At 43.8% G+C, this 72,089-nt stretch overlaps 2 protein-coding genes, 1 long non-coding RNA gene and 3 pseudogenes across 5 annotated transcripts; 3 read left to right on the forward strand and 3 right to left on the reverse strand.

Moving 5' to 3' along the window:
• Positions 1 to 6,957: 6,957 nt before the first annotated feature.
• Positions 6,958 to 8,392, forward strand: LOC133916581 (uncharacterized). The gene is made up of 2 exons (XR_009909517.1): positions 6,958 to 8,096; positions 8,206 to 8,392. It is a non-coding gene; the product is annotated as an uncharacterized LOC133916581 (long non-coding RNA).
• A 5,242-nt stretch (positions 8,393 to 13,634) lies between these two features.
• LOC133916583 (probable receptor-like serine/threonine-protein kinase At4g34500) lies at positions 13,635 to 17,241 on the reverse strand. Its single transcript, XM_062360318.1, has 6 exons — positions 16,566 to 17,241; positions 14,970 to 15,074; positions 14,742 to 14,864; positions 14,457 to 14,627; positions 14,018 to 14,357; positions 13,635 to 13,922 (listed from the first exon to the last, which is right to left on the reverse strand). The coding sequence occupies exons 1-6, from the start codon at positions 17,087 to 17,089 to the stop codon at positions 13,815 to 13,817; spliced, it is 1,371 nt and encodes a 456-aa protein (XP_062216302.1). The 5' UTR covers positions 17,090 to 17,241; the 3' UTR covers positions 13,635 to 13,814.
• An 11,771-nt stretch (positions 17,242 to 29,012) lies between these two features.
• On the reverse strand, positions 29,013 to 29,546 carry LOC133914416 (uncharacterized protein At5g19025-like; annotated as a pseudogene).
• Positions 29,547 to 33,958: 4,412 nt separating this feature from the next.
• LOC133916585 (uncharacterized protein At1g01500-like) lies at positions 33,959 to 37,243 on the reverse strand. 3 transcript variants are annotated; one of them, XM_062360320.1, is made up of 4 exons: positions 37,130 to 37,243; positions 36,762 to 37,018; positions 35,477 to 36,252; positions 33,959 to 34,412 (listed from the first exon to the last, which is right to left on the reverse strand). In XM_062360320.1, exons 3-4 carry the CDS (start codon positions 36,149 to 36,151, stop codon positions 34,164 to 34,166), a joined length of 924 nt encoding a protein of 307 aa, XP_062216304.1. In that variant the 5' UTR covers positions 36,152 to 36,252; positions 36,762 to 37,018; positions 37,130 to 37,243; the 3' UTR covers positions 33,959 to 34,163. The 3 variants fall into 3 exon arrangements, with proteins under 3 accessions (XP_062216304.1, XP_062216305.1, XP_062216303.1); XM_062360321.1 differs by lacking the exon at positions 37,130 to 37,243 and having other exon boundaries at positions 35,477 to 36,311; positions 36,762 to 37,073; XM_062360319.1 differs by lacking the exon at positions 37,130 to 37,243 and having other exon boundaries at positions 36,762 to 37,072.
• Positions 37,244 to 38,695: 1,452 nt separating this feature from the next.
• LOC133914812 (AP-3 complex subunit sigma-like) lies at positions 38,696 to 41,641 on the forward strand (annotated as a pseudogene).
• A 577-nt stretch (positions 41,642 to 42,218) lies between these two features.
• Positions 42,219 to 44,887, forward strand: LOC133914417 (uncharacterized; annotated as a pseudogene).
• Positions 44,888 to 72,089: the final 27,202 nt, after the last annotated feature.

Below are 72,089 nucleotides of genomic sequence, written 5' to 3' on the forward strand. Positions count from 1 at the left end.
ACAACAGATTTAAACTTCACAGACGAACCCAGATCTGGCGAAAACTACACATCGGAACTTTTGATCCAGACTTCAGAACTTTCGATTAAAAACTTACTCCTAACCAAGAACCCCAACTCGATACAAGACCGGAGATTCCAATCCCAATCAGAACTTCTAGTCACCACATCAAAACTTCTGATTAACTCCCACATAGCTAACTAAGAACACCAAGTTCTCAATAAACCAGACCGTCTGACTCATATCGGAACATCTGATCAACACATCGGAACTTCTGAAACCTATCACTCACAACTCGAGAACACCAAGTTCTCAGAGACCGGACTGTCCGACTCAAATCGGAACTTCTGATCCAAACATCGGAACTTCTGATACACACAGACTTTTACCAACAAAGACCCTCTTGGAACTTTCGGAAACACATATCCGATACTTCCACGAGTTTAATCACCAGAGATTAAACTAGATGCTACATGGCATACCACTGTCACACCCTGATTTTCACTTTTCTCAATTTCTAAAAATTTCCAAGATTAGAAGCTAGATTGAACAATTAGAATAGGAAAAATCCTATTTTCTAAATTCAAATTCAAATTTGAATAAGGTTGTTAATTGTTTGTATGCATTCATGCTGAATAATAGGCATTTATGGTTTTATTGTTTTTCTCTGGATCTTATTTGAGCTCATTTGGATTTTATTTGAATTCTTCTGAATTATATTTTATTTCCAAAATACCAAAATGTTTTCATAAGTTCAAATTATTTAATTTGGTTTCAAAAGGTTATCAAGCTTGTTGAATTTTTCTAGAATTTATAGGCTTTATTTGCTTTTTATTTGAATTTTAGTGCTTTCTTCCTTTAGTGGAAATTCTCAAAACAAAACAATACTCTTTAAAACTCAACCTAGTCCGGCCCAACCCTTTCTCTCTTTCGGCCTGGCCCAGCCCATCGACCCCTCCCTCTCCTTTCCCCACCTGGACCCGGCCGACCCAGCCGCTCCTCTCTCCCACCCCAAGCCTAGCACCAGAGCACGCCTCTCCTCTCCTCTCCTCCTGGGCCTAGTGCCACGGCCCAAGCTGCTTTCTCCGCGTGTCGCCACCAGGTGGACCCGTGCCAAGTCATCTTCAACCCGGACTCTTAGCGAGTCTGAGCCAGAAACAAGAGCATCGCCGTCGTTCGAGTTCGGATCGAGCACGAGCTGCCGCCTTCCTTTTTCCGCACGAAACCACGCCTATATATGCTCCTTCGCCCCTTGGTTTTTCCCATCAAGCCAAGTCGCCAAGTTCTGAGCCAACCGCTGAAACATAGCACCACCGCCGCCATTGCCACTGCCTCTGCCTCGGTGGAGCTCGCCACCACATAGTTCTAGCTCTGCTTAGCGTCAACCGAGCAGCCCAAGCGGTCCACCGCCACCGCCAGCCGCCGAAGCTTCTCCCGCCGTCGCTTTGGTTTCCCGACCGCTGGAGCTACCCCACCGACGAGATCCCATGCGTCTCCTCTACCTCTGCCATCGCTAGCCCCCTTCACGAGCCGTGTCGCCCGTGGTGAGCCTCAAATTGGAACCCCTGTGCTCTCCTCTCCATTTGCCACCGCTCACCATCGTCGCTGGCGAGCCGGAGCGCCATCCTGACGAGTTTTCCGGCCATGCGCTGTCGTGCCACCCCCGGCTCCACCGTGTTTTTCCCCTCCGGTAACCCCATCTTTTCTCAGCCATCAGATCCTAGTTCATCAGCCAAATTAGATCTATAACATACCCTTTCAGCAACCAATCTAGATCTACCACGTGTCATACAAAATCCCAGCCAGCTCAACCTTGCCACATCATCCTTCCACGTCAGCATCTTCACTGATGTGTTAGTCCAGTCACCTTGCCACATAAGCCAATCTAGCCCAGTCAATATTTCCTCCTTTACAGTACAAAAATAATTCCAAATATTCCTAGGAATTGGTAATTTTGCAGTTTAGCCCCTAAACTTTTCTGTAATTACAAAAGAGCCCCTACCTTTTCACACTTAGGCCCCTAGACTTTTCCAAAATAAAAATAGGTTCTTCTATTTTTACAAAAAGGTCCCTAAAATTTTCTTTTAATTACAAATTAGTCCTTTTCTTTTATTAAATAAATCCTAATCTTGTTTTTAGTGTAACTTTTTCGTCATAGCTTCATTTTAAGCGATTATTGCGCTGTTAGATTCGTTTCTCCGAGCTCTATATTTGTAGATATGTTTTATATTGTTATTTTTTGTTTTGTGTTCTATTCTTAGTGTATTTTTTTTGCGTGCTTTACCGGTAATTATGCGATTAGTCGATAACGTCCCGGATCAATTTGAGGAACGTCAAGATCAAGAGCTAGGATACACTGAGAAGCAACAAGGAGAAGGAAAGTGTCCTTAATCATCTTGAACCTATGATTTAAACTATTTTATTTTACAAAATTGCATACAGTGTCTGTCAATATGATGAGTAGTCACCTCTGTTAGAGTTTTATCTAGATTTTTCCTTATCATCCCTTGAAACCTAGATGATTTATGGTTAAGTATCTTTGGTGGGTAGATTTCTTAGCTATGCTTTTGGGATACTGGGAAGTATCATAATCTTGACTGATGAACAATGGTGGTTAACTTGTTAATGGTTTAGCAACATGAAATCTTAGGCCTTGAGCATATGGATATTGGTGATAGTGGTCATGGTTATGTGGTTGGTTTAGTGTTTGTTCAAATGATCTAATTAAGGACCGGTTCGTGGAGCGACATATGGGTAGGCTTAGCCGATTAATTAGGGTTCTTCCAGTATTGTGTGGGCCAGATGGGAGGCGTGGATGAGGGAAGTTAATTCTCAGAAATCGCAGGGCACAAGAGGGTACTTCTAGGTGGCAGCACCTAGCGGTGAAACCTGGAGTGTTGGTGACACATACTGGGAGGATTCTTTGTAAACGCTTCATAGTGATCTCCTAGCAACACACCACTGGCGTGTGTATAGTGCTTGACCGGCATTGCAACATGGAGACTTTAGTCATCTGCTTGCAAGTGATGAAGTCACGACCCATGGGAAAGTTGTACAACCTCTGCAGAGTGTAAAATCTGATATATCAGTCATGCTCACAGTCATGAGAGACTTAGACTCTCACATGATTAGTTGGTTTTGGATATAGGTTATGGTTATAGTTATGATCATAGTCTTGATGGTACATGAGGTACTGGATGGTGATGGTTATCTTTGGATGGATGGTTGTTGGGTGGTTTGTGTTTCATTCACTTAATAACTGCTTAATGCTTTTGAGTCCAAATGTCTTTTCTTTACTCGCATTTACGCAAATATACCATGTGTTAGCCTGTTTTTGTTGAAAGCCTACATATCATTATTTTTCCACACTTACTGAGTACTCCATATGCTCACCCTTGCTATCTCTCACAATACATATGCTGCTCAGTGGAGGACTTCCAACATTTCCAAGACGACAACCTGGTGTTCTAGGATCGTGTCTTCCGGTCGGTGCTTGTGGAGTTCTTGGTCGTCTATGCTTTCATCCTGCTGACATCGTTTAGTCTGCCATCGTTTAGCTAATAGAGTTGTTTAGATGAAGTCTTTAATGTAAAATTTTAACAGTTGTAAGTTAAAATATTGCTTTTGTATTTCACCTATGATGTCCTTATGTATGAACTTTCTGGGTACATATAAGTCGTATCTGGTTTTGTCCGTTAAAACCGGGTGCGACAACTACACACCACAAAGGCAAACAATAACAAATGGTTAAATCTAAAACACATTTTAGATACACAGGACTTATAAAATAAACTCTCAACACAAACACATCCCGCAATAAGCACATGGTTTGAGTAGTCGATATATCAAACGAGCAGCACTTTCGATAGCTCCTCTTGATATTACAGTTATCAATCCTATAACTAGGTACCCCACCAAACTCATTGAGATTGACAAAACTGGAAAATATATTCTAGTTATATCTTTGCCTTGATGGCTTCTCAAGTGTGTATGAGCTTTCTCTAGACTCCATCAGCATGACATACATTCAAATGACTGAGTGGAGGGGTATTTATAGCCTCAAACCTGTGCACTAGCCGTTAACCCAACGGCTCATAAAAGTTGTTAATACCGAATGATTCGGTGAGAACAATAGTACTAACACCGGATCGTCCGGTGAGCACACTCTCACAAACTAGCCGTTGGAACCCCACTCAAGCCTTTGTGAATACCGGCACTCCATTGTATACTTCATCTCCATCATCGGACTATCCGGTGAGTATATACTTAGCATTCGAGCCAATTGCATCCTCTCTATGTAAATTGCACCGGTGTAAATATGTGATGCACATCACTTCATCACCGAACTATCCGGTGAGTTGACTTCAGCCAACTGAGCCAATGCAACACTCTCTGGAAATAATTCTCCGATGTGCACAGCCTTAATCACCAGATCATCTGATACGTTGAACTTCGTTCTGTCTCTTTTGCACTGTTCATTGTCCAGTGTGTGCAACACATTGATCACCAGACCATCCGATGCTTTGATCTTCAATGTCAATGGCTGCAACATTCTCTGGACAAAATACTCCAGACTGTATCTTCTCTGATCATCGGATCTTCCGGTGAGGTCTTCAGGCCTCTCTCCGCTTTGTCAAATATGCTCCAATAAGTTCAGCACCTAGAGCACCAGATCATCCGATGAGACAAATCTTTCCGGGACTTCTCCAATTCAATCCAACTTTATCCCGGCTACGGTGACTTCTTCATGTATTATATCTATTAGACCTACTAACATATATTTTTGACAAACATGTTAGTCTCATTGACTATGTTGTCATAATCACCAAAATCACAATCATAACCTAATAATGCCATTTTCGCTACATATGACACCATACTCAATCCATCATGTATCACCTATAAAATAACCTACTAACAATTTTAATATAATTATTAGTTCATAGGTATTATCATTAATTACTAAAACCATACTTAGGATTAGATGAACCTTTAGCAACCCATTCTGAAGCTCTAACCTAGGAAATAACTAATACAGTATGGTGCCACCAGTGACACTACAATGGTCCCATAGATGTCCCTCAATTTCAGGCAAAGAAACATTGCCGATATCAATGTAGGACATTGCCTCACTTCATCCACAATAATGCAATTGCTTCCCATCATTTACTAACTCACCGTTGAAATGAAATCTCACTGCGAGTGTGCCAATAACATCCATGTCCTAAATCTACATACAAAAGACAACAACTCCTTACTCTGTGCAATATTATAGGACCAGTCCCAACAAATTAACAATAAACTAACACCAAATCACCGAATCCAGATGCACTTTTTGAGCTGACTACTTGATTTTATATGTCGAACACATTAGCCATTTCTTCATTGGCCTAACTAAGGAATAAACAATGCATCGAATCCTACAACTATGTCGATTGGAGGGGAAACAACACTAATGTTACAAAGGTCTTCAAATCTTGTCCACCATAAGCTCCCTCCATGTCGATTTGGTCACCTCGCTGTCTTAATCTCCTTCCGCATCGCCCTGGAATCTCTACTCGAGCTGCCTGCGGGAGCTAGGGTTTCGCTTGTGCACCGTTGCAGAATGAGGAATGGATGAGAAAATGAATCGAGGTCGAGGATTTTATTTGAGTGCTGACATGGCAAATTTGCTACGTCACTTCGTCTATGTCGGTCAAAATCAGCCTGAATCGGGATTAGGGTGAAATTATAACTGGTATTAATTGTTGAGAGAGGTAAATATATGATTTTGTGGTTGAGAAGGAAAAAATAGACTAGACAATAATTAAGAGAGGCAAAATAGACTTTCCCCCCGAAATAAACTCAACCAGGGTAGCAGCCCATAACCTGAGGCCCAAAAGGCCTAGTGCGAGGTTGGCACCGCCGCGAATCAACCAATCATGATCTCCCACAGCGGCAGACACAAACAGCCTATCTTCAGTTCCGTCCACAAGAGATCCCGTGAACCAATGACGCAAGCAGTGACGCTAATTGCCGTCAGGTTGCGGTCTCGAAACGCAATCGACGTGTCATCGCCAATGACCCTCCGACACGTGTTTCTCATCCTGTCCGTCCGAAACGAGCGGCCTCATCTTTGCCGTCGGATTCCCCCAACGGGACAATAAATACCTTCGCTAACCATAGTCACGTTTGCCCTACCACCGTGCCTCCCCCCTGCCTGGATTCAGAGGTCGCCGCGGTCCTCCGCTTAATCCCTTGACGCCTGATTCTAGACCTCTCTGGAACAACCTACCTTTCGTGTCGATCCGCCTAGTTTCCGGATCGAGCCACGGATCCGGTCGCGCAACGGTGAGTCTCCTGGCTGCGCTTGTTTCTTGTGTTGTGCAGTTCCGATCGGATGGGCTGCGCGGGCGGCGAGATCTGGCGCTTCTCAGCGAGATTGGGATTTTCTGAGCGGATTCGAGGCATCGGAGTCGGATAACCCTCGTCGTATCGCTGGATCCATTCTGCTCCTCCTCGCGTGATGATGTTGTGTTGATAATTATTGGATGAAATTTCGATAATTATTGGATCCGTGAGATGTTGCTCAGAGCGAGCCGTGCCGAGCTGAAGTCAAGGTAAGGTAAAGTATGTAACTCGAGTCGCGTGTGTAGAGGGGAAAAGAGAGGCTAGAAGAGATGAAAAAAAATGAGATGTGACATCTTACAGAGGCCTTTGCCATGTTGGGTGCGCTCGCATGGCAGGCCACCGTAATAAAGATGTTTTTGTGTCTTGGGGGGAGATCGCACGGGGGATGGATTTTTTTGGCCCCGGGTTCTCCCCTCTTGTGTCCCTGTGTCGTGCTTCCTCTTGTTGCCTTCTCATCTTGCAGCCACTACTGCTACTCGTCTCGGCGTGTACGAATTAATCAAGGAGCTACAGTCCAAAAAAGGTACAACTCATAATCTGAAGTTGCAGTTCATAACACTAGACTTGTAGTCTTGCTTGTTCATATGCGCTGTTTTAAAATCCTGTGCTATACGTTAATAATCCCTCTAAATTGTTCATCTGTTAATAAATATGTAGAAATATACCACCCGGTTATTGTAGAATTACGAATTGCATGAATTATCGACTTTGGAGATTCAAGCTCCAAGCGTTTGCAGGTTTTTGCATAATTGCACACGAATCTTCCCTTTTGAAATCGTAATTCAACAGCCGTAAAGATCTCCACAAATTTCAAAAGCCTTGTTAGCTGGAATCTGCAATTTTTCAGTCATCCTGACTAAAGGGTTCGCGTTAGTCGCACCACACGGCTCTCTATTTTTGTGATACATCTAAATTCTGATTTAGAGATGAGAAGTATGTACGGGTGACTAATGATTCTCTCGGCTGGTAACTGAAGTCTTTTGGACATTTCTCACTACTAACCGAGGTTGTTGATGGCCTTTTCGCTTGAAATCATCTCTTGTGCATTTTGTTTACAAGAATATATGATCCTAGTTCTGCTCCTAGTGGTTTTGTTTCAGAAGTGCAGATCTTTATTGATCTTGTATTTTTACATACGACTTTATGTTACGAGTTTCAGTTGTGTATTTTTTAGCATCACCTGTGCATTCCTAATTTTTAGTTGACGCAAACCGTCTCGTGGGTATTTGTTTATAGTAAATATGTAATAGCCTTGTAAGTTTGCATCGCTTGTCAAAAGTTGTATGAAGGATTCAACTGTTTATACTCGCAACAAGGGTCAAGCAACGAGTGACTACAAAAAATGGTGCCTCCGGTGATGATGGAGCGTGCTTGTACGATTGAAGGCTTTAAGCAACCTGTTATGTGCTGATGGAGCGTGTCAACTGTAGACTTTGTGCTGTTTACATCCTATGGTGATTCTCGTTCGGTTGCTGGGTGATCTGCGTCATCAAGCCAGGTCTTCGTGGCTTCTGCAGTTAATGCATAACACAAACACAATTATTGCGTTAATGGTGGACCGTTTCCTGTCATTATTTTTCATTGTTCTTGAATCAAGGAGGTATAAGGGTGGTCTATTCTGGAAGATTTATCAACAGTATTAAATCATCAGTTCAGAGGTTGGTCGTTCTTACGCTGCAACACAAGTTGCTTGACGGTATGAAAAGGTACTTATGAGCTAGTTTTTATGAATAACTATTCTGCTAATTGTGCTCATGTTGAGGTTTTATGTAGAACTATTCTGTTAATTGTGCTCATTATGTGGAGTGTGCGTAGTTGGAAGTTGTACTGCTGTTGTGCACGTAATTGGTGTGGACTGCCGGTATGAAATGTGTTACAGCTGCAGAATCTATGTACAGTAAATTAAATTTGTTTTATGCTTAGTTGTTCCCCGAGTTGACAGGAGCTGTTCGTTTGTCATCGCTGTGTCTTTTCAATTTCAATAGTGCTTATTTAGTTGTAATTTTTGCAATTATTAAGTTAGGAGCAATGTTTTAGAATGCGTAACAGTAAAAATCGCACTTCGTCTAACTAGGTTACACGGTTTATCCTTAACTAGGTTATACGGTTTATCCTTAACTAGATTATACGGTTTTAAGTATAGGAACAGCAAATAGATCAAATTGACAAAATCGTAGCGGTTGGGTATGCGATTTTAGTTTGGAAAATTAAGTGAGTTATTGGGTCAAGGGACTTTCCGAGAAATTGTTACGTGTGCGGTTATTTGAGAGAATTGTGCTTTTAGCCGAAATCGATCCGCCAAAGCTGGAAAAGCAGTCTGCTTATTACCCAATGCATAATGGCCGTCTGTGGTGACGTATCTGTGGATCTTTCTCGACACGGTGAGGTCCTCCATGGACTTATGGCTCAGGGCCTAGTCTCGGACGGAAGGTGGTTCGATTCCACCAAGATCCTGTAGTCCCCATCCTTGCGTTTCACTAGCTGTGTTCAATCGCTTAATTAATCTGGACATCCAAACCGACTGTTATAGGTTTGTAAGTACCATTATGTTTCACTTTGCATTGTTGAATACTTGTCTTTCAGGGCCTGTTCGGAAGATCGGGATCCAATCCATTTCTAGGATTTCCAAAGCTCAGTGTCAAGAAATGCTGCAGCCCAGAAAAGTGTTCGGTTGGGCCATTTGGGCTAGGAAAAAGAAAATAGTGTGGAGAGGCATTTTTATTTTTCCTAGAATCGTCGGGCGACTCGTTGTTTTGCTCTGCGCGCAGTTTTCACAGCTTTCGCGACGAACTAGCTTTGTTATTCTGTCTGTCTGTGCCGAACTTGGCGCATAATTCACGCAGCGTTGCCTTACCAGCCCAACATTTTTTTTTGCTTCAACAGTTTTTCCCCGAGACATGTCGATTTAAATTTTGGTTTGTTATTTCAATATTTTTTACTATGACTAGTAGATTTAACATTTCTTTTGTTGATTAATTTTTTTCGGAATTGCTTAAAATTTATTTGGACTTCTTTAGATTTTAATTTTTGCAAATGTCTCTTGAAAAATTTCTTGAATTTCAGGAGACACAACCAAGTAGTAATGCCATTAGTATTTTTAGGAAATTTTCGTAAAATTTTTAGTCATCATTTAAAAACAAAAAGTGAAATTGAAAAGGCACACACGTACAGCTACATCAGAAGCAATAAGCAAGCAAGCAGCCTTGTCTCCCAGTGGCCTGCGTGCGCACGCCCACTCATCGGGCCCGGCGCTCGTGTGGCGCAGCTGCCCTCCGCCCGGCCCCCACCTTGCCCTGCTCCGTGTGTTATGAATAAACATCTTTTAGTAAGAGTTGTGACTATTTAAATTTTTTAATAGATAGGTTTTTTATTATATATACATATATAAACATCTTATGAATCAATAAAGAGTTTTATTCCTTACTTTTTTTATCTCTACTTTTATTTCTTACTGCAATACTTTATATCAATCTAACATCGGTCAACAGAGGAAGAACAAGTACGTGTGAAGGGAAAAAGGAGGATAAAGAAAAGAAGTTTTATCCTTTGCAAAGTGTAAGTGGTTTTGTTTGGTCTCTTCATTCTTTTAGTATATTTCTAGTAGAAATTTAGGATTTAATGATATTATTATTATTATTATTAAATACATTACTTTATATGGGGGCGATCCTCAGGTCGAATGGGCCTAAGGCCTGATGGGCCTCAGCCTAGTTGACTTGGCCCATGAGGCCAATTTTATAGAGAACACCTTGCATTTTTGTTTAATTACGTTAAAAATACAGTGAATTATTATTTTCTATTTAACCCTCTAGTTTTAAATGTATTGCACTGTATTATATTTATATCATATAAATATATATTTCAGACATTTTTTTTTGGAAAATTTGTAATATTATTTTGCTATTAAGCATTCCCTGTAACATATAGTTGATATTAATAACCGTGTTAATTTTGCAATGGAGAGTTACCTTGCAAAATTACAATGCAAAATTTTAAGTGACTACTCAATTAATATTGGTATAACACAAGATCGTGGACGTTATGAAATACTACTGTAATATTTGTAGATTATGCTTATAACAGCGAATTATTCACGCTGCTACTGTGCGGTCTATACTATTTTTTTTCACTATCATCTAAGTGTTAAACCATTGCTATACGGTCCACACCATTTTCGTTTACTATCGTCAACGTGTTAAATCACTACATTAGATATTTACATCATTTTGATGATAATCTTCTATGTGATTATCTGATATTTTAAATAAGCATAACACAAGATAATAGGAACATATGCATCTACTGATAAATATTAGAATTATGTCTCTTACTACTGAAGATCTACATCACATTTGGAGATTATCTACAAAGTGTTAGCTACATATTTTGAGGCCTACACTATATGACTCAAGTTTCAACTTAACTTTACAAATTTTGCACCATTATTACAATATTACCATGACGATTTTAAATTTATATACAGTAAATTAATCAAATCTATGGTCAAATTCATATAGTATACAATGATCGACAAAGAGTTCGATAAACTCATGCTTGACAGTCACAATTATCCAACATGAGCATGGATGTTAATGTTAGTCTTGCGTCCAGTGGAATTGTAGCGGCACTCTAAACCTCCCCAAGCTGGAGATCTTACGCTATGAGGTCAAATAAAATATGGAGCTTTATACATAATAAGACATCATATCCATCCAGATCTCAAATATGAGTATATGATGGAAGAAAATCCGAGTTTTTCCTATACAATTTCTCATATAAATTTTTTAATAAGGCAATATCTACACAGATCATATACCATATCTCTTATTTTTTCCACTAAGATTTTTAAAGGAGGTATCAAAGACATATCTTTTGCTCTCTAAACTTACTTATGAGTTTTTCCTTTTTAAAAGTTTTTCTCATATGAGTTTATAAAGAGATAATAATCAATATATGTTGTACCCTTTTCTCTTTATTTTCCCACTAAATTTTAAAGGAGTTTTAACATCATATCACTATTACTCTTCCTATTTTTCCAAGAGGTTTTAATACGATCCAAATATCATAATTATTGTTCTCTAAGCTCACCAAATAAGTTTTTACTATCTAGGTTTCTCATATGAGCTTACGATGAGACAATAAACAATATATGCTATATCGTTTTTGCCTTATATTTTCTCATTGGGTTTTAAAGGAGTTTTCATGATATGTCAATATACTATTTTCTCCTCATATTTTTCCCATCGTGTTTTAGAGAAGTTTTCAAGAAGGAGTTTTGAAGGGAATCGAGAACGTCCTAAGAGGGGGATGAATTAGGACACTTAAAACTATTGGCTTCAAAACTTTCACAAGATAAGCCTATCTCAATTTCTATCTAAATGTGCTTTAGACTTATCTACTGTGTCTACTTCTACCGCTCATAAGGATTGCAAGTATGTAAATGCGGAAACATAAATGAGGTAGAGAGACAAACTCGACACGAGGGATTTTTATCCTGTGGTATCGATGGCACACAAGCCCGTAGTCCACATTGGAGCTCCACAAAGGATATGCTCCCGGTCGCCAAGTCTCTTCGGTCACGGCTCTTGAGATACCAAGTCACCAAGATAAGGCCTCAAGCACGATGAGCCACCAAGCCACCAAGACGAGGTCTCACCACTAATCTCTCTTTCGGTCACTTGTATGTTGTCTTCACTTCAGAGCTTTAGTCACAATGACAAGGGCTTCCACGTCCCCGCACAATTCTCTTATCATCGCTCCACACCAAGTCGGAGGGTTAACAATTTATCAGCGAGTTACAAAGACTCTAAGGCGCACCTCTCGGTACATTTTTGAATCACTCTTTAATCCACACTCTATGTTGCAGCACCTAGCAACTCTTCTCTCTAAGCCTGTAAGCACTGATCACTCACTAATAGTGTGCTTAATCACCTTGGATGAATACTTTATGCTCTTGGATGGCTTGGATATCTTCTTAGCTGTACAAGGATTTCTCTAGACTCCAGCACCTTCAAATGACTGAGTGGAGGAGTATAAATAGGCTCAACTCCATGAACTAGTCGTTGCTCCAATGGTCACATTCTTTTTGTACTCACCGGATGATCCGGCGTGTGCAACATTATAAGTACATGACTATCCGGTGTGTACTCTCTAAAAACTAGCCGTTGGAACTCCACTGTCATTTTTGTGAACACCGAAGTATTTGTTATTATGAACACCGGAACATCCTGTGTGCATACGTTGTCAACTGAGCCATTTTGCAATATCTCTGGAAAGTCCGGTGAGTTCATTTTTGTGAACACCAGATCATCCGGTGACGCATATATACTTTGGTGCAATTTTTTTTAACACCGGACCATTTTTCTCTGTAACCATCGGATCATCCGGTGCATAACTTTTTCGTTTCGAACTCCGTTTTTTATGATCTTGGGCTCTATAGAAAGCTTGTAAAGTGCTCTACATGATTGTATAGAAATACATCCCATTTGATCATATCAAAAATTCATGAAACAAGTTTAACCCATTCATCTCTTTGTTCTGGCTTCAATGACTTCTTTTTTGTTGCATCTATGAGACCTACTAAAGCATATACTTAATAAACATATTAGTTTCATTGACTATGTTATTATTAATCACCAAAATCACATATATGCCCTAAGAAGACTATAATTTGCTACAAGTTTACAACTAAAATAATTGATCAAATGGAATTGTTATGAATAGACACATTTTAGTATAACCATGTGATCAATTAACAAGAGTTATACCTATTGGAAAGGAGTGTATCCCCGATAGACATATTTTTTTATCATGTATAAATATATAAATACCCCATAAATTAATATAAGAGTTTCATTCCCACTTTCTGTCTCTACTTCCATTTCCTAATTCAATATCCACACCGTCACTGCCCTGCAACGAGCCTCCGCTCCCAATCTCCACTACGCCACTTGGCAGAAAAGGCTGGATCAGCTTGTTCAGGAAACAAACCGAGTCTCCTGGTGAACACAACTTGAAAGTCTATATCAGATTTTAAGTTTATAAGTTAAAATAAAATAGTTTAAGTTTTTATTTTTAAACTAAAATGTTAACAAAATATATGACAAAACACTCTCTGTGTATCCATAGCTATGAATTCCTAGAGCTGAATTTTTAGAATTAGGACTCGGTCAAATAAACCCTAAACCGAAAATCTATTTTATGCCTACCATTATCGCCACGTTTGGTCAGCCGGCACAGCATAATCAGAAAAATTATCAACCGTGTGTCCGTCACTCAGTCAAACCATACATTACGTCAAGCACCACAAAACGAAACGAACATCATCAGAAATCCTCCATCTCGCCGCGAATAAACAAAAATGTACACCGGTAAAAAAGTCAGTCCAGCTCCTCCTACGTCGCGGGCGGTTGCTGACAGCTCGCTCATCTCCACATCGACTTGTCCGAGTCATCGGTCCCGACGTTTTCGGACAGAAGCGACGGCCGCGTCCCCGTCGACGTCCTGTGAGACGCCCGCGGCGAGCGGTGCTCCTGCATCACGCAAAACCAAGGACGCCACTCACATGTCAAGGCCGCGGCGAGTACCAGATCGCAGTGGCATCGGAGGACAGGTGAGAAGGGCGCACCGTTCGGAAGGGGAACTCGTCGCCCTCGAGCATGTGCACGATCTGCCCCATCTTGGGCCGTTTGTGCGCGTCGGAGTCGATGCACCGGAGGCAGACCAGCAGCACCTTGTTCAGCGCCCGCGGCGGCGGCGGCGCCTCGATGCGCGGGTCCACCAGGTCCTCCACGCGCCGGCTCCCCACCATCCCCTTGAACCACTCCACCAGGTTCACCTCGCCGGCGGGTCTGTTGTAGTCCACGGGGCTCCGCCCGGTGATGAGCTCCATCATCAGCACGCCGAAGCTGTAGATGTCGCTGCTCTCGTTCAGCATGCCCGTGGACGCGTACTCGGGAGCCACGTACCTGCAGAGGTTGAGTTTTCGTCAGAGGACTGGTGCTTAGAGATCGTCGTACTGGTTGTACTGAATTGACACAGAGAGATGTATGAGCAGGGTGGCGTACCCGAATGTGCCCATCACACGGGTGGTCACGTAGCTGGAGCCGGAGCCCAGGACCTTGGCCATTCCGAAGTCGGACACCTTGGGGTTCCATTTCTTGTCCAGAAGGATGTTGCTGGACTTGATGTCTCGGTGCACCACTTTCGGCTCCAGGCCTTCGTGCAGGTACGCTATGCTGCACAGATGACACATGAGCGAACGCAGCAACATTTGCATTCTCGCGCTTATTACGATGAATGAAATGAATAGAACATGATCGTGTATCGGTGAACTGCCATCGTAAACACACCCTTTGGCTGTTCCGACGGCGATCTTCATCCGTATTTCCCACGTCAACGGGCTGACAGGCCCGACGTCGCCATGCAGCCACTGCTCCAAGTTGCCATTTTCGACGAACTCATACACGAGCATCCTGTGAGCACAAATTCATGGCATTACCACAGGCCAGTGAGTATCACCAAACAATGATCAGTGGCCGACAGTTGTTCAGGAGAATTCAGAAGTGGTATGTGCTCACCGTTTAGGCCCTTCTGCGCAGTACCCGATGAGGCCCACAAGGTGCTTGTGCCTCACTTTGCCGATGGTTTCAACCTCCACCTTGAATTCCTTCTCAGCCTGACCCCTAAGACAAATCACAATTTCACTCAACGTTCCTAGTTGCTTAAAATCATTGATCTTGTACTGGAGCTATCTCCGTAGAAACTTCTAATTTCTCAAGCATTTCATCTCGAGCTTTGCTGTAAATGTCCTAGCATGGTATCGTGGAGGTAAGAAACAGAAATAACTGTTTCTTCGGTGCCAATAATCAGAAACCCACGTGCATGCATTTGATTTGCTTGAAAGCTAAAACAGCTTCAAAGTTCATAACATTGCATATTTTAGCTGGATTTATATGTCTACGATCTGAAAAGGAAAAGCTTGGTCATCGCTTTGCCTTTCCTCTGCTTTATCTTTTCTTGAAAGAAAGGATTGATCGGTGCATATGACTGCCGACAAGCTCAACCAACAAGTAGATGGATATATACGGGCCATCACACAAAAGCACAAAAAAGAGTCACCTACTCATATCACAATCATACGTAGCCTGGAGAAAATAAATTTATCTCTCTTTTTTTTTTAAAATCATTTGTTGACATACGCTACATTTAATCCAGTCGCAGGATCATCGAGATCACTCATATCAATAATCATGCACACAGGGATACTAATGATTAAGGTGTGGACGTGCCTGCATTGTCTATGATTTTCTTGCTAGAAATTGATTTTCTTCAGGGACTTGTGGTCGTTCAGTCAAAATGACCATCTGAAGATTCTGATCCTCACTAACTCTAAAGCTCTCAAAGATCAACCATTTGGTTTTTTTTGGCAAAGACGAAAAGGATTCAGATTATAAACCTTTTTCTCTTGTTTTTCGAGAGCTAAAATGCACAGATTCTTGAGAGGTTCTCATTGATCTTTTCGGGGGCAAAAAATGTTGTGCTCACAGGAATGGTTAGTTGCAAAGCACTCTATTGATTCAAACTGTACAATTCAGTTGCCTAGAAATGAAGATTCACATTGTTCATAAAAGTCAGAAGTATTGCTTTTAAGGTAATAAAAGCATGTTTTACAGGTTTTTTTTTACATGACCATAATAATAATTGACAATCTTGAAGCCACACCAACAGCAAAACTACAACTACCCCCACGTAATTTGACAATTGACAAAGAAATGCATGCAGTCTAGGAAAGCATCAAACGTACACCCGTTGTCCAAATCCAATCCTCAAAGAGTAGTACAGTACCAGCACAGACTTTAGGCATTTACATCAGAAAAACAAAAGGAAAGTAGCAAATTGTATTGGTACTACCGCGGTTAATTTCTTTTATACATGGGCATTTTTTTATCTGAAAGTGGAGTAATACTTAAGCTTGGCGCTTGGACCATGATCAAACAAGAACAGAGTACTCAGTTGTCATTTTTTTTTATCTGAAAGTGGAGTGATGCTTAAGCTTGACGCTTTCACCATGATCAAACAAGAACAGAGTACTCACTTGTCATTTTTTATCTGAAAGTGGAGTGATGCTTAATCTTGACGCTTGGACCATGATCAAACAAGAACAGAGTACTCACTTGTGATCAAACAAGTCCTTGACCGCGACCACCTCGCCGCCGTCGAGCACGCCGCGGTATACCGTGCCGTATCCTCCTTCCCCGACCACGTTCTCCTTGTGGAACCCGCCCGTGGCGGCCTCCAGCTCCGCCAGCTCGTACCACCTCCCCCACCCCATCTCCACCCCCGGGGCCCCGCCGACCCGTATTTCCACCTTCTTCCTCGCCGGCGACTCCAGCGAGCTCGCGGCCGCGGACGAGCTGGCCACGTCGGAGGAGCTCGCGCCCGCGCCCGCGCCGGCCTCGGCGGCCTCCGCGTCGGCCTTGACCTTGCGCGCGGACGTCGACGCCGGACGGGAGGATCCGGAGCCGGAGGAGGGCGCGTGCTCGACGCGCGAAAGAGAGGTCGGTTTGGCGCCCCGCCGGCGCGCGAAGAACGCGGCGGCCGCGGCCGCCGCGAAGACGAGGAGGACGATGAGAGCGGCGGCGGCGGCGCCAGCGGCGGGAACTGGCAAGCCGAGGAGGGAGGTCCCGGCGCCGTCCATTGGCGGCGGAGCTCGCGGCTCTGGGCGGTGGGGCCGCGCGACCCGTTAGGCAGCAGAGGGAGTGGAGGGAAGCGGAGCGTGTCCTAGGCAGCACAGCAGCTGCTGCTCTGTCCTATGGAGTCGTGGGAGTTTGTCGTTGTTAACGTTGGTGGCCTCGGTGCTCCGTGGGCCTGACCCATCAATTTTGATATTTTCTTAATCATTTCTCAAATAATCCGTGCATTCATAGCTGAGGCAGCGACATGCTACCTCCAGATGCTATGTTTTGTACAGGTTCCGTCAAATTTTAAAATTTTAATTATTAATAATTATTTAAATATTTAACATAAAATATAAAAATCGTGTAAATTTTCTTAAAAATATTTTTATAATATTTTATTTTTATTCGATTTTATAAATGTATTTTAATAAAGAATAGTGATCAAATATTTATATTAGAGATCGTGTTATGTTCGAAACATTAGTATTGATTTCGCAAATACGAGTCTTTTTTATCAATAATTAGCACTAGCATGTTGAGTGACATCTAAACAGAAACCCAAATGCAAAGGTACTATTGTCTATGGTAACTGCATGGAATACGCTAATCGACATCTGAACAGAAACATTGTTAAGCTGTTAGCGCACGACGATCTTTGAAGGCAAATTGATGGCGGCAGGCATCGATGAATCGGTGGCCCAGGCCTACCGGTGGCGTTCTATGGGATGCGTGTGTTTTTGTTTTGGTGTGCCATGCGTGACTCGGTCGTTGGGTGGAGGCCGTCCCGTGAGCCCAGGAACAGGGCCCTACGAGACTATATCTAACGGATTTTTTTAATGATCTAGATTTTTTTTTAATTTTTTTTCTATTCAGTACTCTAATGATTTTTGTTCGTTTTCTAGGACGGGATTCTCTTTTCTATTTATGAATTTATTCAAAGAAAAATTATTAAAAATTAAAAAAATAAAAAGAATAGAAATAGAAAAAAGAATTATGAAGGAAACAAAATGAAAGAGAAATGATTAAGGATGGTCCCACGGCTCTGCAGCTTCTGCTCCTCCCAGCGGGAGCGCTGCGCCCGCCCAATCGCCGGGATCTGTTGCCCCTGCAGCAGCAGCTGCGTGTAGGAAGCTATTGACGCATGCACAGATGCTCTGTACGTGTGTACTTACGCATGTACAGTATACGACCGCTCGTAGTACTCCGTGATAAGGATCACTACGACAGCTGAGCTCAGTCATACACTTTGTTTATCGTCTTGCAACTTCCAATTTGGCCTGGGAACGCATCATGATGATGATGCTGCTGCTGCATCGAACACGCTCCTCCCAGATTGTGTGTGTTCATGAAGTAATAGTCACCTCCACATCCTTATACACCTATCGCAAGCATACAGCGGATCGACAACCCCTCCTCCTTCCACCGGTTGTAAGTCCACGAGGTGGAGGTGGAGAAAAGAGAAGGAAAAGAGAGAGGAGGTAACGGTGAAGGTGAAAAAAGAAGAGAGCCCCTACTCACCAGATCTGTGTCCGCCACGGAGCATACGCATCTGAGGCGCGAATAAACAGCTCCGTTTCCTAAGCTGCCAACAGCATCCGATGGATGATTGATGAACCAGCCAGCTCAGACATTACTATTTCTCGAACATACCTCGCGGTCCCGTCAATCTATTAGATTTAGCTTCTGTGATCTTTTCAGACGTCACAGTCTCTCCATGGCCCCACCTGAAAGACACGTTAGGAGTATATATTAACCCACATCGATCACAGATCCTGCCCTCTCCTTTCTGAAAGGTAATACTACTGTTTTTTTAGTAATTTATTAAATTTTATATTTTTATAAAAAAAATTATGAATGTTTAAAAGTATACAATACTAATAAAGTATATTTCACGACGAATTTAATGATAAGAAAATTTTAGATATTTATATTTTTTTAAAAAAATGTAAATAAAATTGCTATAGTAAAAAATTTGTGACAAGTAAATAAAAATAGAGGTAGTAATTAAACTCGGGAGCCTTGGATAGTGACAAACAAGCAACCTTGGATTGGATTATCCTTTTGGATTAAGGTTTTGATCTGCAACGTTCAGGTTCTTGGGAGGTTGAGGTTGCCGGGAAAGCGACGAGGCGAGGCAGCAGAGTAGTCTGACACAGGTTGGCCGATAAAAAAACAAGCCCGTGCCTCCGCCCTCGGCGCGGGTTGATTGGCTTGGAAAGCAAAGCGTGCAAAAGAGCTGGGAGGTGTGTGTTGTTCTAGGCTTTTTAGACTATCTCTTAACAGTTTTCTTTAGTGGGTCATGTTTTCATTTTTTAAAGCTTTAACAATTTTATACGGTTTTCTTTACGCTTCTATTCTTTTTATCTTAAGATTTTATCTTATTTTTCTTCATGATTCTATTTGAAGAGAAATTATTAAAGATGAAAGAAAATAAAAAAAAGAATTAGAAAAAGAATAAAATAAAAAGAATATAGTTGAAGATATCTTATTGTGGTTTCAGTTTACCGGTTCTCACTCGACATGGAAAAAAAACTCGGGTGATCATGTCTTAATCACTACGTTGGTGCACTCTGCCCTCAACGCTCCCATGCCGGCCCTATTGCTTGTATCCACCCAACTCGCGTCACGGAATGCTTCTTTCTTTTGCGGTATGGTTGTTTGTTGAATGCGAAATTTTCATAGGTCCTCGCACACATATGATTTATTAAGAACATTTATTTACATTAAGATTTATGTTAGAGAAATATATTAAAAAATCATATAATAAATAAGGAAAATCATCCTATAGATGAATTTCAGTGGAATAGATCGGTAGTTGAGATAAGGTATGCGTCAAAGTCTGTATGAACTTGCATTTTCAGGTTTCGTTGGCATCGCGCAAAGTTCCGATACGTGGACAAATTGCAAATTAAGAGAGGATTCTGAATTCCTGCCTGGAGTACGTACTTCAAGAGAGCCTTCTGGCTAGTAAACAAATTGCACTAAACAATAAACCTGAGTCTCTGCGAAGAAAAGCAGTGGCATGCATATATACGCAATTAAAAGATCACGAGACTCACATCAATCGCGCTCTAATCCATAACACGCATGAATGATTCACCGACGACGGCCATCTGATCTGATGGTTATACAGGACTCGATGGACCCATACCAATTATTGATCGTCCGTGCACGCATTAATTATCATCTCTTGTGATTATTCAGGTTTCAGAATCCAAGAGCTACATTTCATCATCTATCATATGTATAAGCTTCGCAGCACGTTCATGTCAACCTAACCAAGAGCAACAATGGCGGCCGGAGCGACAAGTACGTCGGAGCCATGCCAGCATGCAAGGGTAGGTCGACGCCGGCGCCATGCCAGCATGCAAGTGTAGGTCGACGCCGGCGGCCGGCTGGCTGGATTAATGGTGGAGCTCGGGGGTAGCTCGATCGGGGGGCGTTGCAAGTCGTACGATTTGTTCAAGCACGACTGTTCCCCGGGCCCTCCAGGTCCCTCTTTTCGTGGACTCGCAATTAGTCGCTGTCCGTCCGGGATCACCAACGATCATACGGTCACTTTGATGCGAGAAAAGCTAATATGCTGGGCACTTAGATGCGAGTGATTTCCTGTTTGCTACTGTATCACTACGGTACAAATGATCATATTTACTAGCTCATCGCTGCTGATTTAGCTAAGAACCGATTATGATAGACGTCTGCCGGTTCGTAAGAAAAAGATCATCAATGCCGGTTACTAATAAGAACCGATAGGAATAGTCAAATATCACTGTTAGCTCTAGCCATAAGTCAATAATGGTATTATCACTGTTAGTTTTTAATTTAAATCTGCAGTGAAACACATGTCAGATCCAAAATTTATATTGAATCTAGTTTGTCTCACATTCACATCCGCTCATCCCATCCTAAAAAATCTAAGTCTTGAGCACCTCACATCCTCACTCCTTGCGCTCTCTCTCTCTTTGTGTCTCTATCTCCTCACTCGATCTCGCTCACTGTTGTCGCTACTCACCTCCCATCGCTCCACCCAACCTCACATTTGCCGCCCTCATCGCCCTCCACATGAATCCAACGATGTGGAGCTCTAGGAGCTCATAGATCTGGCGTATGGAGGTCGAGGAGCTCACGGATCCGATGAGGCTTCCTCTCATTACACACGTGTGACAGATCAGGCAAGAGGGCGAGGGTGAGATCCATGGCAACCAGATTTAGGGTGAAGTGAGTAGAGGAGTAGCAGATGTGAGGCTTCGGCACGGGTGCAACCTCTTTCATGGCCTTCTCTCCTCCACGGTGACTGTGCACTCCTCGGTTTCCACGGTGGCCATGCGCTAGTCGGCTTCCACAACGACCATTTGTGCTATGGTGTAGCGAACATGATCTTCTTTAGGCATGTATGTGATTTTGATGATTAATAACAACATAGTCAATGTGACTAATATACTTATCAAGTATATGCTTTAGTATGTCTCGTAAATACAATACATGAAGAAGTCACCGAAGTAGGGACAAAGATTAATTGCATTAGAGAAGTCATAAAGAAATTGCACACGTCGGTCCGGCGTAGAGGAGTTTGTACATGCCGAAACATTTCAGCTCGTGGTAACTGTATACACCGGAAGGTCCGTACATGAATATAGTGCATACTAGAGCATTTCTAGAAGAAGAAGATCGAAGATGCTACATGTCAGATGGTCTGGTGTTCTGAGTTGTATATGCACGGTAAAAGGATCGAATGGTCCAAGAGGGAGGTGAATTGGGCTCTAATTAAAAACTTCTACCGATTTTTAGAACAAGTAGCAACCTTAACCTAGATGAAAGAAAATGCGACTACATGAATAAGTTAGAACAAGGCTAACAAACTAGCAAGCAAAGATACTAAGAAAAATACGAAAATAAAAGCTTGCAAGAATGTAAATGCTTAAAGTAAATGCAGACTAGTAAAAAAATAGGCAAGAGGACACCAGATTTTTTCCGAGGTATGGAGAAGTTGGCACCCCCTAGTCCTTATTGGTGAATCTACTAAGAATACCGTTCCCTCTTAAGTAACCAAGATCCAAGTGCTCCCTCATGTTTGTCACTTCTCTATCTCCGAATTGACGACCATCAAACCAAGTACAAACCTGTCTTGGGGCTCCTACAAGAACTCCAAAAGCTCACAGAGAACACCTCCAATTAACAAGACCAGTTAGGTGTTGCTAACAACCAAGAGTAATAAGCCAATAGATTCACTTGATCAAGATCAAGTCTAGACTACAGCTAGATATATGCTACTCTTCAAACACTAATGATGTCCTTAACTTTTTAATTAGGGACTTACAAATCAACTCAACTGCTCTATCTTGCTTCTTGATGACATACACATTATATGAATTCCTCTAGGTCGCTAGGAATCTAAGTGAAACGAAGTGAAAGGGTATTTATAGGCTAGAGATCTAAATTTAGCCGTTGCCTAGCCACCTAATTTCTGTTAGACACTTGAGAAGACATCCAAGCCACCGTAATACTTAAAGTTATCATTTAAGGAAATTAAGCATAAGATTAGATAGTGATTAGTGTTTATAGGCCTAGAGAGAAGTGTTGCTAGGTGCTGCAACATAGATGGTGGATTAAGGAGTAATCCTACCATGTACCGAGTGGTACATCGACACCTTAGAACTTTGGTGACTCACCGACACCTTGAGCCTTTGGCGGCTCAAACTTGTTGACCCTCCGACTTAGTGTAGAGCGACGACAAGAAACTTGTACTAGGATACGGAGACCCTTGTCTTGGTAGCTCAAGCTCCGGTCTAACTTATTTACATTTTCGTATTTACATACTTACAATTTACCTTTCTAGAGTAGTTTTGCTAGGATTGATTATAGGTTACAAAACTCTTACAGTCGGAAGAATAGACATACTAAATAACCTAGAGCACATTTAGATAGAAATTAATATTGGTTTATCTTGTGAAGTTTTTAGAGCCAATTAGGTTTTAAGTATTCTAATTCACTCACTCTTAGGACGTCACCAATCCTTTCAAGTAGGCGTGGGGCCGAACGAGATTTATTTTATTTATTTTTTGTTTATGGAAAATGGCAATACTGCTAATGGACAATAGCCAATAGTGATAGCAATCCGACTATCACTGCCCATTGCGTACTGTAAGTTCCAAAACAGGCAGTGAAAGCCAGCTTGGAACAGGCAGTGAAAAGCTATTTTGTAGTAGCGTATGTTAATAGATTTCTCAATTTGACACTGAAAAAGTCATCTTCTCTTTCATGACATCAATTTAGTTTTTTTATCTCCTAAGTGTCACTGCCTTCATAATGGAGATGTTAGTAGTGGCACACAGGGGATGATAATTTTAGTTTTTTCATCCTTTGGGTGCCACTGCTGTTAACTCCATTATTACAGCTATCTCACGCAAGGAAAGGAAAAAAAAGTGATGGCAGGGAATGAACTATTATTCTTTTAAGTAGTAAATCGAGAATTTCATTAATATTCAATGGTAAATCAAGAACTTCTTTAATATTCAGTGGCATATAAAAAATTGTCTTATTAAATGTATCTGGGAGTAAGTAAGTACTAATGCTACCACTAACAGTGTTATACTGAAAGTATTGCCAAACACAAGTAACATTTGTTTTGCATTTACAGTTCTTTGTTTTTATGAAACCTCTTGTTTCGACATGTTCAAATTAGTTAGCAGGCCACCAAACAATGCACAGCAAGGGTCCAGTTCAGCCTGTTACTTTGTCATGCATGTTACTAGCTGAGTAACTTGAAGGTAAAGGCACGCACAGAGATTCTTGCCATCTTTATCAGTTTCTTCACCATTCCCGATCCTGCACTTGTTCTGGCTCCTACGCTCAGGTGTGAAGCTCGAATTAAAATTATGGTGATACTAAATATATAATCCAAAATAAATATTAGTTTTAAAGTTTAATTTACTCTGATCCACATGATTAAAATAAAATAATTGCTTCTACAATTTTGATTTACCTCTACCTAGCTTCGCCACTGCCTACGCTGAGGGGCATCTAGGATTGGATAACGAGTCATCTCAGCTCATTTGGGCTCAACTCATATGACTCGTTTAATATAATAAGAAAAAAGCCAGTTCTGCTCGGCTCATTTGGCTCACGAGCAGCTCGTCACTTTTTTTTTTAAGAGAGCAACTTGTTACCATAATGAAAAGAATATAAATATTTACTAAAAAATACATCGATAAAATTATACAATAATAACAATGATATCTACAAATATATTACTTTTTTGCATGGTTTAATCAGAGGTATAATTGTTGTAAACTGAATCTTTTCTGAATATTTTTCAAATTTACATGTAGCATAGTAATAGACAGATCCATCTATATATATTCTGCTATTAGAATAAAATATTCCTAAAAAAATATGAAATAATGTTCCCCACACATATATCTATACATGCAAAGCTTGAAGAAATAATAGAAGGGAAAAAAGCTGACCAATAAAAAGTCAAGTAGACTGACGAGAGTCTCTCTATCAAAAATGAAGATGACCAATGAGCAAACCGATGATATAGTGAAATGAAGTGAAGAAGATGGGGCTGGCTCATTTGGCTCACGAGCTAAAACTTTAACTCGATTTGTTAGATTTTAGAATGAGTCGAGCCGAACCGAGCTAGATACGAGCTAAACTAACTCTTAAGCTTCGAGTTTTTCATCGAGCCGTAGGAGCATCCAAGCGCTCAATCTGTGTCAGCCTGTTTGGTGGTTGCAGACGAGCTTTGTCCTTTCTTCTTTTCTGTTCTTTTTGCGAGGAGCAGACGAAGCTTTGTCGATCTGAAGACGCTACTCTGTTCATATCCCCGCGAAGGGAAGAAGTGATAGCTCTACCGACCATCTTGAGCTTATTCGATGAGGCTACTGGCCTGCGAACCAACTTTCAAAAATCGCTAGTCGTGCCGATAAGATGTGCGGACCTACCGCTAGACTACATCCTCGAGGAACTATCAGCAACGTGTGCCTCCTTCCCCATCAAATACTTCGGACTGCCCCTAGCAGTTGGCCGTTTTAAGCGAGTAGATCTCCAACAACTTGTGGACAAAACGGCGGCCACCTTTGCGAGATGGTAGAGAAAACTCATCGCCCATAGCGGAAGACCGACTCTTGTCAAAGCGGTGCTTACTGCCGAACCGATATACTTCCTTGCGGCCCTAAAGGCTCCACAACAAATACTCAAAGCCATCGACCGCATGAGAATGCAATTTCTCTGGTTCGGTAATGAGGCCCTCATGGGTGGCAAGCGCAAGATCAATCGGAGCAGGGTGTGTAGGTCGCTAAGCAAAGGTGGACTAGGAATCCTAAACCTTCAGAAGTTTGCAAGAGCATTGCGATTACGTTGGTTATGGAAAGAGTGAAAAGATGACTCTGGGAAAGGTTCCAAATCCCTATGCACTCACACGGACAACAGGGAATGGGGAAACCGCCTCGCTCTGGGACTCGGCGTGGCTGCAAGGCCATAGGCCGTGAGACATTGCTTCGAACCTTTTCTCCACGTCAAGGGGAAAACATAGGAATTTGCAGGAGGCCATTGCAGATAAGCATTGGATAAGTGATCTAGCCCTACCACCTCATATCACGATCAGGTGGATCGTTGATTACGTACTGCTCTGGTCTGCGGTTGCCTAAGTGCAATTGTAGCCCTTCGTTCAGGATGCGATCTCCTGGAAGTTTACACGTGAGGGGAGTACACGGCGGCTTTGGCTTACGAAGCATAGTTCCTAGGCTCCATGGAAACAAATTTCAAATATCTAATCTGGCAGGTGAGGGCACTGCCAAGATGCAAACCCTTTGCATGGCTGGAAAATCAAAATAGATTATAGACATCGAACAGGCTGGCTAAGAGAGCCTGGCCCCACAATTCACGCCACCTTCTGTGCAGAAAGGATCCTGAAATAGGGCTTCACCTGTTCGACGAGTGTAGATTATCACGACGAATCTAGGAATACCTGGCAGATTGGGTGTTACAACCATCTTTCAAGCCGATAACCTGGTAACAATCCAGCTCCATTCACCAATGGTAGACAGGGATGGCATCTATCCCAAACCTGCCAAAACAAGGACTTAAGTCTCTCATCATCCTTGCCTGTTGGGAGATTAGGAAGGAATGCAATACCAGGACCTTCAAAAGAATGGAACAACCGGCTCTCCCGTACAAAGGATAAAGGGTGAAGCCAACTCTTGGGCCTTTGCTGGACCACATGCTCTCTTTTTTGCTTTCTTTTTTCTTTTTTGTTTCGTTTAACTGTAATTTCCCATCAGGTTCCTTTTTCTTATCAATATAATCAACTCTCCTGCTTGATTGTTTTAAAGAAATATAGCTTTGTAAGCTTTCCAAACAAAAAATAGAACTGCAAACTTTCAAATTAAATGAATCTGGAACCATATACAAAATATTATTGGTCCTTTTCAAATAATTTGGCTGCACACTACACTTACATTCATAATAAATCGTTATAGATCGTCTAAAGACTTTTTATTCTTTCTAAATTGGGGCATAAGTAAAATCCCTCTTTAACTTACATGCAAACTTTAGTGATATAGAAAATGATAACAGATCCAGCAGCCCTAATGCGCGGTTGTATAAACCATTTTATAGGCCTATATAAAAATTTTCATATAGTTGTAGCAATTCAACTATCCATAGTTCTATGTGGATCATAAATGCACCATGATTCGTATGCATAAGCAAAGCTGTGAGAACTTATTAAGATGGGAAATAGATGATAAATGACAGATGACAAGCAACCACCATCATATGATTATTCATAATAAAAGTCGCTTAGCAGTAGTTTAAGTCGGTCCATAATTGCTTAATCCCAGTGGAAAAGTTTACTTACTGTTTATTCATCTCCTAGATGCGTTCTCCGATGAGAGAAGTAAGGGCATGATTGTTGGCATTATTTTGGGGAAAAATCATCTTAGAAAGTAGTATTATGACAAGTATAATGGTCTAGCCGCACAATTTTCGTGAGCCACCTTGCTGATTTATATAATACAGTATGAACAATGGAGGACTTGGGTCGAAATAATTGTTGAGCTGGACTGGTTATAGTATTTAGATTTGAGCAGTAAAGAAATGCCCCTACATACGAAAACTCCTGATGCAAAACTAAGATTCCACAAGGAAAATAGAACCATTCAGTTCAGTTTTGAAACAAAAGCACCATACATTTCAGTTGGAAAAAAGATAGCATCATAGTACTGTTCTTGCATCCACAAAGAAGGCAGAAACAGCGAAGGTAATCATTTTTCCTAAATCGCTCAGAAAGTTACGTGACGGCACTGTAACCTCTCGTGTCCTTCGTTTGTCGAATCAATCAGTTATATCGATTGGCGGTTGCAGAAAACCCTGGGATCCCGGCCAAGCGATGCCGTTGGGAGGTCAGCTTCGTAGACGCCTGGCTCCATACCATGATCATTGCGACTTGCGAGCATCAAGACGTTTTCGATGGCATTCCAGTAAGGGAAACTATGCTGTCGCCATTAGGTGGCTTGATTATGGAATTAATCACTAGTTGGTATAGTGTTCCGTTCGGTGTCTATCTTGATTAATACTCCTAGCTAGAGCCTAGAGATCTCTGGAAAATGAATATATACCTGACATCTCTGAATACTTCATGCCTATTTCTGCTGTGTCCCTGTCTTTGCTGGTGCTGCTTGGGTATGTATTAGTTTCAGTGGACTCAGACAAGCAGAACTTGATCAATGTATACAGGCTAGTGTCTTTTTTTCTTTTTGTTTTTGTTTTGTTGCTATTTGCTGATCCGTCATGTGATTACACAAAAAAAAGAGTCAAAAAGAACATTGCTGTCACGTAGCAGGGTCTATATGTTTTGGTGTGTGTTAGGCTTAGGGACATGAAAAGTAGCAGGGTCTATATTTTTTAAGGGTAAAACAGCACACACGACTCACACACACCATATTTACATTGAGATTTGTATTTCTTACACATACTAAGGAAGATATTGGAAGGTTCAAGACCATCGCATCAAGTGTAGTAGCAGGGTCTAATTAAGATTTGTTTTACTTGTCAGTACTTGTTTTGCTAATGCTTTTTGTAACATCAAGGCTCAAGCTGCGCCTGCCAATTCGAACGATAGTGCCGAAGTCATTAACAAGTTGGACCTATTTAACCTACAGATGACAATTTATCCCGATTATCTGTTTAACCACGGTTAAATATCCGAATAGAGTAGGGTAGATAGCAAATGGTATCCACATGTATGTTCGTGGGTAAAAAACACTACCCGACAGATAAACGAGTAAGGATATGGATAAGGTATATTCATACATATGAAACCCATATACCCGTTATATAAATATCTCATCTCCAAATCCTAACATTCTACATCATATAAATACCTCGTCATGACCCACCTCGCCATGCCAGTGCCGCTTCGTCTCACCGATGCCGCCCCACGTCGCACCGCCCCAGCCCAACCCGTCTCGCCGCTGCCACCCCGTGCCTCCCTGCGCCACCCCGCTGCGTCGCCCCGCCCCGCCTCGGCCCACCCCATTGTCCTGTCTCGCTGCCGCTGCCATGCCGCCCCACGGGTAAACGGGTATACCCGCGGATAAGAGGTACCCGCGGGTAACGGGTTTGGGGGCGGCTCTTCACCCACAGACATTCGTGGGTACATCCACGGGTGGGTAAAAAACCGATGGGTACGAGTATGGGTGAGCACTACCTATATCCGTCGTACCCGATTGTCATCCCTAATTTAGCCAAAGAAAAAAAATATATTTTACCCCTTTAACTATTGGTCCAATTTGAAAAACCACCCGCAACCGTTGCGGAATACTAGAAATATAACCCCCTCATATTTGGAAACCAGATGTGGAACCCCCCCAGAGCCAAATCTAAGCCGGTTTTGGTCCGACGTGGCGCATAAATCCCTGTTTTGGGTGACGCCATCTACTAGAGCTCCACGCGGAGGCACTCGTAGTTCGGATTGTTCCCGCCCTGCCCTCCCTTCCATGGAAGCACCTCGATCTCGCGCCATATGGAGGCGTCTGCACCGCCGACGGTACTCCCTGTGTCGATGAGCACGGCCTCCTCGGTCTGTAGCTAGACATCGAACTTGAGAGCCTTCCTGAGCCCACGACGGTGCGGGTTGCGGCACCAGCAGTGCGGGAGCCGATGACAGGAGAGGAAGGTAGCGGCGGAGAGCACGAACGTTGTTGCGAGGTAGGGTAGCGCAGCCGTAACATAGTTGAGCGCGGTGACGACAGGCAGTGAGGGGACCAGAGGGGAGAGCGCACAGGAGACGTGTGTGAGCGAGGAGGCGAGCGAGAAGAGCACGAACAGTAGGCTAAGGAGATCGAGCGTCGCCGACGATATGTGCCTGCACATCGACAGCGATAGGGAGACGGAGACATGGTGACCATGGTGGTGGTGGGCCCTGCCTCCGCCGGTCGAGGAACGAGAGGAGGAGGATGTGGGGTGCATCATTACGGCAGACACGACGATGGAGGTAGCATGTCGGGGGGACGGGAATGGCTAGAGCATGAAGCGACAGGCGGGGCAGGGGATTAATCAGTCATTTTTGTAGGAATTAAATTGGGATCAGAGCAAAGAGTGCATTGACGTCTAGCTCCGCTCCAACGCCATGTGTCCGCTTTGCTGCACCTCACTCCTCGCTCGCACCCTCGCCGCTGCGAACACATCATCCATCGAGCCGAACATCGAGGAGGAGAAGAAGCATCGGGAGGCGCATAATGTCAGCCACATCGTGCTCCATATCAGGCTTGGTCGATTCAAGAACGTTGGCGCCTGGGACGCTGCCCCGGTAGGGTCGGGTCCCTCCCCACCATCGTCGGAGCATCCATCGCCAGTGCCTCCGCCTTCACCAACACGTGCGACACTCCAGCACCACGTCAGACCAAAAATAGGGATTTATGCGCCACGTTAGACCAAAATGGCTTAGATTCGGCAATGGGGGGGGGGGGGGGTTCCACATCCAGTTTCCAAACATGAGGGGGTTATATTTCTGGTATCTCGGTTGCGGATGATCTTTCAAATTGGACCAATAGTTCAGGGGTAAAATGGATTTTTTTCCTTAGCCAAATCATTATCAGTGTAGTCGAGGAAGCTAGGTCGCCTATACTAGTCTAGATAGACCCAAAGAGGATCAATTCAACTAGTTTTCAATCTAGCATGTGCAAGATTCATTGTTTTTTATTGCGAAGCCCCATCTGTCGCTACGAGCCATTGTGTTCCTATTCTCAAAAAAGAGAGAGAAAAAAATTGTGTTCCAAGTCGTTGGTGCGCTCCGTGTCGAATAGAGCAACGTTTTGGATATAGAGGTGCACGCAACGTTCTGCTCCTACAAATCCTTCCATCCTAGGATCAGGAATCATCGCGTCCGCCCACACCCTTCTTTCCTCACTGATAGCAAGCCACGTGTGTTTGTTCTCTCTTCCTCCTCGTGCCACTATCACTACTTGGGTTAGGGTTCAGGATGGGTTGGGTCAGGTTTAAAGGGATGGCTTGGAGCGACCATCAAACCGGTGGTGGGTGGCGGCGTGGTAGAGCGGTGAGGCGACGGTGGCGTTGCTGAAGCTGAAGGCAGCAAGGTAGCCAAGGAAACATCTCGGCCAAGTCAGGTTAGCGTAGCAATGGTCTCAATGGCGGGGAACAACTGGAAACAGAGATGGAGGATGGTGTGGTGCTGAGGGCACGATGAATAGCTCACCAGAGACGTTGGAGGAGGAGGCACATGCATGGGGCTCACTGGAGGGAGGGAGATCTCGTCGGAGAAGGAGAAAAGAAGGAGGAAGAAGAAGAGCGAGAGTGAACTACGCATGGCTTTGTCCATCCCAGCGAACTTCAATCGGACCCTCCTGAGATTTTTTTAACTTGTTCAATGAGTTCCAAAACTTTTTGGTTGTCAAGTTAACAAAAGCTCAACGCAGAATTAAGCAATGTAGGAACGAGATAGGCGACTAGATGGGAGAGGGTGAATAGGCGCCTTACAATTTTTTTTGAAAAAGGTGGCCTACTCCTTATTCACCCAACTCTCTGAAAAATGTACAAACAGAGGTATAATCTTTAGAGAGACAATGCAAGAGATAAAGTTCTAAGGTAACATGACTTCACGGATGAAATATGAGCCATAAACTCTATTCAAGACCATTACATATGTCTTTGTGCACAAAAGCTTGAAACTTAAACGAAGAACAAAGCAAATGACAGTCACCTAAAGAAGCAACTCTCCAAGTTATAGTCTAGAGGCAAGAGAATTCAAGACCTTCTCAAAATACATAAGAATATGAACATTTATGACTCTAGCAACAAGAAGAACAACCTTCTAAGGTTGAAAAATTGTCATTCAAAAGCAAAAACGAAAATTAACAAGAAAATAAAAAAACTTGCACCGAAGGCAAGGAAACCTAAAGAAAGAGACTAGAAGGAGATGAACATAAGCTCATGCAATAAAATAATCTTCATTAAGCACATGAGTCAATCTTATTTTTGACAGATTACAAAATTATTTTTTCTCACAAAAGCTCTAGCCTACTAAAAAGAGTAAGCATGTCCTCTCCTCTTCTCTAAAACCTATTAAAAGGCTCTTAAATGGCTGGCTCAAGACTATCTCACAGCTCTACCTCTCTATTTATAACCATTGAGAGTTTTCTTGGCCCTTAAATTTTCTTATTCCAAAAATACCATTCACCGATAGTGCACTTCTACGTACCACCAGGGTATTTTGGTCTAGATTTTGCTCCTTCTATTGAACGTCCATGACTTCTTTATGACTTAGCTTCACCTCAACGTAAGCTTCACGATGATGCCACATGACCCTCTAGTCTTCCCACGGTTTTATGGTCAAACCGTGAAACCCTAGAACGCTTCTTAAAGTGTGACTAGCCGCCACTTGCTTTACCTCAAGCAAGCGCTCCGATGTTGACGTATGTACTCTATCTTGAGATATTGATCACTTGCAAGTCTCTCCCGCTCCCGATCCCTTGGGCCACCTTATCACTTACATCGTCATCCCCTTTGCTTGACTTTATCAACACACTGTCTTCATACTTCTCTATCCATGCTTTACTTGAACTCCACGTGTACCACTAGGATCACCCTTGACTTCATCCGACATCTTTGATCGTCCAGCACCAAGCCTCCCACTTGGCCCCGATCATCTCATCGTGGACCGCCAAGTCACTTCCATTTCCTGCAAACCATGAAACAAGCAAACATGTTTCTCACACTCTAAACTATCTCTAGGTTAGCTCAAAACAAAAATCCTCAGTTCAATGCACATTTCACAGAACTCGAGAACACCGGATGTTCCAGTGTGTTTTATTCCTGAACATCAGATCATCCGGTGAGCTTAGATTCATTTTGCACCTAGAAAAATGCTTTCTACAAGAAAAGATCCGACGCAAGCTTCCGGTGTAAACCCTTCAGTCACCGGAATGTTCGGTGAGTTCAATTCCACTTGATCAGTGACTAGCAACATCTCTGCAAGAATTAGTCTGGTGTACCATTCAGTGTTCATAAACACAAACACTGGACTATCCGGTGGCTACTTCGGTTTTAGCGCCAAACTCAAATTTCAAACTTTGCCACGCACTAAACAATACTCTGGCGCTCGCTGATGGAATCACCGGATCATCCGATGGATTAAACTTCATTTTCCTCTGAAAGATTTCTTTTCTGTAGGAAATACTCCGATGAACTCTTGTAGCCCACATCAAACTATCTGGTGTATCGTTCAGATTTCTTCTCATAGACAAAAATTACTCTAACGTTCTTGTCAACACAACACTGAACTATCCGGTCAAGCTAACTTCCAGAGACCGAATATTTCGGTGAGTTTATTTTTCTTGAACTCAAACAAACACACCAATTTTTTTTTCTCCAACTCAAATTAGTCATAAACTAGAACTAGTATCAACAAACACATGCTAACTAAATTAAACTCAGCTCGAACGTTATCAATAACTCATCATAATTAAATCAAGATATATCTCGACTTAGTTTCCCAAACGGCGCTCCCAGTGGGTGATGATCAGAAAAACAATATGTTTCTCGAATAAGAAAGTAAATCAATGGAGCTTTCCAAATTGAAATCACGGACGAACACAATACAACGCAGTATCGGTGTTCGGTAGCGCACTAGCATCAGCCCTGCACCGGCTGGCCGCCACGACGACAGGCCGCCTCCTCTCCTTGCTCGCCTCCGGCGCCGGCACCGTAGCCTCCTCCACCCTGGCCCCGGCCTCGGCCCCACCCCTCAAGACGGCGCGGTTGAGCATCCCACAGAGCAGCCTCGCCGCACTCGCCGCTGTCGTCGTCGCACGCGCCGGGCGGGCAGACTGAAGCTGACGGCGACCGCGCGCGGCACGGCGGGTAGCATGGCCATCTCCCGCCCACGGCCGCGCCGCCGCCGTCCATCAGGTACGACGGAGTCGTCCTCCATCGGCTGGGCCCGTACGCCATGGCCCGGCGGAGGAACAATGTGGCGGGCGCGCCCTGCTCCTCCTCCTCCACTTCGACGTGCATTGCCATTAGTTTGATGCTTGTATCAGAATCGAGAGGGGCAAACAATGGACGAGGGATCTTTCTATATACACAGATGGTCATGGCAACTAAATAACGCGGCTGATGGAAAGACTGTCTCTGCATGTGGGCCCGGATGGACACCCGAAGTTACTTGGTAAACTAGAAATGCAGCCATGCAGGCAGCTTCACAAATCAGAACACAACACAACGTTTCAGAAGACATTGAAACGACCGATTTAGCTACTTGGTAAACTAGAAATGCAGCCATGCAGGCGCTTGCTGCCCGCGCGCCACCTCGTAGCCGTCGGAAGCGGCGACACAACAGCATCAGGACGGATTGAAGAGAGATGCAGTGAGAAAGTGCTTTCCTTGTAAGTAACAGCACTAGGATATACAGCAGGCACATTCGGCGTAGCGAGCCAAGAACGTTTGAGCATCCACGTCTTTGCATCACTGAAAAGCTTTAGGAATTAGGCACCGATCAGAGAAGCGCAGGCAAGCAATTGTGTTGTTGGGTCTTGCTGCGCTGGAATGCTAGGCTTGTCGTCGGTTCAGATTTCAGAGCAGGCTTGAGATGAGCCGCCGCTTCAGGGTCCTCGAGGTGGACTGGTAGGAACGGACCAGGAGGCCGGCGCCGATGCCGACGCCGAGGCAGATGCCCAGGCTGATGCCGACGCCGACCCTCACGCCGGCGGTGAACCATGATAGCTCGCTGTACTCTTCACCTTCAGGCCCTGCGGATCTCATGTACAGGCTCTCGTTGTCGTCTGCGTCTGGGTCAGGCTTATAGCACCTGTACTCCGATTCCTGCGCACAAGACCCAGCAGTTCAGTTGTTTCGGTTGATAGTGGCTAATGAACGAAACTTGTCCTGTGCTCCAGGATCAGTGGAATATAATTCTGGGTTGGATACACAATTTTCATCTCACTGATTCTGAAGATGAGATTGTTTGGGCTCATGACAAAAAAGAGTTTTTTTACTATTAAATCTGTTTACAACTGGATTATGACAGATTCTCCTAACCATACTGTTGGTCATATTTGGAAAGCCAAGAACCCTATGAAGATAAAAAAAAATTTCTGTGGCTCCTAGGACAAAATACTTTGTTCACTAAAGATGATATAATTAGACGAAATTGGACGGGTGGTGGTACTTGCTATTTTTGCACTCAAAGAGAGAGATCCCAACACCTTCTCTTTCTGTGTCCCATTACTAAGGTAGTATGGGGCTTTGTGGCTCTATGTATTGTCGCTGATTCTATACCTAATTCCCTTCATCAGTTTTACTTGCCGATAGAAACTCATTTGCCCAATGGCAAAACTTTCTATGTGATTGGACTAGCAGCGATTTGCTTGGCCATTTGGAAAGCTCGAAATAAAGCTTGCTATGAAAAGAAGTTGACTCGTGACCCAAGTGAAATCATTTTTCGTATGTGTCATTTTCTAAAAATTTGAGCAGATTTGCTTAAATATATGAGCAAAGAGGATATATTGCGAGGTGAATAAGGACTTTTACTACCCTGCTGGGTTACGCTAGCGTGTGGAAAATGGTCCTGCTGTGTTACGCTACTACCCTTTTTTTGTCTGTGAACTCCTGTTAGTTTTATATCTGCTGTCCTTCGGTCTGTATGGGCTTTTTAGAAACTCCTGTTCGTTAGTCTAGACGATGATTTGTATCATCGTTATTTCTAGTTCTACCTCTTGTTCAGTTGGTGCTGTAAAACTTGGTTGTAAAATTCCCCGTGTCGAAAAAAAATGAACGAAACTTCTCTGAATTGAACGAAACGAACATAATGGAACACGCTGTGATCAGAATTCTAATTGTGCAAGAAATGATTGTCAGACAAAGATTGGGAATTCTCTGACACCTACCTCTGGATCATGCTTCTGAGCCATTTCTTTCGTGTCCTCCGCCTGCTCGCCGCACTCCGGGATCGGGTCCATGAACGCCTTCACCTGACGCCTCCTCCTGAACCGCAGCTGCATCGCCTTGGTGAACACGATCGGCGTGCCACGGGACACGCCCGCGACGTACACCTCGACCGTCGGCGGCAGCTTCGTCTCCCTGCCGCTCCTCAGAAACCCCGACCCGCGCTGCGTCGCGACCTGGAACTTCATGACCCAGCTCTTCTTCTTGCCTCCGCTCTTCTCCTTCATCGTCACGTCCCCACCTAAGCTCTCCGCGTCGCACATCTCCAGGATCCCGACGAGCAGCCTCTCGTCCTTGTTCTGGACCTCGAACCGCACGCTGCCGGCCATCCTCACGGTCTCCGTGCTGACGAAGGTGACCTCCTCCGATGCCGCATCGACGCGGTCTCTGCGGAGGGTGCAGGACACGTTGCCATTGCTGACGCCTGGTTGCTGATCCCTGCCACCCGCTTTCAGGACGGTGTCGGGAGTGAGTGGAGTGTGAGTGAGGGTGAGAGTGTCCAGCATCGACTCGTCGACCTCGCACCTGCTCACCCTCAGGTAGAAGACTCGCAGGGTGAGGCAAGACAACGGCTCCGGCATGGTCATGGCAGCTCCCGGCTCGGGAATGTCACCCATGTTTCAGAAAATTTTGGGGCTAAGTTATTCGATCACATGACAGTATGGGACTGTATTGTAGGTTTCAGCAATCAGGAATTGGGCATCACAGAGTATTCCATCTGCAAAACAATAAGTGCATAACTTTATGCTCTTGTATGCATCCCATGCATCAACAATTCTGTCTCAACATAAGGGGAAAATGGATGAACATCTATTAATTCGTAGGGAAACATTCATGAAATTCACGAATAATAGATGAAACTCTAGCTAATTCTTTGAATTATTAAGCTGTGGGGTTGGGGATTGCAGATCAAAGATTTTTTTCAACCTTCTAACATGGAACATGGAAATAGACAAAGGTGAAATCAACCTTGCCCTCAATATTAGGATCAGTGTCTCTAATTCTCGACGGTTACATGCTGAAACCGATGGAATCATACAACTGTACTTCCACACGTACAAGACGGGAAACCTCCCGGAGGAACAATGAACAAGAAATGGTTTTTCGATTGCAAATACACGGCCGTAGCCATAAGCCCATAATTTATGACGAAACCTATGCATCTTCCAAGAACACTATTGGAGAACACAGCAGAGTTGAGAGGGAACCGAATGATGAATCCCTTACCAGGTTGAGCTCCGGGGTTGGAGGATGCTTCTCTCCTCTCGTCCGTCTCTCTCTCTCTCTCTCTCTCCCTCTCTCCTGTCAAGTTCTTCAGTGTGATGGCAAGATACCAGCCTGGCAAAGAAGCTCTCCTTTATATTCTAGAAATTATTTTTGATGGAGTTGAGCCCCAATAAATCCCTCAACTGACACCTCACACAACGCACACCAGTGTCCAAAACCACCGCTTCATGCATGACAACATAAGTCCCCCTAGCAACCTAGGAAAGAAAATATGTAAGTGCCCATGAACAGAGAGAGAGAGAGAGAGAGAGAGAGAGAGAGAGAGAGAGAGAGAGAGAGAGAGAGAGAGAGAGAGAGATTTACCACACCTCATATAGTAATGCTGCGAATAAATTAAATTCTCTAGTGTAACTGAGTATCGCATTCTATTGTGGGTTTAATTCTTATTAAATATTTACAAGTGTGGAGTATTATGGAAAATGAAGGGTCCAGTTTGTGGCAGATAACATGGTGCACCGATGAATTTGCCATTTTGTATTGTGCTTTTCTTCTCATGTGATTCGAGATTGCTGCCGATGTGTCGATATCATTATTTTGGATACCTCAAAAGAATGCCATCAATAGTCATCCGTGTAAAAAATGAGACATGAATTTAGGTGGACGGAAGCAAAAGTATGCATTGCCACCGTGTGCTCAAGATCTCAAACTAGGCAGTGGTAGTCTCACTGGTCTCAATCAACTATCTCCCACCACATATAGTTTGAAAGAAATAACTTTGCTTCAAATTTCCAGCACCTGTGGGCTGGAAGGTTCAACAAGTCCAATCAAACCAGATTAAAATCTGCTTGGAAATAGGAAGAATATATATATATATATATATATATATATATATATATATATATAGGAAAACTAGTATGTACTCCTGTATATATATAATGTTTGTCTTCCAACATCAAAGTTAGTGTTACACATTCGATAAAATTAAAATTATTTTTAAGAAAAGGTGTTTTGACATATAAATTGGCAAAAAAGAAAAAACATATGCATCTCCATTTTCTATAACATTTTTAGATCCTATTTTCAAGATCTATACCCTTTTTCTTTTTTGTAAACTTGGTATTGTGACCTCCCACATTTAGGTTTGCCCCTTCCAGCATAACATAAGTAGCGACTTCTGTACAACTGGTAAAATAAGGGTAATATATTAACAAATAAGGGTAATATGTGTACCGTATGCATAACCTTGGTATCGCTAAGAAAATCAAAAGTGAATGAAAAGCTTTCTAAAAGAAAAAATACAACAGACAAATAAGACTCCATAATTTGGTACTGAATGGAAACACAAAAAAAAGGAAGCATATAGCCTTGTGAAATAAATTTGAATTTGAAAGAAACGAAAATAACACAAGCAAAATAAGGCTCCGTATTTTGGAACCAAATAGAAACAAAAAAAGGCCTGAAGACGCGCAAGGTAGGGGTCAAACCTACGACCTTCTGCTTAGGAAATAGACGCTCTGTCCACTGAACTACATGTGCCATTTATAAACTATAATGTATTTATTAGTAATTATTTCTAACATACAATGGACTGTAGAGTATGTAAACAGTGGTTGCACCTGCCAACGCGGAAATTCCACCAAATATACGAAACCATATCATATCAGAACTATAAATTTATGTTGAGATTTGTAAAAAAAATTAGATAAAAAATATTATAATATAGATAAGAGAATTAATGAATAAATAAATATTTAGAAAAAAGAATGAATAGGTGAGATGGACCGTGTGTATGCACGGCCATGCGGAGTTGCATTTTGCTTTCATACCTTCCCTTATGATTATTCGTCGACTTCCTTGTCTGCTGATGTCAGCACCTGTGATGTCATCGTTACCTTTCCTTCGCCGCCGCAGCTGCCTCCTCCTCCTCGCTGGCCATGATCCATGCAGTGATGGTGATCAGCACCCAGGACAAGCCCATCCTCCTCAAGTTCTACAATTTTCAGGCCCAGAGCCTTATCCACCCTTCTCTACAGCCACCCCTTACTATCTCCGTCTTCACCCACCCACCAAGTGCTCGGTCAATTTCCCCACCCAGATCTAGAATTGCTTCATCCATGAATCCTTATATGCTCGAAGAATTACCCTAATCAAGCAAATGATTCCTTTCCTTAATTCATGTGCGCTCCGTTTTATATATTGCTTTTGATGGTTGCAGCCACCTGAGAAGCATTAGGACCTCGTCCGCGGTGTCTTCCAATGTATGTGTGCACACGGTTCACTTGTCCATTTCTCAATTTTGTTTGGATGTTGTCCTTGAGCCGAGGAATCTATTGTTGCAGTGCTATCAGCGAGATCGGACAGCGCGAGCAATTTCGTTGAGGCCGATGCAATCTTTGGTCTAGTAATGAGCACCCCGCCCCCGGTTGTGATTAATGTAGTATTGTAGTAAATCTTGTGTAGAATAGAGAAATTGTTTGTTGCTATCTTAGCCATCTGCATGTAATGTAGGTTGTGCTAACTGGCACTGAGTAGGTAATGTTGTGCAAAATTAAGTTGGGATTTCCTTACTAGGTTTAGGACTTCTGCTCTATCTAGGTTAAAATTAAAATTATGTTGGGATAAATAGCTGAATAATCTAAGTTACATGTTAATTAAAATTGTGTTGGGACTTCTGCTCATATTACCTACAGAAAGTTGATGAGGGTCAAAAAGAGTTGATTTTCTTCTTTGCACTCCGCAGGAAACGAAAATGTTATACAAGCATTTGGCCACACTATACTTTATTTTTGTCTTTGATGGATCCGAGAATGAGCTCGCCATGCTCGATCTCATACAAGGTAACCTAATGGTTTATTGATGCTATTATTTTTCTTTCAGTTGCTAGAATTGATAGGCACATGTATTATGTCTAAATAAAATATGAAGGCTTTGCATTTGCATAATAATGAATTATATGCACTGTGTTATCATGCTATTCACTAATTTGACTTGTCTTAATATAGAATCATCAATTATCTACTATGCTTCTTTCAATACTCAGAAACCCTCACTTATGATCTTCTATTTGTATATGTAATGCTATCTTTCTCTGCTACTAAGTACTTATGAATTTTGATATAACTACAGTAGCATATTATCAACATGCTTCTCTATCCATCAATTCTGTCTAGCTGCTGAACTTCACTGTCACTGGAAACTGCTTCTCTCTTACTTTTGTCTAAAAGGACTCCTTTTATCAGCTCTAATTGTACGAGGTTGATTAATCTGTATACACTTTATCTTGTGCACAGTTTTTGTTGAAATATTGAATAGATGCTTCAAGAATGTATGCAAGTTTGACATTGTATTTAACTTCAAAGGTACTATGATTCTCTTGATTTGATCCTTTATTCTAGATAGTGTGATTGAGTATGTATGGTTACATGTCTGTTGAACTTTCATTCACCATTGATCCTTCATTTACACATTGTATGTCATAGCATCGAGCAACAAAAAGGTGGAACTTAGAAATTTATCAATATTACATGTAATTTTGTCAGAGTAACTAGGTTATCTCTAGAATTAGCCTTTTGATGCACATATCATCTGTAGTGCAAACCCAAAAGCCTTAGTGAACAAATAATTGACTCCAATAATACCTATTATGTTTTATAGCTATATCATTACCCACTATCCATCAAGTTGTCATAGTTTTAATTGCACAGGCATTTTATGACATCAAGTTTGTGGTGTTCAGTCAGTCTAGTGGCCACGAAAGTTCGGCAATACCCAAACATCTTACATCTGTCAAAGTGCATACATCTCAACCAAGGTCTAAAATCATAATTAAGCAGTAAGCTTTATATGGACACTCCAATACATAGCAAGCAAGGAGGAGGTCAGATGATGACAACTTCAAGATGAATGGCACTAGATGAAGGAGGGGGTCTGTAGGGGTGAGGACTTGGCTAGGGATAGAGATAGACTTGATACATAGGGCCATAGGGGGGCATTAGTATTCGGTATTTCAATGCTTGCTTTATTCTAAATTGCACCTGGCTCTCCTTATATAGATGATGATCCTAAGAATCCCATCTAATTGACAAGCTTATATATAGAAACAACCTAACCACTAAAGATAGAATTGAATCTATATTAAACAATAACTTTAAAACTAGGAAATCTGTTGTAGCCTTCCCTAGCTGCCTACCATTATGGTTACTGTCCCCCCCCCCCTCTCTCTTACTGCTTCACCTCCATGGGAATCAGTGGCACAAAACTTGAAGAAAAACATAGAAAGGATCAGGTTAGTAGAGCATACTTACAGGCCTTCAAGAGAACTACAATAGAATTATTTTAGTATGTAGATAGTGGTAATTAGTTCTTAAGACAAAAGAGGGCTAAACCCAACTTTGCCCCCTTAGCTCTAGACCTGCTGATGCCCATGGTGTTGGTTTTCCCCTCTTTCCATGCTTTCTGTAGTGTCCACACTACGTATTGCTTTGGAATTTATTGGAAATGCTCGATTTTTAGGACAAAATGACCCAACAATTAATTCCTAGCATCCAGTAGTTTTCATTTCATTCTGTTCCTTTCATAGTGATGTGTAATACTACTTTCATTACTATCTTCCTTGGCTCATTGCAGTGTCTGATGCAGCTGCACACAATTTTAGATGAAATGATACTGAGAGGATAGGTGATTGAAACATATTCAGAGCAAATAATGGAATCTATGGATGAGATTGCAAGGTTCTACCCTTTGCCTTCACCCCTCCATATGTTGGGCGCATGCTATGTCTAATTGTAACAACATTGTCCATTACTTGACACATGCTGGAGAAACAATCAAGCACAACTAGTCTCATACCGAAGTCAATTTTGGAGTGTTTCAATCGTTAAGCCTTCACTCACTTCCAGGACGGAACATTTACGGCATGATCACATGGCATATGATTAGCCTTAGAACTTACCATTAGTTTCGCTTCAGTTTCTAAAGATCTGATCACTGGACATTTATCATTTAACATGAGAATGTTGCTAAAATGCATATCTCACTACATCTCGCTCAGAGTTGCAAGTTGTCACCTGAATGTGAATTAGGCATTTTCATTGTTATATCCACTGTCTATCTGCTTGCATTCTGGTTGTCTGCCTGTGCTTGCTGGGTTCAGCCATCATGCATCAGTAGCAATGTAGAGGAAAGCTTGTTTCTTATTTGCCTCATGATTGCAGCTGCTAGCATTGGTGCTTTCTTCCTCTGCTACTAAATCTTGCTCTGCTACTAAACCTAGTTTAAACTAAAAACTGCATTTAAGAGTATATAACTGAGAACTGAGATGGCTTATATGGTCATTCGCAACATATAAAAGTTTAGCGATTTACTAAATTTAAAAAAAAAGAAAAGTCGTATTTTAGATAACTGAAAAGCAATATTAGTGACTAGTGAGCTACTCGTGCTCACCAATTACAGCAAAACTAGGGCTCGAGGCTTTCCAGCCGCCTCTCCCCGCCCCCATGAGCGATCTCGGCGGCGTCGGCACGAGGCGGATGCCGACGGCGGCCGAGGTGATTGGGCGGCTCAAGGACGACGGCGGCTTCGACGCCCTCCGCCGCGCCATCATCCGCAAGGTCAAGGACAACGTAAGCTTCCCCCAAACGCCCAACACCCAAATCCTTTACCTTAAGGTTTACTCGATTTCGTCGTTCCTAGACCCTCCTCCTGCGCGGCGGAACTTTGATGCGTAAAAGCCACTCCTTTTCGTGGAAGTCCCCGGTGGATCGTTCATCACTGTTACCTGATTCCTTACCATGTTGATGCTCGTAAGAGGTCGGAATGGGTGGCCGGGAGAGTAGGGTTTCTCCTGCATTTCATCCGTTTGGTCCTGTATAGGTCTAGCTATAAGGATTACGGTGCTCTATAGGGATCACTTTAGATCGAACCCTAGTCGAGGCTTGAATGGATCCTGCGTTTCGTAGTTGTCTAATGGACAGTTGCTACAGAGGTGTGGTGGTATTGAAATTACTGACTGCTGGGGTTTGTTTTTTTGCATAAAGCATTTGCAGGGTGCTTGAATTAGGCATAGATCATTCTGCATTGTGTCTGGTCCGGGTGAACCGCATGTGAGTCATGGTGTTTGTTCAGTTACAGAATAGTAAGTTCCTAATGGTCTGGTTCAATTCTAAGTGCATAACTGGTACAAAGCATTTCGAAATTATAGTTTACAGATGGTGGAAGAAAACTAGGATCGTAAGGAGCTTTTGTGTTTGTGTTATCCTTTGCTGCATTTGGAAGGGAGGAAGTTTCAATTGTTTTCCTCTATCCGACACATGTAGAGGTACTCCAAAGTTTCAAGGGGGGTACGAGAAGCCAGACATCTGTTTGTAGTTTACGTGGGGAAATGGAAGGTTCAATTGTAAGGAGGGTCTTCACATGCACGTGCATGTTTTTTTCCTTAGCTGTGTCGCAATACCTCAGGGACGTGGAAATTTGACGCGCAAGGAAGGAAAATGTGCTTTGTGCCAAGCCACTATGAGACCAATGTTTTCTTTTTTTTTTGTCATATTAGGATTGCGGAAATGTTCTGCCTGACACTGCCAACGCATGTGCAGTGGTTATGTGACACCACATTGATTTAGGACTATAAATGGAGTAGAACATTGAATCATCCACGACGTAGAATGACTGCTGAATGACATGCCAAAGATGCTTCAAATAGATTGGAGCTAGTCATAAGTAATGGACAAATAATTTTATGAGCTTTTCACGTTGAGCGGGGTTCTTACCAGTTTGGATGGACCTTATCATGCTGCTGCTTCGACATGGTTTCCGTGTACTAGAAGCATATACTATCTTTCTTTCTTACTTATTTTGGGACAAGAAGGATATGTTATCTGGATTCTCTACACATTGTCCTTTCAACCTTGTTTCTTGTGCATATAACTGATTTCCTGTGATCACACCTTAATTACGGTTCTCTGTTGCATCACTTGTCTACTTGACAATATGAAATCTGTATGAGAATATCTGCTGTGCACCATGCTAGATGAATAAAATGTAGCCCACTAACATAGTTAGCATCTTGCTCAGTAGATTTGCAGACTGCAACATAATAAGATATCATTGTGCACCAGATATGGTATTAATGATGCCTACTTCAATAAGCTGATGGCATGATATCTTTCTTGCAGGAGGTGGTACGCAACGCCACCATCTCAGAGGTAAAGCAGTCAGTGGTACTACAAGAAGAGGGATCTGAGAAGTTAAAAACTAAAAGACCTTTCTGATGCAATTTATCAAGATATTGGGTAATTTGAGCCACTTATTTATAAAAACTTTCAAATATTAACACTTCTTAATACTCCATAGTAGATATTGATTAGTAAGTTAACTTGTTGCTAACGCTGCTCTTCCATTTCAGGAGCAAAATGATGGGTCGAATCTCAGATGAGGTATGGAATGTCATCCAGTCCAACGAAACTGATATACGGGGAACTGTGGCTGCTGTCTACAATAGGATAGTGAACCCCGAACAAGACCCTGAGCCTTCTTCCAAGAAGCCGAAGAGGAATGGCAAAGAGGAACAAGTTCCGTCAGCAAAAACCCCAACCTCTGTTACTATCGAGGTGGAAGATGATGATCTGGAGGAACCACCAGGATTTGGTTTCAGTGATAATCAGTGCAATAGTATCGCCGCAACAACAATGCCGCCGTTGCTGCAGCAGCCATCAAATTTGGAAAATCATAAAGAAATGAACCCAAATGAAGGTGAGCCAGATGCTGTGGGCAGCCCGGGGGGTTGTGATGATGACGATCCTGATGTGCCCCCTGGATTTGGTTAACGCAGGCACGCAGTGTTCGAACTTAAATGGCAGTGCAATTGTTTCGTGGTCAGCAATGTACAAGAAGAGATGTGTTAGCTTACATTTGCAGCTTGGGCGGCCCATATGAATAGAGTCCTGAATTTGGATATTTTTTCCTGTATTTGCTGGAGACAAATGGCCAATGGATAATATGTTGGGGGCGGATAATGGGCTTCGTTGTGTGCATGGTTTCAACTTTTGCTGTTCTGTGCTGTGCTGTGCTGTGCTTGATTCCTGAAATAGATGCTAGTAATTGCCTGCTTCTTGTAGATATTGAAACTTGGTGTGCCCATGAGGTACGGCGAGATCCAATAGATTTTTTGTTCGAAGGATGCATTTAAGGCCCATGGGCTTTTCTCGGGGACACCAATGCGAGTATATTCTTCTGAATTCTAAGGATCTGTGGTACTCATGGTTCACCAATGCTTTTGATCACCGAAAACACCCGCGGATGGTAACGGCGGTAACTGTATAGTAATTTAGTAGAAATGAGACGAATTTTATCAATTTTTGAATTTTAAATTTGAGTTTGATTGAAAACAGGTAGACTTATAAATACGGTGCGAACCGAATTGACTGGTAACCGTGATAACCTAACGGTTACTGATGATTTTTTAACCCTGATGTACCTAATCTCAAGTACAACTTTGAGTTCGGGGATTTTTTATTTATATATTTTTTATTTTTAAAAACAGTAGAAATATGCATCTATTTTTAAAATTTATAAAAATATGCTCTTGTCACCCGTTGAATGGGCAAGACATATGTATTGCCCGTACATAGGGAGATAATTGACGTGTGGGCAAGAAATAACTCCTTTTGCAACCCTATGCCACGGGAGCCTATTTTTGTTAATTTAGAAAATTGACGTTTATTTCTGCTATTTAAAAAAATCGTGAGTTTGGTATATAATTGACGTCCCCTTGTGTTCTAAGGCTTACTTAAGTGATGGTTTTGTGCGATTGCTCAAAGAGTCAATCAATGCTGCACTTGCAAGGAAAAGGTGACCTTCTTTGACCTGGATCATTATTGAAGGATGCATTGCACGCTGATCAGCGGCAAATTCAACTTTTTTGACACATGTAACTATGAGCAGGTTTGTTTCTGAATTTTTTGAAACCTATCCCGTTCGTGGCCATTATAAAAGACATTGGAACCACATTCATAAGACGACAAATTTTCACGAATGTGTTTGAACAATCTTCCTTCTGGTCTTGCAATAACATTGATTTCGTACAAGAGGAACTACATACCGGAGTGGCTAGCTGAAACAAGCACGTACTGTACACCTAGTGTTCAATTCTGCATCACTCACACCAGCGAATCAAAAGCCCTGTCAGAGATGCTTCACCCGAGCTTATTACACCAAGCAGGCGCTCCAACACGAATCATCGCAGTCCGTTCAAGCCAAACTCGAATGTATCATTGGTCCTAAGGCCCCACCGCCACTGCTACGACGACAGGCAGCAGTACATCTCGAGTCCTGCTGATACGAAGGTACTAGGAGGAGACAGGCCCTCCTGTGCGTGACGCGCCTGGAGCTTTAGGCTTTGGCGAGGCCCTAGATGCATCGATTGGAAGCTGGCCATTGGAAGGGCGTGAGCTCTCGAGCACAGCTTGGGATCAGGGGACGCCGGAGCTGGTCCTAGGCGCCAGTACTTCCTCTTCTCTTTTTGTGCATCACTTCTGAACACTGACCGCTCCAATGCCCTGATATTATTCCTCGTGCTTGCATCTACATTGCTGCTACTGCTTATTCCCCAAGGACATATGTTACATCATTTCTTTAGTATGCAACATTCTATCAAAGTGAGTGACTGCCACTCGCTCTTGTCTTAGCTTTTTTCTGTGCTCTCCTTTTTAGTAGTTTTTTACTTGCATGTTGTCTTCCTCGTCTTCCCTGCAACAGCAGCTAATTTTACTCGCTCTGACTGAAAGAAGGAACTCACCTTTCTTTTTCTTTCACATCCATCAATTCTATCACCATAAAGGGCAACCCTAATGACATAGTAATACTAGGCAGCAAATTATAATAAATCTAATATGACAAGTAGTGGCTGTTTGGTTCTTGTCTCCTAGAACCAATTCAAAATTTGACCATGCCAAACCTAGGGTGATTTAAAATCGGATCATGCCAAGTAATGTTTGGTTTGAGACGGAGCTAAAATTTTGATGGTAAAAAATCGGAGCGGTCTTGGCTAAGCCAAATTTCTTAAATATGGCCAAATTAACTTCTTGAAGTCAAGAGCCAAACAACCCCGTAGTCCTTCCAAATGAACATTGGATTCACCTGTCTGTATAGGTACCAAGTTTGTAAGCAATTTCATTACTACGAATAGAATTTTATAATGTACTTTTGTACTAAATCTAGATGCATGAAGAATTCAGAGTAGATACTATCATGAACTCCGGAGAAGCAATGCCCAGGTTACTGGCAATCTTGTTTCTTCTTCACAGAATGCGACCAACTGGCTCGCAGAGGTGCATGTCAAACTGCAAATTATATCTCGTTGCGTGCCTTCGCAAGCAACACAGGGACATGCATTGCTTCCAGTAAGGCTCATGACCTGCAGTCCCGCCATGGACTGCACCTCTGCATCTGCATCTGAAATCATGGGGCCCCAGAAACAAACAATGGGCGGTCGATCGGTCGAGCTCAATCAAGTAGATCTCTTGGACCAAGAAATGCTGGGAATTGAATATCGATCGTCTCCAAGAACGATGATTTCGACGTAAACCGTCTCATCTGTGGTCCAGCACTGTGGACATCACGACAGCATTGAGAATTTGAGATGAAGACCTCTTCGTTAAACAAACGTATAATCAAAGATAACTCATCACTTCATCAGCATGCGACGATCGTATATATGTGGACTTGTGGAGTCACGGCAGTGGCCAGTATGTATATATCTTCTGTCGACTAGCTGCCGGTTTTGCGTTTGTACGTACATGATAGAATGGCCGATCTTTTTGTCCCTTCATGCACCTCCTGCAAACGGGACTGTGAATTGTGATCCATGAGGTGTCTAGCTCCTTTGTTTTAGCTTGTAAGCCGCGCCTTTTATTTCTTTATGCATGATTCAGAGTGACAGCACTGAACCTTTGCTGACTGCTGGTTCAGGTTCAGAATTGCAAACATTTTAAAGATCTCCTCCAACGATGAGAAAGAAGATGGTGATGTGATGATATCGTCTGCAGGGGACTCGCCTTGCTTGATGGCAGGAGATGCGGCATGCATGCATACGTGTGTGTACATAAGCAAAATAGGCCCCTCGGAGAATGAATAAATATGAATATAGTACGCTGATTGTTCTCTAGCTTGCTACGACTACGAGGGGACTCGATGGACTCATGCTGTCCCTCTTAGAATTATTGGATCCGGAATCTGAAAACAGTGTGTGATAACTTTTTCTTTTTTGAACGGAATAGTACGATGAATGGATGGGGAACGGAGAAAACAATAAGAGGGCATGTGAAACAGTACAGGCAGTTCAATTCTCCAGTCACTGATGCACTATTAGCTCTTTACAACTTACAAGGTCTTTCTGCTCATGTGAAGTGTAAAGCGAAAGAAACCCATGCATTTCCTTCATCTGCATCTGAACATGGGATGCAATATATCTTGTCTTCCCATGCCATGTGAGCCCTACTGACTTCAGGCCCCACAATTCATCCTCCAGCCAAAGTTCCTGGAGAATTAAAGCACATCGACGTTGCAATTAGTTTATCCTAATCAACCACGTCAGAGGACACATGACCTGACAAAAAGATGCCTGCTTCTGCTTGATTACCACAAAGGCGCACTCTGATTGGGCCATTTGTTTGGGCGTTTGGGAAGATCTGAAGCCATGGAATGTCTGGTGTCCTTGTCGAATTCACGCCGAGACACCAGCAAACTTCACATCACCAGCTAAAAAAGCGACCCCGGCCACTCCTTGCCTGCTGCTCAAGCAAGTGCACAGCCAATTAACAAATGGGTCAGGACTAAACTAGTGCCGGAAACGAGGAGTGGTTGCTGCTATGCTGCAGGTAACAGGGCGAAAGCAAACCCAGAGAAACAATAATGCTCCGGTACTGCTAGGACTGAACATGACACGTAGGATGGTACATCTGTTGGCCCCCATGGCATTGCAATTCCCATTGCCTGCATGCATGATTGAGGCACTAACCGCACATGGAAGCATCAACCACAGGCGCAGCACTCATTCTCACCAAAAGAAAATTTGCCACTGGGAGACAGTGATGTGCAGTGTTCAGACTTCGGAGGTAGCTGCTGCATGGTCTCAATTTTAATGTACGTTTGCTCTGCACCCTGCATGCGGACTCAGTAGGTTTTTTTTTTTTTTTACAGGAGAAAGAGGTCTGCTTCTATTGAAAGCAAATTGACGGGTTTACAGACATCATATTACCAGATACATCAAGAAGTAGATCAGAAGGCACACCGGTTAAGTTGGGAGCTCTAGAGGCACAAAAGCATCATGCCGACACTAATTCAACAGGAAACATCGCGCACAAGACACACCAGCCATACTCGGGTTTTAGAGACATATATACACAGAGTATACAGATCAAACAAGTTACAGCTCGACACATCAGATTAGATAATATCACTCGGCTGGAAGTTGATGCACCACTTCACGAGATGATCAAGAGCCAGATCAAGCATCTCCTTGTCGTCCTCCTTGAGCAAGATTTTCTAGCTCTGCAAATAAGGACCTTTGAGTAGAATATCAATTGGCTTGTTGGGGAATGCCTTTTCGATCGCCATCTTATTACGAGCACATCACAATGCCCAGCTGAGACCTGCAAAAAGAAAAGGCACAATGTTGTGGGTATATTCAGATTCTGTACGAACCGACCAGGAGCAAGATCATCAAGGGCTCTGGGTTAATCCACCCAGCCACAACACTCTTTGATCACACTCTATGTGAACTTAACAAGGACACACTAAAAGAAAATGTGCTCAACATTTTTCTTTTCGCCACATAGATAGCAAAACTTACTGCCCTTCCAGCCTCTGTGTTTTAACGAGGTAGCGGTTTGGAGTCTGTCATTAAACATTTGCCAAAGAAAGATCTTAATCTTGTGAGGGACCTTGCATTTCCATATCCTCTCACTAATCTTGCTTCTTATCCCTCCATCAAGGATAAACCGGTAAAGGGACTTGGTGGTTAAAGACCTGAACTTCTCCAAAGCCCAGGGGACTTCATCAGCCAAATTATCCAACTTAATAGAGTTCATCAAAGACTTCAACTCCCCATACCAACACTGATTCATCACTTGTGTGTTCATAATTCCCAGACCTCCTTGGTCTTTTAGTTTGTAGGCGGCCTCCCATTTAATCATATGGTACTTGAAATTGTCCTAGGCCCCTCTTCAGAAGAATTTGGATCTGATAGTGTCCATCCTATTATGGGTTCCAGCGTGCAGGAGGTAGAAGCCCATGGAGTACATGGGGAAGCTGCTTAAACACGTGTTCTTCCCTTTCCAAGGATGCGGCCTTTTCTGTAGCTTTTGCACCAAAGGGACAAAAGCAGCCAGCCCAAGACGCTGATCGGCAATAAGGATGCCAAGATACTTAATAGGGAGGATCCCTAATTTACAATTGAGCATATTGGTAACTTTCTCTTTAGTTTCTCCATTGATCCCAAAAACAAAAGCCCCACTTTTGTGGAAATTGATTTTGGGACCAGACATCCATTCAAAACAGTATAGAATGATCTTTGGGTTCAGTATGCTATTCTCTGAGCAGTCAGTCATGATCACTGTATCATCAGCATATTGCACATTGGTGATCCCCCCTGGGATAAGATGATCCAACAGTCTTGAGACAAGGCCTCTATCTCTAGCCTTATTCATCATTGAGCCCAAGACCACAGCCACAATATTGAATAAGAGGGGAGATAAAGGGTCTCCCTACCTAAGACCTCGATATATTATGAAATATGAGCCTCTTTGGCCATTTACATTAATGAAAACTTGCCCTCCTTGGACGGTTTGCATCACCCAATTTATGCACCTTTCAGGGAATCCTTTTGTCGCTATGACTTGCTTAAGGATACCCCAACAAACCTTATTATAGGCTTTTTCAAAGTCAATCTTAAGAAGGAGGCCCATTTTCTTCGAGTGCCTAAGCTCATGAATAGCTTCATGAACAATTACATCCCCTTCTAGGATATTTCTCCCCTTGATAGAAGAAGATTGGCATTCATCAAGAATCCTGCCAGCCATAGAGCTCGCCCTATCCATCATCATCTTCGTAAAGATTTTGTAATCCACATTTAAAAGATAAATGGGTCTGTATTTATTAATGTTGTTAGACTCCTTTGTCTTTGGATCAAAGTAATAACTCCATAGTTAATTCTCTTGATATCCATCTTACCTTCGTTGAAGTCATCAAGCATGGCAAACATATCCCCCTTGATAGCATGCCAAAATTTCTGGAAAAAGAAAATGCTGAACCCATCAAGACCAGACACAGAATCAACTTTCATGGATTGGATGGCCCTCTCCAACTCCCTCCCGAAGGGGGTTTCCAGAGACTCCTTGTATAGCGGGGATAATTGTTCATTCTGTTTCCATAAATTTTGTTTTAGGTGTACGCCCTTTTCTGGTTGTGAACCAAAAAGATGTTTGTAGAAATCGATAATATGTTTCATGATGTCCATGTTTTCCTTTACCATCCCAGTTTCAGTCTCAAGTTGCCGGATATGATTTTTCCTTTTCCTTCCGTTGGAACATAAGTGGAAGAACGTCGTATTAGAATAGTCATGCAGTATCCAGTCTTGCCCACCTCTCCTATGCCAATATATCTCTTCCATTAGATAAAGATTTTCCAATTCATGCTCAATTTGATATATGTTTTTCCATTCTTTTGTAGCTAATCCTTCATTGTCTGCGTTGGCGTCTAAACCCTCCAGATCATGGATGAGGAGGGACTTCCATGCTATATTTAAGCCATTTATTTGTCTACTCCAACCAGTGAGGAATTTCCTGCTTCTAACCAAGCAACCATGCCAGTGATCCAGGGAGTAAATACCCTCATGCATTATTTCCTTCAAGGAAACCCATTTTCCTTCAAACGAACCCTTAAAAGCAGGTTGGGGCAACCATTGTTTCTCAAAGTAAAAGTATTTGGGGCCCCTCACCTTGAGTTCACCTGAGTCCAAAGTGATGGGGCAATAGTTAACGCCAATCCTGTTATGCTCCATGCACTACATAACGGGAATCTTTCTTCCCACTCAATGGTAGACAAGACTCTGTCAAGGTTAGTCATCACGGGATTTTCTTGTTTATTAGTCCAAGTGAACTGTCCCCCAGACCTTTGTATTTCCCTTAGGTGCCAGTTTCCAATAAAGGTATTGAATATCTCCATCAAATGATAATTGATGTTCTCATTGTTCTTGTCTGTAGCTAATCTAATTAGGTTAAATCACCCCATAACTATTTGGAGAGGCTCATTCTCACAGTATGAGCTCAGTTCCTAGAGGAAGAGCTTAGACCAGCTATGGTCCATTGGCCCATAGACAGTTATCATGTTCCACCTGAAGTTTGTGTCTTTGTTCCTCAATACTAACTTAATGGAGTAGATGCCGATATGGGAATCCTCGAACTCCATGGTTTCTTCCCTCACACCCATGAGGATACCCCCTAAGTTCCCCCTTGCATGCACCCATTGCCAAATCAAAGGGGAGTGACCACAGATTTCTACTAGCTCCTTGCTAGAGAAATCCCTCTTAATCGTCTCTTGCAGTCCCACCACATTCAGTTTCTCCTAAAAAATATAATCTCTAATTTGTTTTCTTCTAGATGGTTTACCCAGACCCCTAACTTTCCAGAATAGAGCCCTCATTTGTCACCTTTCTCTTCACAGGCTTAGGTGCCTGTTTAGCCGATTGAGGTGCTTTGTCCTTCATGGTCTCATAACCTCTAACATTGTTATCAATAACCTCCATAGGTTCTTCTGAGTAGTCTCCCTCACCATGATGGGAGGCTTTGTCTGCTAGTTTGGCTAAATATTCTTTATAATTAGCCTCCGCTATGGTTGCTCTCGCCAATTCTTCAGATTTAAAGGCTGAGATCAGTTCTTTTGGATTATCAACTTCTAAGTCAAGATTATTAATAACCTTAGCAATAGAAATATTAGAAGCATTATTTAAAATAGTAAAGGGTTTGTAGAAGGATTATCTTTCTTTTCCAGGTTCTTGACCCTCATTCTGTTAATGGCCTTCTCTTGAATGGGGACTCCATCCCTAGGGTCTCTCTTGCTAAATCTGGTGGCCACAACAGCCTGTCTGCTCCCCCTAGCCTTTCTTCTGACCTGTTCCTTTGGAATGGATCACCCTAGTTCATCCTCACTTTCTAAGTTAGAGGATAGAGCCTGACTTGTAGCTTTAACAAATTTATCAAGAAAGGCCTTTTTCATAGAGGCAGATCCCTTGCTGGACTCCATGTTACCACTTGCTAGGACAACTAGTCCAGGATTAGGGCTTTCTTTAGGGTTTAGTAACACTGGCCATTTATTTTCTTCCATGCAATAGGTCCCTTCACTGTTGTGCACCACAGTGTGTCCAACCAGGGCCTCAAGGTCTTCCTTCACATCCTCCCTTCTCTGAGACTCCTCCATCCCTGACTGGGACAAGCCTGATTGTGCCAATGAGGCATCAAATAGCTCCTTGTCCATATTTTGTATATTGTCAGCCTCCTTAGGGCTCATTTCCACCAAGCCAAGTTGAGTCATAGCAGAGTTAGGATCAACCGGCTCTTCTTGCTACAAATTTGTTGGCACTGTTAGAGCAACAGAAGAATTGGTGGTTTGTGTCGAGGCCACAAGGATCCCCTGTCACCCATTTGCTGATTACGAATAGGGTCTTGAACCTCCCTGGTCCCAATGATGTGATGCTTGTTTCCCACTGTCACAAGGTCTACCCATGCTACCGTTACCACCACCCTTGGGTCAAACATGGTGATAGGCATTGCTTGTATAGCCTCCTGATTGTCCTTCTCTATAGGTTTGTGCTCCTTTCGCTTGGAAGATTTTTTGGGTGTCTTGTTCAAACCAGCCTTAGCACCTTACTAAAGAGAAGAATGATCAAATTCACTCTCATCCTCATCGATATCATCATCTTTAGGCTCATCTGGTTTAGGTCCCTCCTTGGGACCTTTACTAGAAAAACCCTCAGTCACAAATCTAGTATCATACCCTTTCCTTTCAAAGTAAACCCTGACAAAATGGTGAATCTTGTAAGGGTCTAGGCAGTTCACTTTGACTCTAACAGGATTCTCCCTGATTAAACTCAGCTCATCGACCACCAAAAGTTCTACAACTATTGACGTGATCTCTTTGATCACCTCTTCTTCCTTAGCATAGGAGGGTATTCCAAAAATCTTTATTCAAACTGTCTATGACATGTTAATCACGATAGGAGACCTGTCGTGTTTCGAGAACATAACCTTTAATGTCCTCAATTCCACTAAGTTCATTCTTGCCATAGTGTCCAAAGCCTCCTTGCTGGGGAATACTACCACATACTCATTGAAGTCCATTTTCCTGACATTCCAGTCCCATTTATGATTTATTAAAAATTTCAACTCCTCCTCAAGTTTGTTCATCATGGCTTCACCTTGAAGCACCATGATTAGACTGGAGTTAAAAACCGTGTGTTTCTTATCATTCCCAATTTTAATGGAGTAAAACCCCTGCTCAACACCAAAACCATACATTTTGAGCTTTTTGTTATTACTCGGACAATCCACCACCATATGACCATGCTTTTTACATTTGTAGCACACCGGCTCATTGGTGTAGTGTAATTGGTGATGACCAACTGATTGGCAGCGAAAGCATAGCATTTCTTCTTCCAGGGTGATTGGCTTACGAGTTTTACCTTTGGGGTCTTGGCGGGGGGATTGTTCTTGGGGTATTGCACCTAATTCCCCCACCCCTCCTGTGGAGGACCTGGATTGTCCTGTCGTCGTGCCATTGAACCTCCACCCTGACCACCTTGGTTGGATGGACCCCTGCCGCAGCCATCTTTCCCGGTACTGCCTCCCCGTCCACCGTGCCCATGACCTCCTTGAGCAGATGGACCGTCACCTCGACCGCCTTGACCTCCAAATCCCCCTTGGCCTGTGCGGTCCCAGCCTTGACATGGATTTTCAAAATGGCCCCCTTCGCCTCCAGATTCGAGAGGGAGGGGGCGGTGAGATTGATATATGAATGAGGACATACATCTTTGGATCTTGCTTCATAGGTCTTGCTCATGCTTGAAATTTGGCTCCAAAAGATCATCCTCCTCCATCCAATTGTCCTCCATTCTTCGCTTCTCCCCGTGGCGATCTTTTTGCCCGATGCTAGCCTTCCGTCTCATCGCTCCCTACTACATCGCTTGTGTAAATCATTTCTCAAGTGGTGGTGGCTCGCTAATCCTCTTCACTCTCCGCGCTCTTGCCCCTAATCTCTGTATCTCCATTGTCGTCGCCGGGGAACGCCACCATCTCAGAGGTAGAATCCATAGTCTATAGGGCCCTTCCTCTTTGGCTTATTCTCTGGTCCATTAGAGCTTAGCCCAGGCCCAAGTCTAGATCAGCCCAAGTCTATGGCCCTATATGGCTGGGCCATTGTCGAATGCGCAGGCGAACTCGCCCCCTTTGCTCGCTGCAGTGACCATGGTACCTACGCTGAAGATGAGGGGATCGCCTCCCAGGGTCACGCAACCTCCATCTCCATGGGATCGAGGGCATCCTCCTTCGATTTTGGAGCGAACAATGCCTGCTAGATCTCAGCCGCCATAGCCTTCCTTTCCACATCAATAAGCCATTTAGGTTTTGGAGCTGGAGGTCTTGGCTGACTGAGAGCTTGGAGGATATATCGTTTCGTTGCGCTGAAGCTTTGCCCTTGCAAAGAATGAAATGCTAGACTCACCAGAGTACGCATCCCCAGGCCACCATGGCTACTCTGAATCAGGGTTGAGGGGAAGTTGCAACGATGACGCCTGTCGTCGACTCCCTCCTCCCTTGGGGAGATGATCAAGATCGCTCACATGGTCGATCAGTCCGGCAACCAGACTCTTGGCTGCCACCATAGCGGGGCACTGGTTGCGTTGGAGAAGAGCCGCAACACTTGATGTAGCCGTGCTCGCGCTCTCCCTCTCTGCTCTCACCTCGCCCTCCTCTTTTAACACCTTGTAGAACTGAACATTTTTGAACCTCCAGTAGTTCTTCCTTTTTACTATTGTTCATGCCATGCTCGGTTCTAGTAGTCGCCATCCTGGGTCGCATCCTGTCCTGTGCAATGCTTAATTTTCATGTGTGATTTGGAGGCTACCACATGACCGCTTTGAGAGGTTGGTGTGGTGGGTACTTCTCTCATTTTGGAATTCTTGCTCACTCATTGCGGTTGCGGTGTTGCAGGCTTGTTATAGCTTGAAAGGTTCATGCAGACATGTGCGATGTGTGTGTGGGCTTTGTGTTGATTAGTGACAAGGAGAAGAGGAGAAGATGGAGGATAAGAAATATTTCTAGGTTGGTGTTGGGGGAATCGCTATTAAGGACCTTGACGTTCCTTGGCCCTGGAAGTCTAGGCCTGAAGACAACCAGGCTCTGGCTCCCTCTGGGGCCCGAGGCTCTGAGGCCGTGCCTCCGGGTACCTAGAGCCTTAGAATCCTTCGAAAAGATCAATCAGGAGGGGGCCCGCATGCCACTCCTCACGTGCAGTGAGGTGACCAGCTTTTAAGGCTGGTGTAGTGGTGGTCGCCTGACATGATAGCGCAAGTGATGGGCGCCTGACACGTTGGTGCAGTGCGGCATCAAAATAGATGACTCGTTGCTAGGACAACCGGCTTACCAACCATTTGTCTAATTACTGGGCTAGCCCGCTCTCTGCTTGTACAGTACGAGACATATACCTCTGCTTACCTCCTATGAGCATGTTTGTATTTTCACACTCTGAATATTAATATAAATATAGACCTTTGGCCATCAAGCAAAAGGGAGAAAAAAGATTACTCAGACAACCTTGGTGTTCCTTCCTACTCCACCTCTCCTTCAAGCTTGAGCTATTTTGGTGACTTAGCTCTCACCGTACTTTGTTCATGGAAGATAGTTTCTTTCACCAATAGTGGTGTCGTCCATGGGAAGAAAATAAGTGTACAAAAACTAGGAGAGGTAGGATGCCATCAAAGAAGAAGACTGCCAGGGCAACAACCCAGGCGACCAATTCCCCAGACATACCCATGCGAAGGTACATGTGGCCGCCGCACACAAACTCATGCTTCACCGATGCCAGCCCCTCCACGGGCGAAAACAAGAACCCCGAGGCCAGCGGCAGTTCGGACACGACCCTGGCCGTGATTGACGCCAGGGATCCCGCCGGTCCAGGGGCCCTACTATGGTAACAAGGTGTAGACCTCGGGGTACCCCAGGGGACTGCAGCTGAGGCCACGGTCGCACAAGCTGTTGCGATCGACCAGCAGGCACATGTAGTGGCTCTCTTGTCCCAACTAGAGGAGCTGTAGGCGGCCCTATGGGCGGTACAACAATTTATCCACACGACTGTTGTGGCACCCGTAGCGGCCAACGCTGTACTTGCCTAGGCTCCAGGGGCAAACGAGGGCCTCGCCATCATGACACATCGTCACCATGCGTTGTCTGTAGTTGACCAATAGGAAGTGGGGCTTTAGGCCTATCGATGCAAGACCTCGCTCGTCTACTCTGACTCTCCCCTTCAGGCGGACCTACAGGCCATACCCTTCTCAGATGGGTTCTGGACCCTCAAACTGTCTAAATCCAAGGGTGATTCAGACCCGGAGGAGTTCACTCGCGCATACACCATCACCATCGAGGCCAATGGAGGTGGGCACTTCGCCATGGCCAAGTGTTTTCCTCTCGCTCTGGAGGGGGTAGCCCTCAGGTGGTTCTGAGCACTTGAGGCCTGGTCCATCTATACCTAGGCCTAACTTAGAGACTCCTACTGCAACAACTTCTAGGGTTGTAGTGAAAATGGTCCTATTAGACTATGATTATGATTTTGATGATTAATAACAACATAGTCAATGGAACTAACATGTTTTCCAAGTATATACTTTAGTATGTCTCATGGATGAAATACATAAAGAAACCACCGTAGCCGGGATAAAGTTTGGTTGAATTGGAGAAGTCCTAGAAAAAATGTACTCATTGGATGGTTTGGCGTTGGAAGAATTGTACTCACTGGAGCATTTTATCATGAGGCTATTAGCCTCACTGGATGGTCCGGTGCTCAGGAATGTACACGTCATAGCAATTCTAACAGGAGATGGGGAATGCCTTCACCGAATGATCCGGTGTTCAATGGACAATTTACACCGGAGCATTTTGCTTCTGGGCAGAGGAAATTCAAGGCACCGGAAGTTCAGCAATTAGTGAGGATGCATGACAGACTATTTCTTGCTAAGAAGAATCCAAGCACAGAAAAACAAATATCAACGCACCGGAAGACCCGACACCTGTGTTGTACACACCGGATGCTTCACACCGGAGTATTTCCTGCAGAAGCATTTCCATGAGTTGAAGATCGAAGAATACCTCATCGGATGGTCTCGTGATAGGTGTTGTGCACATCGGAGGCTTACACAAGAGTAATTTACACAGAGAGCCTACAAAGGCTTGAATGGCTCAAATGTACTCACCGGATAGTCCGGTGATGAAGATGAAGTATACAACGGAGCGTCTGATGTTCACAGAGGCTTTGAGTGGGGATTTTAACAGCTAGATTCTGAAGATGTATATACCAGATGATCCGGTGTTAGTACTACTATTCTCATCGGATCATTCGGTATGAACAACTTTTTTGAGCAGTTGGGAAAATAGCTAGTTGGTGGGTTTAAGGCTATAAATACCCCTCCATTCAGTCATTTGAATGTGCTGGAGTCCAGAGAAATACATAGACACTTGAGAAGACATTTAAGCCGCCAAAGTGCATTATTTGATCATCCAAGGTAATTAAGCACACGTTTAGTGAGTGATTAGTGAGTGCCTAAAGAGAGTGTTACTATATGATTGCTACCTAGAGAGTGGATCAAGGAGTAATCCTAGCTTATACCGGGTGGTACGCCAGTGCCTTGGAGTCTTGGTGACCCGTCGACACCTTGAGCCAGAGTTGCTCAAACTTGTTGACCCTCCGACTTGGTGTGGAGCAGCGGCAAGACATGTGTATAGTGACGCGGAGACTCTTGCCTTGATGGCTCAAGCTCTGAAGTGAAAATGGTGACAAGTGACCGGGAGAGAGGCTAGTGGTGAGACATTGCCTTTATAGCTTGGTGGCTCATACGGGTTGAGACCTTGTCTTTGTGACTTGTTGACTCAAGAACCGTGACTGGAAGAGTCTTGGAAACCGAAAGCATATCTTTGGTGGAGCTCCAACATGGACTAGAAGTGGCATTCCTGCGATCAATAACACGGGATAAAAATCCCTTATGTCAAGTTTGCTCTTTCTACCTTATTTACGTTTTCGCATTTGCATACTTGCAATATATCTTTGCGCATTTACCTTCATAGAGTAGTTTGCTAGGATTGGCTATAGGTTGCAAATCTTTTTAGTGGACACACTAGATAAACCTAGAGCACTTTTAGATAGAAAAGTGATATGGGTTTATCTTGTTAATTTTTTGGAGACGGCTAGGTTCTTAAGTGTCCTAATTCACCCCTCCCCCATCAACGGTACCTTCATCGAGACGGTGACCTTGAGGAACCTATATGCGATCAAGCAACAACCCGGTGAGACCCTCTAGCAATAGTTCAGGAGGTTCGCTCAAACCAAGGCCTAGGTAAAAGACATTTCAGAATCATCAGTCATCGATTCCAGAACCCAAGGCCTAGCCTCCATACCTCTCTTCGATCGGCTCCATCGACGCCTGGTGCACTCTGAGAGTACCCTCATGTGCAAGTTTGAGAAATATACATGAGTGGAGGAAGAGTGGCTCCGTCAGGAGGTCATGCTTCTTGCCATGGCCCCCAGCGTTAGCACGAAAAGCCGGCCTCGCAAGCAGGCTCCTCACATGCCACGCTGCATTCATCAGTAAAAACCCAATGGGCTTTGAGCCCATCCCATTCCAGGCGGTGCAATCAAGGACACTTCAGAGCCTTCCCAAAGAGGCATGGTGCACCAGGCCAACAGCCGAATGAGGGATACGGGTGCCCTCTACATGGGGCAGGACGTTCCCACAACACCAAAGATTGCCATACACTCATCACATTTCGAGAAGAATACCTCGAGAGGCAAGCAACATGCGTGGTGGGGGACAGGACCAGTGACGAACAGCGTGGGGATCATAGGCTGGTAGCAGGCCGCCAGATTGACCACTTGCCTTGCCAAACCATCCCTTGTTGGCTCTACCTCCGCCACCGCCGCTACCCACAATGCAACACATCAACGAGGGGGGCCTTACTAGGCAAGTAGTCCTCGCTATAACAGGAGGAGGACCTTCTAGTGGCTTCTCAAAACAACAATGGCAAGACTATGCACGAGGGGTCAACCACGTCAAGGCCACCAACATCCACAGCTAAATCCCCAGAAGGGCTGAAGCCCCGGTGACTTTCACCCACGATGATGCAATGGGGTAAACTTCCTCCGTACCGACGCGCTGGTCATCACAACCAACATCGCCGAGGTCAAAGTCCGGAGGGTGCTGGTTGACGGGGGAAGCTCCATGGATATCCTCTTCGCACATGCCTTCGACCAGCTCTGTATTCTGCAGAGCTGACTCTCCTTAGCCCAAAGGCCTCTCCAAGGATTCAACGGGGCTCCCCTTGATACCTTGGGTTGAATGGAACTACTGTCCGCCTTCGACGATGGCTCCGCTATGTGGACCAAGATGATCACCTTCGACGTCGTAGACACACCTTACACCTACATTGTCATCCTAGGCTAGGGTACCCTTAACCAGTTCGGAGCAGTCCCCTATCACAACTACCTCTGTGTGAAGATGCCAGGGCCCCATGGATTGATCTCCATCCATGGTGATCAACACCTAGTTAGGCACATCAAATACGGGCACTCAGCCCCACTCGACAACCACCACATGCACAACATGGCTGAAAGCCCCCTCGAAGACTCCCCTCCGGTGTGCCCTAAGCACCGAGCCCCTCTGAAGCCCCGACTAGAGGGGGACATCAAACACGCTCTGTTGGGTATGAGGAACCCTGACCGAATGTTCCAAATCAAGGCAAACCTCGCTCCGGAGCAAGAAGTCCAGCTGGTAGCCCTTCTAAGGGACAACTATGATGTGTTCATGTGGTAGCTACATGACCTCTCCAGGGTAGATTGTCGCATCATTAAGCATGCCCTCCGGATTGACCCGCAGGCCAAGCCTGTATGACAGGGGATCCACAAGCTATCAACCGAACAAGCAGAGGCCGCGAAGGAGGAAGTCCATAAGCTGCTAAAGGTCAGCATCATCCAGGAAGTCATCCACTCATAGTGGCTCTCAAATCCCATCTTGGTCAAGAAGCCTAATACAAAAAGGAGTATGTGCATCGACTTCTAATGCTTGACAAAGGCTGCCCTTGAGACCCATACCTACTCCCTCGTATGGATAGGTTGTGGACTCCAATACTGACTGTGAGTTACTGAGCTTCCTGGATGCGTACTTCGGGTACCACCAGGTGTGGATGGTCACTGAAGATGAGGGCAAGACCAGCTTCATCACCCCTTTGGGGTGTATTGTTACGTTAGGATGCCTTTTGGTCTCCGGAATGCCAAAGCCACCTTCTCCCACCTAGTGTGGAAAATCCTATAGCAACAAGTAGGCTGCAATGTGGAGGCCTACGTCAACGATATAGTCATAAGGAGCAAGCTTGATGCAGATCACATTGCGGACCTTCAAGAAACCTTCGATTGCCTCCGGGTCACCGACGTACGTCTCAACCTGGATAAATGCATCTTCGGCGCCAAAGCCAGGAGGTTGCTGGAGTACCTTGTCTCGAGGCACGACATCGAGGCTAACCCCAGCAAAATCTGTGCCATTACTGAAATGGCATCCCCACCAATCCGAAGGATGTCCAATGCCTAGCTGGTCGCCTGGCGGCCCTCAGCCGTTTATTTGCCAAATCTGTCGAGCACAACCTTCCGTTCTATAAAACATTGAGGGGCTCTAGGCCATTCACATGGATGGTGGAGTGCAAAGAGGCCTTCGAGGCCCTCAAAGCTCACCTCTCTAACCTTTAGATGCTCGTCATACCCCTTGCGTGCGAGAGGCTCCTCTTGTACTCATCCACCTCTACCTCCGCCGTGAGCAACGTACTCGTACGAGAGGAGGAAAAGGAAGGCCACTCTATTCAAAGGGCGGTTTACTACATTTTGGAGGCCCTAGCCGACGCTAAAAAAAACTACACGAAGGTCGAAAAGGTGGCATATGCCATCTTGATGGCTTCCCGCAAGTTCCGGCACTACTTCCTCGCCCATGATATTACCTACCAACTTCATACACCCTAGGCAACATGTTCTGGAATTAGGAGGCAACGAGACACATGGGAAAATGGGCTATAGAACTAGCATCCTTCGCGGTGAGGTTCGTGGCTTGCACAACCATTAAGTCTCAGATCCTGGAAGACTTCATAGCTGAGTGGATCCCCTAGCTAGAGGACCCCTGGAGTCCCCTACTCAAGACATATGGACAATATATACTGATGGAGCATATGGATCCAATGTTACAGGGGCTGGAGCTGTCCTCACTCCCTGACAGGTCAGCAAGTGGCATTCACAAGCCGCTTAATGTTCAAGGCCACCAATAACATCACCGAGTACGAGGCCATCCTCCTCGTGCTCCACTAGGGGCAGCCTGAGTCATTGTCAAAATAGATTCACAGGTTGTTGCTAGGCATGTTGATAAAAGCTTCCAGGTCTAACATCCGGAGCAGGTAAAGTACCTTGATGACATCCGCAAGGCCGAAGGGTTCTTACAGGGTATCTCAGTGCGAAGCATACCATATGTCGACAATCATCAGGCAGACACCTTGGCAAAGGCCGTAGCCAGAGGTGGGGTCCTCCCTTCGGGGGCCTTCTTCAAAGTCCTCAACAAGACAACAACAGGTGGCTCCTACGAGATCATCACGATCGTCCTACCCATTGGGTCTCCGGATTGGAGGGCCTCCCTCTTGTCCTTCCTAAAGGGAACCAGACCCATTGGGCCTCCGGATTGGCGGGCGTCCCTCTTATCCTTGCTAAAGGGAGCCAAAGAACCTGACGACCCAGTTGAACTCATAGTGTGCCAGGTGCTACCTCTTGGTAGACGAAGCCCTTTACAAAGCCAGAGTTTGCAGCCCCCTCCTTCAATGTGTCACTAAGGAGCAGGGGGTGACCTCCTAAGGGAGATCCACGAAGGGCTCTACGGTAGCCATCTCGCACCCCACACCCTCGCAGGCAAAGCACTCCGCAAAAGGGCTATATTGGTCCACTATCATGACTGACACAAAGGAACTCGTCTGCACCTGCCAAGGGTGCCAGTAGATGGGACGCTGGAGCCACTGTCCTCCGACCCCGCTACAGCCAAACACTCCTGTCTGGCCCCTGGCGCGCTGGGGGATGAACTTAATTGGGCCATTCCCTTGCGCAAAGGGAAACCTCTAGTACGCAATAGTGGCCTTGGAGTACTTCTCCAAATGGATTGAGGCCGAGCCCCTCACAACAATCACATCCAAGAATGTCCAAAAGTTCTTCTGGAAAAATTTCATATGCCGTTTAGGCGTCCCATGACACCTCACTATCGATAATGGGACGCAGTTTAACTCCGTCCCATTCCAAGAATTCTGTGCCGACCTTAGCATTAAGATGTGCTTCGTCGTGGTTCATCACCCGTAGTCCAACAGGGCGGTTGAGTGTGCCAACAACAACATCCTTGCCAGACTAAACTGGCACCTCGTCAGCCTCGCTAAAGGCCTATGGGTCGAAGAGGTCCCAAAGGTGTTGTGGTCCCTCTGCAGTACGGGCACCTATCCCACCGGGTTTACCCCTTTTCGTCTCCTATTCAGCGACGAAGCCATGACACCGCAGAAACTAAAGGGATGCTCCCTATGAGTCCACTTACCAAAGACCACCGGAGAAAGGCAGGTATCCCTAGACCTACAGAGGGCACGAGGCTTCATGTCGTTTGGAACCGCAACCACTATATCATCGAAACCAAGGCTTGGGACAATCCTAAGGTCACACCACAAGCCTTCAAGCCTGGAGATCTTGTCCTACGACGGGCACTAGCTCCGGGGAAGTTGTGCAACAAATGGGAAGGGACCTACCTCAACCTCACGTCTAACAGACTAGGCTCTTATCGCTTGGTAGATACGGACGGGCCCCCCCTCGAGCACACCTGGAATGCGAAGGCACCCCAGAGGTACCACGTGTGAAAACGGGGAGCTATCAAAACATCTCTAAGAGCACATGTATATACTAATAGAAAGTTAAAGTTTCAGTCCAAGCCATTCATATCAACAAGTCATACATCTAATGGGGTATGACAAATGGAGATCATCCCTCCATGCTCCACAAAAGAGAGAGAGAGATAGATAGATAGATAGATAGATAGAGAGAGAGAGAGAGAGAGTACCAGAATCCAAGGCCCTAAGGCCAGCGTAGGCATTTTAGACGCGGTGCCCTACCTCGAAGACTGATGTAATAGTTCCCTTCGTCAGAGGATGATGGTGAGCTAGAAGACGCCTCCTTGGCCTTCTCCCTGGCTTCCTCCTCATCCTTCTCCTCCTTGTCGATCTCCTTCTCTAGAAGATACCAATCAACCTCCTCTTCATCATCAGAGATGTTGACAACCTCGATCGGGTGAAATGCATGGGTTGAAGGTCGGCCTAGGTTAACTGAGGGTGGCTCCCTCTGCAGGGAGGGTATGACGATGGTATCTGGTGGTAGTCCAGCGAGCAGGGCTCGGAGATCACCTACCCACGACGACAGTATAGCCAGGGGACTGGCATCGGTGTCAATGATCGGTCGCCCCAGCCATTTGCTCCCGGACTAGGAGGCAATGCCATAAGAGTTGCAAAGAAGAAATCTTGTCTTACTCAAGGCCAGGAGTATCCCAAGGACGCGCATGGCTTATAAAGATGCTCGCGACGAGTCCAATGCTAGATCTCAAACAAATGGCCACATAAATGCCCCTGTTTTTTCGCGCACACATCCCATCATAGTTACTAGACCGGAAAGTGTGCGTTGCGTGCCTGGCCGGGACAGGTGTAAGCTTTGTGAGCTAGAGTGAGGATGCGGCAGTTGACCGGTAGAATTTGAAATTGAAATTAAGGAAGTAGGCAACTAGAAGGTGGGCTGTAAATGTCTATTGATGTGATCACAATTAGAGGTTCGATGAATTTTGAGAATAATGTTGGCCCGAATTGGTAGGTCAGGTTATGTAGCAGGTCTAGGAAACATTGCACAACTAAAAGTAAATAAAATTGGAACACATCATTTAGCAAAAATAGGGAGGTAAGATGGTAAGGCAACAAAAATGGTGGCATTTGGTGTGCATAATGTAAGAAAACATCTAGTCATTGTAGGCTACTAGGATTGGACGAAAAATTCAAAGCTCGTGTGTCTGGCTCGGCTTGGCTCGTTTCAAAATCTAATGAGCTAAGCCAGAGTTTTAGCTCATTTAGATAACGAGACAACTCGTGAGCAGCTCACAAGCCAAATGAGCCAAGGCCATCGTCTGCATCATATCGGTCCCTTTCACTATGGTCATTAGTTTTCTCTTTGGTTATATTAATCTTTGATGGAGGGGCTCCTCTCCAACCTACTTGGCTTTCTATTGATCAGCTCCTTATAACAATGCAGCTCTTATCTTTTTTCTTCTCCCATTGATTATTCCTTCAGGCTTTGCATGTATAAACAGATGCGTGAAGAACATTGTTTCATATATTTTTTTGGAGGAATATTGTAACGGCCCGAATTTTCAAAACCAAGAAAATTTAAAACTTTTTCAAAGAAAATAAAAGAGTCTTGCAAAAACTAAATTAAATTCCTAAGTGCGTATGTGTGCCTTTATGCATATACACATATATATGAGTATGTTTGTTATGTGAGTAAATACATATATACATTTAGGACTATTTTCCTATAAAAGAGTATTTATAGATATATAAATGTATATATCTGTATATGTTTGATTGCTTGATTGATTTTTGTTTTTGTGAGCCAATATAAGGTTATATATGTGGTATATACGCTGTATGTATAAATATACATGTGTATATACATGAGAGGAAAATACCTTCCTCTCTTTTTCTTTCTTCTCTCTCGGCCCATTTGACCAAATCAGCCTAGCCCGCCACCTCTCTCTTCTCTCTCCTCCCCTCTACTTGTACCAAGCCGGGTCAGCTGCCTCTCTCTGCTCTCTGCCCACCTGGGCCGGAGCCAGCCTAATGCTTCCCTCTCCTGGGCTGCTCGGCGCACGCCTCAGCCTAGCCACCCCCGTCTGCCGCTTCCTCCTGTCAAAAGCGCACTACGCTGATCCGCCTTCGCTCCAAGCCGTTGACCAGCCGGTCCCGCCTGTCATGCCCATCTTCCACCTCACACTGGAGTCCGCTTCATTCACGAGCTGAGTCCATGAGAGCCCAGCGAGCTATTGCTAGCTTTACCTACAACAAAACGGGTTTAAATGAGGAGATCAACTCGGATTTGGCCGTCGCCGCTCTAAACTCTAACTGAGCTTGCCCTGGCCTCTCTAGCCCTCCCCGCCTATATATAGTAGTCCCTACGCCATCCCCAGATCATCCCAATTTTTTTCCCTAACTCGATGATGCGAGGGCGACTCTGTAGCACCCTAGCTTCACTGACGAGCTGCCATTAATGCTCCTATGTCAATCCCGCCAAGCTCACCACCTTCGTGTAGCTTTGCCATCACTGAAGCGTCCTAGAGTGCCGACAAGACCTTGGACAGCTTCCTCTACCCTCGCCCTTGTTTCTCGGCTACTGGAGTGCCATCGTCAACAAGACCTGAAGGTCGTCGTTGTGGTACACCGTCGCCAGGCTGCCTCGCCACTTCCCTGACCTCACGGTTGCCCGAGGTGAGATGCTCATCCTTCGAATGCCCGAGGTGAGATGCTCATCCTCTCCTAATACCCGAGGTGAGACCATATTCCAGTGGAGCGCCGTTCTAGTGAAGCTCCAACGAGATCACCGCCGCGCCCATGCTCCCTTTGTCGTCGGTCGCTCTCGCTCCAACCATCTAACCTTCATAGCCGTCCGATCCGAGCTCAATGACCACAATTAGATCTAACCCATACCCTTTCGGCAACCAATCAGAATTCACCACGTGTCCATATTTAATCCAGTCATCGCTCTCAGCCAAGTCGGCAAGCTACGTCATTCTGCCACACTAGCAAATCCGTTGATGTGTCATGCCACATCAACCAAACAGCCCAGTTAGCGTGCCTAGTCAGTTTTTTCCTTTTATTGCTATGATGATGTCATAATGCTTAATTATTACGTAATAAATAGATTTCTAGTATGAAAATAATTCTAAAAAATAATAATAAATAGGGAATTAATTTCTAAAAATGTTTAATAATGTTTATTGGTATATTTAATTATGTTTAATAGTTTTATAATTCTATATAATGTTTCTTTAGTGGAATAATTCCAACACATATATTCTCCTCAATAAAAATAATTCTAAAATTAGGATAACCTTGTGTAAATACTTTTCATGATGCTTATAGTGTTTTATAATTCAAATAAATGTTTGTTAATTCTATTTAATGTTTTCCTATTGTTTAAATAATGTTTTCTAGAATAAAATAATTCTGTAAAAAGGATAAATCTAAAATAGTTTTATTAATAATAATGTTATTTAATTATGTTTAATATTTTAATGATTAGATTAATGCTAGTAAATTCCAGAAAAATCATAGATGACATTGGAAAATTCTAAAAACTTCTCAGCAACATAATTTCATATATAGTTAATCTTTTTAGTCCTATTTTGATCTTTAGAAAATCGTAACTTGTTAACTGTAGCTCTGTTTTGACTAGTTCTTTCGCCGGATTATCTAGAAAAGTGTGAACTTGTATGTGATGAACTTTGTTGTTTGATATTTAGTTCTTTTTGGATCTTGGTGTTTATGTGTTGAGTTTTCGCTTATTTTCACGAGTAGACGCCAATGTTTCGAAGGAGCTAGAAGGACTTCAAGACCAGGACTTCGTTGAAGACCCAACTGAGTCGAGTGAAGATAAATTGTGTTCGTGATCATATTTATCTCAGTTTTACAAATATTTTATTTTATAAACATGCATGCTAATAATATGTTGGGAATCCCTAGTGTTAGGTGTTACCCTAGTTTTCCGTTATCAACCTTATCGCCTTAGTATGGTTTTGGGTTATGGAAGGGTAGATGATGCTTAGCCTTGCTTTTGGATGGTAATCATGATAATTGTTCCACAAACTTGATAATGGTCCTATGAAATAATGGTAAAATATGATGGAATAATTTTTATAGCAATATGGTATAGGGATTTGAGTAGGTGGTATGATGAAATGTATGGTTGGGAAAGTGATAGTCTTGCTTAAATCTAAGGATCGGTTCGTGGGGTGACCTTTCTGTGTTTACAGTACAACCATAAGTCTGGTATAGGACAGGTCTAGCCAAGTAATTTTCTTACTCTCAGCATAGTATAGACCAAGCAGAAGAGCGGTGAATGGACGATGTCTTGGGATCCGAAAGGCACAAGAGGGGTCTTTCGCTGTTGAGGTAGAGTCATGCGGCAGTGAAATCTTAGCGGGTAGACATGTGTTGAGAGGGGCATTGTAAAGGCTTTGTAGTGATCTCCTGGCCACATATCTCTGTAGTGTGCAGTGTGCCTGATCAGCATGGACAAAATAGAGACTTAATGATCCGCTTGCGAGTGATGAAATCACGATTTGTGGGTAATGTACAACCTCTACAGAGTTAAAACTGAATATTCAACCATGCTCACGGTCATGAGCGGCATAAAAAACCTACCATGATAATAACTTGATGGTTTAATTAGTGTGGTCAACTGTGGCGGTGGGAACCATAGTTGAGGTGTGAGTCGGTCATGATGGTGGGGAATCGTGGTTGAGGTAGTTTGTCTGTAGTTCAACTTTGGTGGTGGGAGCCATCGTTGAGGTGTTGGTTGTTCAACCTTGGTGGTTAGAACCTTGGTTGAGGTGGTTAGTTGGTTAGGTCAAGATGGATGGAATCTTGAGGTGGTTTGCTATTCACTTAATTATTATCACTTTTCAAATTATTTTACTCAAATGTTGTTTTATGCAAAAGAGTCATTTAGCCATATTTTTGTTAAAGCCTTCATATGCATACTATTTTTTCACAACTTGCTGAGTATGATACGTGCTCACACTTACTATCACCAAACACTCAGTTGGGCAAGAATTGGAAGACTTCATGGAGGATGTATTCTAGGGAGGTGTTCTGCGCATGGCCACTGACATTGACATTAGGCTTCGGTGTCATTTCAGCGAAGCGAGGGATACATGGTGTAAAATGCAGAAAGGCTAACTCAAGGCATGATCGGATTTTGGAATAGGTCATCCAAGGTAGCGGCAAAACAAAGACGACTGCTACTAAGTTTGGTGGTGACTGCAAACAGATGCAACAACAAAGATGCCTGCGTTCCCGGAGATTGGTTATGAGTTTTGAGGAACCATATGAAAAGAGACGTTCATATTTCTCAAAAACACAATGCTATAGCACGGGTTTGGCAGATCATCCCCTGAGAGGAAGAACGATCAGCACAGATGAGATGGGTGACGGCTGTGACATGCTACGGTAGGCAACCACATTCCAGTCGTTTTGCTATTCAGACAGCTAAGGAATTCTATGGTCAAGTAGAAGAATCTATGGGAAATGTCGTGACGCTAATGGCACATCCATATAGCTTCTGGATCGACAGGGAACGTGAATGCAAATCTGGTGTGCGTGCAAAACACGTTCAGACTAGGGTAGCTGGCACGATGATCGCATTCCTGGGGGCGTCGGTGCTCTAATAGCTAATCTAGTTGGAGAGGGCGTGGGACACGTCCTGGGGCATTAGTTGGACAAAGGGTATGGTGATTAAACCTTTGGTCTGCTAGGAACATCGATGCCAATCGACAATGGCGCAGCTGTCCGTGACAACGACGACCATGACTGCGTAGATCAGGCTTTAGCCAGGGCTAGGGTATGGCTAGGGACTTATTATGATGGTAATACAGTAGTAATGGAGGGGAAGAAGAGGTCCTCACCTTGCTTCGATGGTCGAGGAAGGAGGATTTGCGGAGACGACAACATAGCGCATCACCGGTAGCAACAACTCCGGCAAATGGCGGCGCACGGACAGGGCAGTAGTGGCGTCTAGGGCTTAGGGGTGCGGAATAGGGTAGGGGAGGGCATACAACTTCTATTTATAGGGCTAGGAGTGGCTGGTTGAGGTGGTGTCCAAGCCGAACATGAATCGGGTTCGAGTTCGAGTCGGTTAGGATTTTCTTTTTCACAGTTCTTTATTCCGAGGATGATATCTCCACCGTCCGGACTCTAAATTGGACGTTTCGGGACTCTAAATTGTAGTACTAGAAAAGATTTACAACTTTGGTATTCATTAGAACTTATGAAAATGCCATATTGATTTTCAAAAATGCACCACAAGATAAATTGTTTGAACTCAGACTTATCTCGTAGCACTGATTTCGGAGGTCATAACTTCTAGCTCCATTATTCAAAAGGGGACTTCCATAGGTTCAAATCGAAGCTCTCGACCTACAACTTTGGTATTATCAAGATTTGCATTTGAGACAGTCTTGAACTCTAAAATTGTGTGGGAAGAAGAGGATATCCAGGACTCTGTGAATATTTACAGATTTCGTAGATCATTTTTGTTGAGCCTTCTAGAAGACTTGGCTAAGAGTTTGGAATTGAGCTAGATTGAGCCTAAAGACACTTGAAATTTTTTTAAAAACTGTAAATTCTAAAAGTCAGGGTGTTACAGCATGTGAACAGCAAGACATTCAACTGCAGGCATACAAACATGTATCTCAAAACCTAGCAATCGCCACATGGCTTCACAAGATGATAAGTATCTGCATCTTATATGGTCTGCAATCTTGTCTTTGCCTTTAGGTTGAGGCACAACACATGTAGAAGTATCAACAACGGCGAATGTAGCCTTGTCATGGCCTTTGGTCACATATTTGAAGAGATTCTTGACCATATTAGTTTGGTTGCACCATTCGACATTGATATGTGCCTGATATTTCTTCAATATGGCCATATTGTATGGCATAACCCATTTTTTTATCAAGATCACACTGACCTTTCCTAACAATTAGCCCATTATCTACGCGGTGGTACTGAGGAAACCCTGCTTCGTCAATAAAAATCTCAAAATTGAAAGATTTTGGGAACCTCTTAGAACAAACACCCTCTTTCATACATGGGCAATGAAGGTTCATAGCCCCACATAGCCCATGTACCATAAATTCCTGTACCAGCATGTAGCCACGGGGGTCAGATCATGGATCTGGATGCTTAGCAGGTATAAGGGTGTCAATGAAAGACAGGGATGGGTCTGAAGAATGAGCTGCGAGCCACACAAGTATGTGATCATGCAGCAATCCCCCTTTTTGGAATTCAATAGTGTACATATATGTACATGAAGAAAGAAGGAACCACAGAATAAGTACAGAGAATGCAGTTAGTAAGGAATATGTATGAAGAGAGGAGAAAATGTTACATGCTCGAATAGTCCCGAAGGTTGTGCCGCCTCTGATATCGGCAATGTACTCATCTACCTTCATATGTAAAACACGTGTAACCACATCGGACCGATCAGTGTGCTGTTGAACCGGTTCATATGAGAGCCTCAGCGATCTCTATCCATTTGGGGTTACAGGTGAAAGTGGTAAATATATTAGGAGCTCCATACTACCGAAAACAGCCATTGCATCTTGATAGTTCATAGCTAGGTATTGTGGGCTGCCCACATGGTTAGACGGAAGCATCCACTTGACCCCTACAATCTTGCCACTTGAAACACCTTGTCCTAAAGCATCAGTATTGCCTTGATATGTCTTTGACCGCAGGAGATCCTGATTGAAGTAGAAGAACTGCAACATGCTAGCCTCAATGTATGAATAACAATTGAATATAGCTTGGTCCGAGAGGTGGCCACAACATGTATATTGATTAGGTTCTCCTCTACAGTAATGAACCTGATAGCAGTAGAATTCTCTCATTGATGGTGCAGCTCTCATTGATTCAAAAGGTTAACTTGTTGTAGGGCACCAAGCTGCATCTGGACAACAACATCAAAGTCACAGGCTTCAATAGTAAGGTTAGCGACAATGAGAGCAACCAACTCAAGAACGAAAGGCAAAGAATCACAATTTCCATGTTCACCAGCAACTCTAAGGAGACAGATGTGCACATATGGAGACTCAGAAGAAAAGATAAGGTCATGTGCCATCCTGAATTTCTTCACTAAGTATTACACTGGTCAAGCATA

This window comes from Phragmites australis, chromosome 4, assembly GCF_958298935.1.
Source record: "Phragmites australis chromosome 4, lpPhrAust1.1, whole genome shotgun sequence".
NCBI classification, from domain to species: domain Eukaryota; kingdom Viridiplantae; phylum Streptophyta; class Magnoliopsida; order Poales; family Poaceae; genus Phragmites; species Phragmites australis.

Excerpts from the sequence above, each read along its gene's own strand:
- LOC133916583 (XM_062360318.1), bottom strand. The coding sequence starts at position 17,089 with ATGGACGGCGCCGGGACCTCCCTCCTCGGCTTGCCAGTTCCCGCCGCT. Across the intron at positions 15,075-16,565 it reads AAGGACTTGTTTGATCACAA|GGGTCAGGCTGAGAAGGAAT; the intron begins GTGAGTACTCTG and ends GATTTGTCTTAG. Across the intron at positions 14,358-14,456 it reads CGTGTGATGGGCACATTCGG|GTACGTGGCTCCCGAGTACG; the intron begins GTACGCCACCCT and ends CAACCTCTGCAG.
- LOC133916585 (XM_062360320.1), bottom strand. The coding sequence starts at position 36,151 with ATGGGTGACATTCCCGAGCCGGGAGCTGCCATGACCATGCCGGAGCCG. Across the intron at positions 34,413-35,476 it reads CTCAGAAGCATGATCCAGAG|GAATCGGAGTACAGGTGCTA; the intron begins GTAGGTGTCAGA and ends TCTTGTGCGCAG.